This window comes from Rhodnius prolixus, unplaced genomic scaffold (assembly GCF_049639745.1).
Source record: "Rhodnius prolixus isolate KJV_2025 unplaced genomic scaffold, Rpr scaffold_12, whole genome shotgun sequence".
Taxonomy (NCBI): domain Eukaryota; kingdom Metazoa; phylum Arthropoda; class Insecta; order Hemiptera; family Reduviidae; genus Rhodnius; species Rhodnius prolixus.
In genome coordinates this window covers 2049089-2105452 of record NW_027411635.1, presented here as the reverse complement: position 1 = coordinate 2105452, position 56364 = coordinate 2049089, and the positions used below count along the sequence as shown (strand labels likewise).

Below are 56364 nucleotides of genomic sequence, written 5' to 3'. Positions count from 1 at the left end.
TCCATTTTTGCCGTAAAAGGAACTTCATTATTAGCTATTGAAATTAGACTGTTGGTCCTGGAAATGGACTTTTGAAGGAGAAGTTGCGGTATATCCAGGCTCCAGCGAATTCCCAGCTCCGAAATTAGGAAGAAAGCCATAGTCGAGAAGACAAATCTTTATGTAACAGAAACAAAAAGACGGAAATGGTATGGTCACCTAATGCGGATGGATGAAGATCGCTGGCCCAAGAGAATCCACAGCTTTACCCCACGGTTAAGGAAAAAACGGGGTAGACCCAGGAAGCGATGGATGCAAGATGTGGAACAAGCGATGGCAGCGAGGGATTAAGAGAGGGTGACTGAGAGGATAGAGAGCAGTGGCTATTGGGTATCGGGGATATGACCGTATAGGTTGTAAAGTACCCGGTCAAAAAAAAAAAAAGTTCATCCATTAAACACTGAAAAGAGGCAGTAATTCTATCTAAAAGGAATATAAGGTTTGAGTTTTTTTAGGAGTAATGGTTTTCGATTTTTTAAATTGGTAATTTGTAAGAATAACTATTATTTGTTTAATCAAAATAAAAAAAACTATTTTAGTTTTTTTTTGGAAGCAATTTTAAAACTATATTTTAAATTTTTAATCGATTAATACTTTTATCTATAATCGATATTTCCCAATGTATAACCACAAACACTTATAAACGACTAACACAGTATGTACAGAGTTTATAAATTGTATGTAGTATTTGAAATTGTGAATTAGAAGAAACGGTTTATTTTTTTAAAATATTTTTTTTATCAATTATTGATTATGAAGACGCAGTTTAACTCGTTGGATATTGCCTGTTGTGTGCACGAACTTCAAAAGTGAGTCAATTATTAATTATTTATATTTTGTTCAAATTTTAAAGATATTTCAAAAATGAAAGTTGGACGTATAAAAAAGTCTTTTAATTTAAAAAGTTCTAGAGGCCTTAAAACACATACACTCTGGAAAAAAAATTCTCCTAACGCTCAAAGTTTAGATATATCATTTAGTGACTATTAATTAAATGCTGAGCTAATCGGCTCCCAAAGCATATGTATTTTGTTGAATACCCACAAATCTATCTATTTAATAGTAATAGAGTTCACAATTGGGCGTGAATCACTGTGGCAGTCGATGCAAAAATTAATAAATAATTTAGGAGATTAATAATATCACAGTTATATGAAAAAACCATAAGAACAAGCAAAAAAATTTCTGAACACCTTGTATACATACATATGTACTTAAATATTGGCAGAGTCCTAGTAGTGTTACCAATTATATGTTTTTCTGTTTTTGATTAATAAATAATATCTTAAAAGAAATAATGAACTCAGCCAGGTTAATAGTAAAGTTTATTATAGAAGTTCCCCAACCCATAAGTGACCCAATTGGTAATTTGCCATAGGGGAAAGCAAATAAGTGAAAGTGGAAAAATTTTAAAAAATATCCGTTACTATAGCTAATAAGCATCGTTCAGGCCGCCCTCGAAAATTAAATCATATCCATAAACTTGCAGTTCTAAATAAAGCACTCAATAAACGTAACCAGCGCTACCACTCAAAAAGTTCCCAATACTTTAAAAAGACAAGGGTTTTACGGTGGTGTTTTTCGAAAAAAGAACTTTTAAGGAGAATAGAATGAAATGCCTGAATTTTGCAAAAGAATTTAGGTAAACCCACAGCTTCTGTGGGACCGTAATATTCTCAGATGAGAGCAATTTTAATGTATCGGGAGTAATATTTTATTCAGACGGAAGAAACAAGGGAATACTTTTAACAAAGAAATATATAACGCTGACTGTAAGTATGAGGATGGAGGATTCTTTCGTGGGGGTATATGGCGCAAGCTGGAGTATGTAATTGATGTTCTGAAAAGAAGTTTGAAGACCGGTGTTATAAAAATTACGTGGGAAAGACTTTGCGTTTTCAGCAGGATAACCATCCTGAGCACATGGGCAAGGAAGAAACAGGAGTAGCTGCTGCAAATTGCACCCATACAACGCCTCAATCATTGGATTTAAATCCTATAGAACAGTGGGATCATATTGGAAGGAATATATAAAAGATAAAGTTAAAACCAAGGAAAACTTATAATGCCTCCTTGAGCATTGGACTATACTTGTTCTCTTTTGTGATTCCTCCACATGGATTTGTCTTGGATGACCTTTCCATTTGTCAGGTTGATAAAGAACAGAGGAAGGGGGACTCTAGTTATATGGTCCTACATCTGATGCACCTTAATTACTTTGAAATCTTGATTGGAGAGCTCAGTTTTAATTTCATGTTTTGTTGTAGTATGTTGGACTCCTCTGATGACTACTTACCCTCTTGGAATTGGTTGCATTGAAAATCTTGTACGTTTGCGTGTAGAAATTTAACTACTGTAAGTCTCTTTGTTGTATGTGAAGCATGAACGATGGTAAAATTTGTCATTTCCATCGAGACTGACAAGACCTAAGAAAAAAAGAGAAATAATATATATTTTTTTAATGCCATTTGGCGGTGGTCTTGGAGCGTTTTTCTTGTTACCCAACGGAACTGCGCCCACCTTTGGAGTGGCAACCGATGAAACGCTCCCCTCTCTGTCAGTGCCCCTTTTATCTTTATTCATAGGCGAGCTAGTTTTATCAGGTGTTTTTTTAAGAAGTCGCTTTCTTCTCTAATTGATTAATAAGAAAATGGCTCTCAGACATTTGATTCAATACGGTATTTCTTGGACTAGAGTTCATTTGAACCTACGGCCAGATTTTAAGAATTAAGTAGTTTTGGATGAAGGCATTTTAATTAATTTTTAATTTCCTTCTTTACTGACCAGTGGTTCTATGTTTTGATTCTTCGGGCTTCCTTGGAGAGACTAGGTACTTAGTTGGCATTGGAGAGAGATTTCCCTCCTTATAATATCTTAGATTCTTTTAATTTGGGGGATTCTTTTCGGAACATCTACGTAAAATGTTGGGGAGAAGGCTTGGTGCCAACAGGGTTGCAGATTTTCTCTTACTAAACGTCGCTGCTTTCCTCAGAAGATCAGTCCCACTTCTTGAGGTTGAGTGTCTCATTATCTAGTATTGCTAGGGGGTTAGTGGTGTCAAACCTGGCATCATTTCGGGAGAGTTGCATCAAACTTAAGTTGGTCGCAGTAAAGAAAGTACTGTTGTATAACTTTTTAAAAATAAAATAAATCAAGTTACATAACAGTAAAAGACTTGTCACATAACTTAACAACTTGTCAAGAATGCTTTAAAGAATCAATAAATGCTTTGGTAGTTGAAACCAAATTATCTTTACCTATTGCCATAGTAACTTCAAAACTAACTTACAAAATGGAGTTTCGTTCAGTTAAATGTATTAAAAAAGATTACGGTGTATTCTCGCAAAGTGAACTACCGCACAAACAACTAAACGATTTCAACAATCCACCAAGTACATCATTTTATAAAAACTATCTCACAAGTGAGAGGAAAATATCTTTGAAAAATGTTTTAGTAATCAAATTAAATTTCTTAAAAGAAAACGAAGGAAAAATCAAGGACATATGGCATGAATTTGATACAAATCGTAGTATGTTGTTTGATAAGTCTTGCAATATTGTACAATTGTATAAACAAAACAGATTAAAACTTTTGAGAAATAACGTAAAATATGAGAATGAGGTTAAAACATTCCATAATAGTTTAAAGAATTTCGAATTAATTCTATTAAACTATAATCTGTTAAAAGTGATAAACCACACTATGGGCGAATTTTTATCTAAACTGTTGCTCTATGTGGAATTCTTTAACAAAAAAGCACTAATCAATCCATTTGAGCTGATCAATTATTACAATTCAATACTTTATTGTTATAAATTTCTAAACTTACAATATGAACACTTAAACAATCTGATAACAATTACAAAATTTAAATTAATAAAAAGTTTACATTATTATGCTAAAACTTGTCAACAACTTTATAAATTAATTAGAACTAACAAAATTAGCATAAACAATCATGAACTGTTAGCATATTCCTATAATATGGCCGTTGATTTAATGAAGTATTGTGGTTTTAAGAAATCTCTGAGTTTATTCAATATTAAGGATTACAAGATGCATCTATTAAAAGAGATTATTAAATTTAATAATCTAGATGCTAATATATTAAATCGTTCATTTTCATATCAGTTGAATGTAATTAGAAAACATATTCAACTATTGAAGTTAATTTTACATGTAGATTAATGATTGTACAATCAAATTATTTTTTTAGTGTTTTAGTGTTGTTTAATGTGTGAGTTTGGGAATGTAACTACAGCCTCATAAGTGTTCCAAATTATTGTGATGAACAGAAATCCCACCTGTATTATTTGTCTTAGTATTTATCTTATTCTTAATCTAGTTATTATAGCTGTAATAGAGTGTAATCACAAATTAGTACAGTTGAATAATTTGTTATTTATTATTGTATTAAATCCTTAGCCCAGATTCACTTTTTCAGCGCAAATAAATAATTATTATTATGCTAATTGATTTCTTAGAACACAACTGGAAAAAATATTCTTTTAACTAGAGGAAATTACAGTTATTATTTACTATCGATGATTTGATCGGCCATAGCCGCATATTTTTGTATCCCTGACCGGTTTCAGATTTTATCTATGATTAGAAGTTGAATAAAATCAGTTTGGTGTAGAGATTTTGACTCCAACTATGTTTCCATCTCACATACACTTGTTGACTCAACTGAACGTAGTTTAAGTCAAAATCTCTATACCAAAGTGATTAATCAACCTCTAATGTTAGATGAAAATCCGAAATTGGTCAGTGATAAAAAAAAGCTACAAAAACGTTAAAACCAGAAATTTTATCCAGTACTTTGGACCTGATCACATTTTATTACTTACTGTTAGGCTGAAGTTCGCATCACAGCTAGTGTTACGCTTCTTTTTTTTTAATTTAAGGCGCATCATTGGCATGGTCAATGATCTTTTGGACATTGGCGCCCAGAGCCTTTTCAGTGCACTGCGGGCCTCCGGACACTTTTCTTTCGTTACAGACAACACTGTGTGTCATCAGACAGTGAGATATAAGAAGCTCTTAAGAAGAGAAAACATAAGGGCTAGCAGATGGATTCCAACCCGGGTTCTCCGAGTTTTTGTGTATTTGTGTACACTTGTAATATCTTGTATGATTTTATATTTAAAAACAATGGATGTCTCCTTTGTCAAAACTGTCATCAAACGATTCGAAAATGAATAATTAATTAAATAAAGTAAATTTTGTTGAGGTACTAGTTTCGTCACTGGCTGAAAAACTCTCATTTTAACGAGTCGGGAACCGTGACATAAGTTCTGGTAAGTTGAACCTAGCCGTTTTTTGTTATGTTCAGATCTGGTGTTTTTTCAGGCTAATTTAAAAGTTGACTTTCTTAACTAAATTATTATCGTTAAGAATTTGATGCATTATCGTGCTGAAAATATAATTATCTTGGATGTTGTTTCTCTCAGTTCTTTCATGGTCAGATCTTCCATATAGTATATAATTTTGTATTATTTTTCGGGAATTACGTCATTGTCTCTACAGTGATCCAAGTCACAGACACTTCTATCTTTCAGATGAAGGGAACTGTAACTTTTTCTTTAATGTGCCGCTAGATCTACGATCTATCCCTTTAAAATATTAAGGATTACCCTTATGATAATATTTATTAATTTTAAGCTTGTTTTGTATTCCAATAAAGCACGGGTACCATATATTACTATATTACTAACCACTGAACCACTATGTTACTAATAGATCTTGCCAGTGACTTTTCGCAAGTCTGTACATTTGCAGATAAGGCTGGAAACCCAAGAGCACAGTATGTCCTGAAGTACGGACGTGCATGAAGGCATCAAATGAATGGAGAACCATGCTGATGCTAGTAGTCACCCTAGTAGAACCGAAATAAAGCTGTGTCTTCTGTGAACCTTTTAGCGGCCTTTGATCGTATTTGTGTATTTGAAAAAAAAGAAGAATAGAAAGCAGTGCTTTATCTGATGAACTCTTACTTTTCATCACGGTTATTTTTAAATACTGTAACGAAGTTGACCTGGGCCGAAAAGAAAGGCCTAGATTGTTCTAGGGGTTGAGCGACCAAAGTCGGTAATAGGCCACCACTGTGTAAAGAAAAGGCCGGTCTCTACCTGCGCCGGAGAAGAAAGGGGCTAGATTGTTCCAGGAGTTTAGTGACCGTAGCCTGTAACGGTCCACCCCTGTGTAAAAGCCAGCTAGAGAGAGGCCGCAGTTGGGGTGGTGGCAGCATGTGTTTTCCAGCCAATGAGCGGCAGGTTGGAGTGAGACAGAGAGCTGGAAGAGGGCGGCCCCTAGTTGGGGTGGTGGCAGTATGTGTTTTCCTCAGCCAGTGACCGGCCGGTGGGCGTGAGACAGACGGAGTGGGGCAGTCGCAGTTAAAAGGAGGCAGACACAGCTGGAGAAGTTAGTTTTGAGTTATTGAGTTAGTCTTGGAAAGTTAGTTTGGAGAGACACTCTGGAAGTGACAGTTTTTGAGAGTGTCAGTGTTGCGGAGTGCTTCAGAGTTAGCCAGTTAGGCGGTTAGTCAGTTAGTGAGTAGTGCTTTGTTAGTGCGGTTGAGTCTAGCGCAATTCGGTGCAGTGCGGACCAGTGGTCAGTCGTGGAACAGTTTTGTGGTGTTTCGTAGTGAGTAAGTAACAGTAAACTGTTGTGACTGTTGTAAATGGTAACGGTAATGAATAGCGTTAGTTACTTGTAAATGTTAATGTTAGTTAATGTTAATGTGTGAATAAATCAGGTTATTACTTACAACTTTAGCGAGTTTTATTATTTAATCAAACCCACATATTAAATTAACTAGTGGCTGGCATTAGTTATAGCTGTGAAGTTTTTAGTAAAAGGACAAAACTTTACAATACTTTAAACCTACGAGGAGACTAAATGTCCTTTACTTAATTTTTATAATCGTAGTGTCCGTGAACCCACAAAGCAGAGTCTGTTGCTGTACGGCATTTACAAGGATTTCAATATCCTGATTTACTAAGGAAAGCTCACTTTTAAGAAAAAAATGTAGGAAGCACAAGTGACGGTCGCGAACTAAACGCCCGTATGGCCCGTGCTTCTCAAAGCTGTGATATCAGTCAGCATGTCTTGATGTGCGTTATAAATGATAACGGTAATACGGCCATAAGAGGCCTACTTGCAAATCTTCTAATGGGTACCCCATATCTTAAGAAGGGGAAATTCTACCCTAACCTTGCCTCTAATGTGCTCCCAAATCGGTATAATGTATAATATTTTTAAAAAATCGCGGTGCACTGTTATTGCAGTAGATTGATCGTTTTGAATAGTCCTTTTAGAGGTTCTCAATGCGGTTAAAAACCGCCAGATTTTTTGTGTATTTTCTGTAGTTAGTTAAAGAAACAAGTTGTGTGATGTAATACCATTGTTTTTGTCTACTTCCCGTTTTTTTTTTTCTTCATTCTAGGTTAGTGGGTATGCGAGTAAACCAGATCTATGACGTTAACCATAAGACTTACTTGTTTAAGCTGCAGCTACAAGATAAAAAGGATGTGCTGCTTATCGAATCTGGTGTAAGGTTTCATATGACATCATATGAATGGCCTAAGAACATTTGTCCGTCCGGCTTCACAATGAAGGTAATTTATAATCAATTTCAAATTTATTTCATTTGGATGCACATTGTTGGTGGACCCGAAAATATAGTTTTCGTCAAAAATCAACTTAAGTACACTTAATTGAACTACCTTTTTGAGTTTTAAATAAATTTCTTGCGTTAATGAGAGCAAGGTCCGCCGAAACTGTTAGATAAATACATTTTTTCGCGCATTATTTGAAAGTAAATACACTTGAAGGTTGATGACAAAAAAATCCTAAATTTTCATTTAATAGATTTGTTTTGTATCGCTCATTTTTAAAGTATTCAGTTAATATTACAATCCTCTGTTCGTAAAATCGAATTTAAAGTTGCTTTCACTATGAATTATCTCTAACTGAAAGGAAACTTGAAAATGAAAGCCTGTTATTTACTGCAAAAGCTAGCTGCGATTTTTTTGTTTTTTCTGATTTTTATTTTTAAAATCGTGCTAATAGCAGCATTAAACTAGTATTTGCCCTGCGGACCATTGTAAAATATAACTGGATACTTTAACAAGGTAGGATACTCAAAAAAAGGGATCAGTGAGGAGGGAAGACTATTAGAGCATTGTCAGAAACTATTTAAAAGGCAGTTTACCGTTTAGCACATTCTGGAGAGGCATAAGAACACAGTAGAATAATACCCAAGGTTGGAATGAATCCAAAATTATTCTCAGAAATTGATGAGTGGTGAATTCTGAGACAAAGAAAGATTCTTGGTTAAAATGAGTTAAAGCTTGCTTTGGTAATAAAAAAAGATTTTTATCAGAAAGTAAACATCAAAAACTGTGCCAATTCTGTGACAGAAATGTAGCATCTAACTTAAACCGTTACTCCACTACCTCAGTGTTTTATTTTGTTTAGACTTTTATAGGAAATAATGGTTCAAGTTGGATGTTTTTCAACGTTGTACATATTCGTGCAGTTTTGACGATCACCCCTTATACAACAGTCAGTCTTGTTCCTTAACTTCTTCAGTATTTTTCTCCACACTAATTGCTGTCTGATGCTCTAATTATTATTTCTCATCATTTGTATGAAATTTTATTTTAGAACCCTGTTTCTTTTTTTTAATGTTCTTCTGCAATCTAAATTCAACTTACTTTTTCTTCACAAAGGTTATAATTCTGGAATCTTTTCTACAAATTTATTTTTATTCAAAAAACAGGAAAGTAAGATTTGTTAAAACTAAAATCAGGTGTCGCGGATAACGGGAATAGCCAACATACTTTACTTACAGTTTGAAAGGTTTAGTATGTAGGTTGATTAAACGACAAAAGGTGCCCAAATTAGCAGGTATCCAGCATATAATTCATACTTGAGCTCGTAATTTCAGCAATTTAGACTCGTTCGTAAAAACTTATATGTTTTATTCAAATTTTTTAACCATTGAAATCATTGAAATAATTTTACTGCATTAAATTTTCATTAATATTGTTTGGAATTAATTAGATGTCACAGACCCTTATGTTGGTCCATTTTTGGAATAGATTTTATCGAAAAGTACTGAATTAACTCTTTTGAAAAAAATGAATGAAAACTTTGAATGAAGGAAGATATGTCTTTTATTTTAAACAAAATTTGAGAATTGAATTTTTATAGGAAAAGAGGAAAAAATAGTTCAAGTTGGATGTTTTTCAACGTTGTGCATATTCGTGCAGTTTTGACGATCACCCCTTTTTACGACTGTCCTACCGGGAAGTTCAAATAAATTTCTTATTTTACGTTTAAATAAAATCTTAGGAGGCTGTGACATCACGCTGTACTCTGTAGTGATGTTTTAATTATAGTGAAGTTTGTTTTCTTTCAGTTAAGGAAGCACTTGAAGAATAAGCGGATAGAATCTGTAAAACAGCTAGGAAACGATAGAATCATAGACTTCCAGTTCGGCTCTGGCGAGGCCGCTCATCATGTGATATTAGAATTATTCAATCGTGGGAACATCGTGCTCACAAATAATTTGTTGATCACGTTAAACGTATTACGACCACACACTGAAGGTGACAGATACAAGTAAGTGTTAATTGATCATAAAATGTTCTCTAAGTAGCAGGCTTTTCAAATCTTGTTAGCAGGAAATTGGTTAAACGCAGCCTTAATTCTGGCTAAAAGTTTCGTTTTATAAGGTGACATATTTTCTCACGTGGTACTGTAGGCTGACAGGTGGAACGTCTGGAAAAGTTGACGGCGTAGACCGAATGTTGTGTGCGCTTGCATTGATGGAGTAGTCTATAATACATCTGTTCAAAGTGACTTTTCTATAATTTTGTCTACATCCTAGCATCACCATAGACTTCATAACGTCTTTCCTTCCTCTTTATCAAAGGATCATATATAATAAATTCAATCGCGTGCCAGAAAAGCCCACAGAATTGTTTCATAATAACTTCTTCAGTCGGCAGAGGACGCAAGAGCGTCTGAAGAAGGCCAGGCAAGAGATTTGCTCGCTGCTCAATTATTCCAAGAACTCCCACTCAAATCAGGTTGATAATTCACATATCTCAAATAGAAAGGGTGTTCCTTTCTTTCGTCGGACGTATTATAAAATATTATATTATTATTATATTATAAGTGAATATTTGCTGTAACTCCAGGCTGCAACTAGATTTATAGTAGTGAGTTTTTTTCTCTCAAACATAATGTATACCTAGTATTGTTTACAATCTGGTTTATTTCAGTTTATGCTAATATCCACTCGGGAAAATTTTCAAGGAAATAAACAAACAAAACATAAGGAGTTAAATTTAGAAATCAGACGATTGTACATACCCTGTGGCGCTACGGTCCTACAAAGACCAGGGCTGCCTCCACTATTTTTTGCCATTCCGACTTATCGCAAGCTTACCTTCTCCAATTTCTGATTCCCATTTCCTTTGCAACGCCCTCAATCCCATCAATTAACCTTTTTTGGGCGCCCTCTGCTAAGCCTCCCTTCTGATTTACCATCTTAGAGTTTTTTTGGGATTCGCTAATCAGGCATTCTCTTCTTAATTAATGAAACCAGATCTGGTTTCTGAAATAGTTGTCGGAGTACTTCGGTTTTCCTAGTTCTCCATACTTCTTTTTCATAGGCAGGCCTATATTTTCTTTTTAGTATCTTTCTTCCCCAAACATTGAGCAATTACTCATTTTCTTTGTAAGTACAAGGTTTCACAACCATATGTGACAATTGGTCTTTTGATTGTTTTGCTGTGGCTTAAGATTCTAAACTTCAGTGGTGTCTGGAGAGCGAAAAAACATTTATTGCCTGTGGTCACCTTTGCTTTAATTTCTTCAGTTAAATCACCGTTCTCAGTGACTAGTGCTCCTAAATATTTGAGGTGGCTTACCGTTCTGAACACGTGATCGCCTAATTTTATTGTGTCTTCTCTCCTATTATGAAGTCTTCATATACACCGTCTCTTCAATGTTTAAACGAAGAAGTTCCTAGCGGCAGCATCAAACTCTTGTAATTCTCCTGAGAGAGCTGCCAATGATCTCACTGATAACTGGACGTCATCAGCGTATGCTGTGTTGGGAAATTCTAGTGAATATGCTCCCGTTTGACTTTTTGCCAATAGCACGACTGGCTAAATTAAATAGGAAGAGGGATAGAGGGTCTCCGTGCCTCAGGCCGTCAATAATTTTGAACTCGTTCGACAGCATTCCTTGCACTTTGACTTTTCAACTAGAACCAGTAAGAATCATTCTTGTCAACCTATCTTTTTATGTATACCTGGGTTTACCATTGCTTTCATCAGTTCTTCCCTATTAATACTGTCATACGCCTGTTTCAAATCGACAAATATATGATGCAAATCTGTTTCAAATTCATATGTCTTTTCGAACATTTGTCTTATGGCGAAGGTGCTGTCCACAGTTGCCCGTCAATCTCTAAAACCACGCTGGTATTCCCCAAGACTCTTTCCCAGTTTTTTAGTTGGTTATTGATGAGTATTTCATATACCTTATATGCTCCCCTAGAAGTATGCATATACCTCTATAATTGTCTCAGATCTGCTTATCACCTTTCTTATATATCGGGTACACAATAGCGTGGGTCCATTCTTGTGACATCTCTTCTACACAGTCAATATCAAATTATATACGTAATTCTCTAAATAGGTCATCTTAACGTACTTAATCATGTCAACATTTATTATTCTTGAGTGTTTCAATCACTTCCAGAAATTCTTCAAAATCTAGAGCTCAACCTTTCTTTCCCCATCTTCCAATCCCAAAATGTTTTTTCTTACTCCCTCTCTCTGCACAATGATTGGTGTTTAGAAGTTTCTCAAAATAGTCCTTCCAGGTATCTACTTTCTTCCAGGTATCTACTTTCTTCCAGGTATCACCAACTAGATTTCCTTCTCCGTCCCTACAACAAGTTGAAAACTCTTTTTAAAATCCCTTATTCTTCGGTAAAATTTTCTGGTTTGTTTCGCCTCCAACTGTACCGGTTTCAACTTCACTCTTTCTAAAGCCCTCCTCTTCTGCCTACAGATGGTTTTACGAAAGACCTTTTAATCTTATATTTCCTCTCCTTTACCTCGTATTTCTTCATCTTCATTTTTGCTTTCTTCCTTTCTTTTAAAGTCTTTTCACGCTCTCATAGAACCATTCGCTTCTTGGTTTCTTTGCTCTCACTCCAATTACTTCCTTAACGGTATATTTCAACGCCTTTGATTTTCTTTCAGTCACTTACCGCTCCATGATGACTGTGTTCTGCTTACTTTTTCCTTGTATCGAAATCCATATTCCTGCACCTTCAATAGTTCACTCTTAAATTTCACCGTTTTTTCTCCTTGTTCCTCAATTCTCCTACCTAATCTTTGGCGGTAAGGTTCTCCTACAAGAAAGTGGTTCGAATCCTCGTTTGCTCCTCTAAAACTTCTTACGTCTGTTATGTCTGAGGAGTGCGTGGAGTCTATGAGGACGTGGTCGATGTGATTTCTAATTTGCCTTTCTGGGAATATCCACGTTTCTATGTGAATTTGTTTATGGGGAAATTGTATTGAGGTAATGATCAAACCTTTTTCTACTGCGAAGTTTCTACATGCGATTCTGATGCCATTATTATTAACACGATTATTAAGTGTTTTGCTTATCTACTGCTACGGTCATTTAACGTACCCTGCTGTGGTTAAATCGAAAAAGAATCTTTTCAACAGGCATCGCAACACTGTGCACGGTAAGTCAACTGTACTCAGCAATGGAAAATTTGAATTTTGCGCTTTTCCATGATTACATCCCAGACCTGGCTGGCACCTTCTGATTACCACGTCTTGTCCATGGACAATTTTTGACTGGTAAAATTTACAAATATAGAAGAAATGAAAAGGGGATTATGATGTTTTTTTACTTGCTAAAATAGCAAACTAAATATAGAGAAGAATTTTTCGTTCTCAGACAGGTACAGGTTAACGTTCCAGCTGTTAACTTAGTAGTTGAGTAAACAAACTATTTTTGAATTTTAACGGAGAAAAGCACATACATTTGTTTCTTCCTAGTTTTGCTGTAATAAATTTCTATAACTTTGATTTCAGATTCTCCGTGAGAGAGCCGTATCCCATTTTTAGGGCGCGTGAAATCACTGGCCCACTCACAATGGACCAACTCACAGAAGTGTTTAAAAACGCCAAGACTGGGGATAAAATTAATAAAATATTACTGCACCATACAGGTAGGTAACATTACTTTATTATTCTTAATTTTATCACATTTCAACTGTATATTCTTTAAAGTAAACCGAGAATGAGGAAAGTTAAGTAATCGACTGTATTTCCTTTTTTTTAATGCAAGGCTTAACTTCGATTCACCAAATTAAGAATTATGAATTAAAGCCTTGTTTTCAGGCTTTTAGAGTGAAAGTTTTTTACTCTAATCTTCCGTGTACGTTTTCCTGTGCATAATTTTTTTAAAAAGCCCTTCGTGCTCTCTGCATAACTATTGACGGAAAAATGTATTTGATTAGAATATCGAAAATGATAGTAAGAGGAAGTCGTGTGAGTGTTTACACCAGTTAAGTTTTTTAAAAGTAAATTTATGCCAAATTAGACCGGTAATACTTGCAGGAGAATGTTCGTGCAAATGTATGTTAACCAAAATATTACATTTTCTCTCCTAGATTACGGCTCCGCTTTGGTCGATCACATACTGTCACTTGCCGGAATTAGCAGAAATGCTAAATATGAGGGTGATGTACCTTTGGAAATATTAGAAAGTTTAGCAGATAAATTAAAAATTGGCGAAGAAATATTTAAGGATGTTAGGAGCCAACCCTCTAAGGTGAGTAGAATTTTTCTATTCTGGTATATATATATATATATATATATATATATATATATATATATATATATATATATATATAAAATATATATTAATCATAGTAAATGAGAGAAAACTTTGTGACTGAAAAAAGTAACTCGAAATCCGAATTTCCAGAACAGCATTTTTTTTTTTTATTTTTTAATTATCCATAGTTTTTCTAAAAGTATTCCAACGGATTTATTGAAACTTTAAGTCGCGTACTGCACATGTCAAAAGTCTTAAAAGTTTTAATTGCTTTTTAAAAATTGAAATTCAAGTTAATTGTGAAGGGAAGTATTTGGACACCTATCTATAGTGCCATTTTTATTGAATTGTAAGAATTTACTACTTGTATATAATATTAGTGAGAATGTTGCTAAAATTCTGAAGGAAATTTATCACGTACAGCTATGCGAATTGGTGTGAGAGACAACTGTGTGACTGTTCTACTATCTAATTTTTTTTCTGCTCCCGCGTATAAAGAGTTGCTTAGTTTTTTCCGGGTGGCATTAATAAAATTTTAAATGTAATGTAAACCAACTTAATAATTTTTTCATTTTTGTTTGTTTTCAGGGATATATAATAAAATTAGAGGAACCAAGGTTCAGTCAGGAAAATTTAGTTAGATATGTGGAGTTCCATCCATGTTTATTCTCGCAATATGAGGGCTGTTTGTATGTTGAGTTTGACTCATTTAATTTAGCAGTGGACGAGTTCTATTCAAAGACCGAATCTCAGAGAATCGAGTATAAGGCTTACCAAGCGGTATGTACTGATAAAAGTTGGCATGCCCAGTGTTAGAGTTTGGTATTGTATGATTTTATGACTTCCTACCCCTTCTTTGTGGAGGAAGCGTCACAATTGAGTTTTCACTGAATATACAGTTTTAACGACTCCCGAATAAAAAAAAAAAGCGCATGGTCTGTGTGTTTCTATTTCTCTTTTTAATATAGAATCCCAAAGATATTACTTGCCTTTGCGGCCTCCTTACCTTTTCTTCTTGGGGGAATACACCTTATTTGATCTTAATTGGGGGTATTTTTTTTGCCCAAAATAGAGTGCAGCATTGCTGGCTGAGTACGGCAGAGCTCGCACAACTGTCAAGTAACCTAGTCAAAATAAAAGAAATTTCTTTTAGTCCAACCACTCACTAAGCTCACTTTTTTATTTTTTTCCTTCGGGGCTATGCCTTTCATAAGTCTGTGATGATTCGCGGTTATTAGTATAAAACGATAACACCAACTCCAACGTTCTACATTCAGAAACTGTGACTTTACACATCTGTCTTAACTTTTGAAAATGCAAAATTTACGAGTATATCACTTTTAAAAATGAGCACTGCATGGCAAAATTCTAGGCAGTCTGGATGTAACTGTGTTCTATAAAAAAAAGAACCACACGACCTTGACGGATTTACAATTTCGGCAGCACAGAATCTAATTGCCTGAAATGCTGTAGCTAGTTTTCCTTTCAAAAAGCTATGTTTCGCATTGGCCCGCACACTCCCGCTCCCACACCCTCCTCTGCCCTGGAGCCATCTGTGTACCACATTGAGTCCCCCCACAACTTGGGGTCTATGCCTCCAAGCCTCTCGGTCACAAATAGAGACTTTAAAAGGCTTGGCGAAGCTATATTTAGGAGTCATAATATTCGAAGGTAGACCCAAAATAGGGTCCGGCTCTAGCTCCTCATATAGCTCCTTGAAATTATTTGAATATTTAACAGAATTCCAGCAAAATGTCAATAACAATGTGCTATAGCACTCGGTAGATTCATATATTAAAGCTACGAAAGTTTGTAACCGTATTGAGTTACAAACTGCATGGATTTGGCTGTCTATTGATACGCTCCTCACTCCTTCCTTTACCCTCTCACCTCACTCCAAGCTACTGCCCAATCATTCGGTGAGTTCTTTCTGATGCACTATTATGTTTATTCTGAATTTGTATCCATCGTAAGCTAACTAATCGTTTAATAAAAATGTATTAATTATAATAATAATTATTGTAGATAGAGATGATGTCTCACTGGCCGTCATCAGTGAGCGGTGGAGTCTGCACTTACTGTGCACAGATTTGTCTACTTTTTGTTTTTTAGGAGAAGGAAGCGATGGAAAAAGTGGAGAAAATGAAAGAAAATCAAATGCAGAGAATTGAAAAATTGGTGACCACCCAGGAGGAGAATCGCAGAAAGGCAGAGCTAATCATGGCCAACAGCGAAATCATCGAGGAGATTATCTGTACGGTGCGGCGGGCGATCATGATGCAGATGTCCTGGCCAGATATCGTGCACATGTTCCTCGAACTGGCTCGTCAAGGAAACAGTGTATTTTCCTCGATCCACGGCTTCAAGCTGGAAACTAATCAGATAACACTCTCCCTCTGGTAACTCGCCTCAAAGCAATTACTGTATGAACCTGAATGCAAAAATTGGAATTTAAGTTTTCACCGAAAAAAGTTTATCTTAGGTCTTCCAAACACATAAGGACACTACTAGCACAGCCCGCCTAGGAAATGAAAACCAAGTTCTTTGGGAAACATAGATACAGCTGGAAGCCGGAAGTTAGCGTTAACCTCTCACTTCCTTCCCTCCAGTGGCTTCCCTAGATACTCTGAAGAAGATTTTTTCCAAATTATTAGAAAGTTGGAGGAATCTTGGAGTTATTTTCCCTCCAACTTCTGGAAATTATCCAGGCTCTGCAAGAAACTGTCAGAAAGAATAGGGTGCTAGCAATTAAAATAACCATTCCCTGATGCCAATAAACTCCAACGTTGCCCAGATTTTCTGAGGATTGTGCCCCCCGATTTAAGGGATCCAGGGTCGCTAGGGAAGTTCGAGGAAAAATCCTGTCTTCAGTGATAAACACTTCTGGTTGCTAATATGTTTCTCCTACAATACCCTTCGCAGATATTCCGAGGTAATATCCCAAATTTATATTTTTTAGGGAAAGTGTATGCCCTCCTAACCTAAAGGCTCTAAAGGTAATCCCCAAGAAGAAAGACACTGTAACCATTACCTGATACCATCACCTTCTCCAACGTCCCACACGGAGGATATTTCTTTCTTCTTGAATTAGTAACTACGAAGGGGACACAAGGGAAGATATATGAAAATGAACATTTGTATTTCTTGGTGTGTGTGCTGTACTTGTTTGTGCATTCGTGTTTCCTTGTCCATTGTTTGTTCCTTCAATTGTTTTTGTTTGTGTAGTTTTTGCTTACTTCTTTGAGTGTATAAAAAGTTAGTAAATGAATACTTAGTATAGTTTCTTTTTTATAGTGTTAGTGTTCTATTGTTCGTGTGCTTGTTTGCAAATGGTGCTTTACTGTTATGTGGGCTGTTGAAAAAAGATATAAAATCAGAAAATTGAGCTTTATCTCGGTAATTCGTACAAGTACCATTCCTGTATTTTGAATCCATTAGTCGACAGTGCAACTTTATTGCTTGGATTTTTCATCGTATATCGTTTTTATTATTTTTTAAAATAATAATTCCCTTGTAAACTTGGTATTTTTAATACTTTAAACTCGGTCAGTATCCCACTATCAAACTGGGCTTATGTTTACGGGACGTTAAAAGGGTAATTAATTGACCAATACTACTGATGTGGGTTGTGTATAACATTGTGTACATTTGTAGCGATCCGTATGAAGAAGGAGACAAGGCTATAAAAACGCCCATCCTCGTTGATGTCGACCTCGCTTTGTCAGCATGTGCCAACGCTACAAGGTAAACTGCTTTACTATGATTGTCATGTAACAAGTTTCGATTTACTTTACAGTTGGATGATATGTGAACTCCAAATATTTTGTAATTTACTAGTTTGTCTTCCACACAGTGCACCTTCCAACTTAATTTTGGGCCTCTTTGTGTACTTTTGTGTTCTGCCTTATTTAACAATATATTGGTATTAATTCATAGATATTATTCAAACAAGAAGTCTGCTGCAATTAAAGAGCTTAAGACTGTCGAATCCCAATCAAAAGCCATCAAATCCGCCGAGAAAAAAGCTAGAGTTATTCTTAAGGATATCGAAACAACGGCAACTATAACCAAAGCTCGTAAAGTATACTGGTTTGAAAAATTCTATTGGTTCGTGAGTTCAGACAATTATCTGGGTGAGTAAGACAATTTTTACGAAAACGTAAAAATATGTTGTTTAACTCTCACACGATTTTCTCTTAGTTCATTCTTAATCGATTTAATTCTCAAATTTTGTGTGGAGACTACAGGCAAGTCAGTATGTAGAGACAGCATGCGAGACAACCCATTGAGTAAAAGTGCAAACCACATTCTCAATCTGGAAATTTTTTTCTTAGATCAGGATTGTCTCGCCTTTTATATCTACATGCTGATTTGCCTTTATTCTCCGTCTTGTAGCCTCCACATCACACTCCCTCAGTCATGCCTCAGTTCCTGCGCTCAGCCTCTGGTATGTTCTGCGCTGTGACATCCCTTGCATTGTCGGCCTGGATGCTGTCACGTCGAAAGCTGGATTGGTCATTTCTAGCACGACGCTCACTTCTTTGCTCCGACGTTCGATTGTTATAGTTTTTACTTGGACGGTAAAGTGGCTGTCTTATGATGCCTCTAAAGGTCAAGTCTACTTGCACAAACAATACGTTCAGCCTTCTAGGCCCTGGTGTATGAAGGCTCTTTGCTTGCGTTGCCAGCTGATCCGATACCAGGCGAAGCCGCGGATTAAATGTTTTAAAACAGAAAAAAACGTTTTATTTTAAAAAATGTTTATTACAGGACAGTTGAATAATTTTTTTAAGTCTATACAGGATATAGATTAGCAGGGTGTAAAATATTTATATATTAGTGCACACATATATAGAAACAAAAGATTAAATATGTGCTTAACTTACTAACACTAGTTAAAGATTTTGCTGTGGCAAAGTTGCTGATTACTAGCGGTGCATCACGCCTCATTAATAAAGTATTCTGACAGCCATTGACCTATCTAACCACTGCGCATAAGTACAGTAGCCCAGAGGGTAGCGTATCTGACCAGCGCACTTGCTCACGACAGCGGATCGTAACCTAACTGTGGGAGGAGTGATGTGGAGGCCCTTGAGCAAGACGAAAGTTACAAGCAAGTTAACACGTACGAGGCAGCAGGCAAGATGACCTGTTTATCTGCGATACGAAAACCTAAGTTTGTAGTGGTCTTACACTAGTAGAGGTAGAAGGCAATTACTAATAGTGTAATCACGCTTCAATAGTTAGAATTTTTACTAAATTATAATTTGGTTTCACTATTATATAGGTTCATTGCAAATACAAAGATATTTCTGAGGGATGATATCCCAGAAAGCAGTTAAAATATTCCTTCGGGAAACTGGACTAGTCATTCCAGTAGTATCCAGTAGCTGTATCATCCCAGCTTAGCAATACGAATAACACTTATACTTGCATTTTTACCAGTCGCAATATGCAAGTAAAATTAGTAGAGGTAGTTGCAACTGCTTTGGTTTAGGGAACCCTCTGGCAAACTCGCTCATTATCTACCAACATATACATTATAGGTGTACATGGTTCATTTTTTATAATATGCCCACAATTTATGATTAATGAGTGTTACATAAGTAAGCCAAAATAAATCTCTTTAAGTCGTTGAGGATTAGGCTAGAAAAACGTAAATCTAAATCCCTAAAACAATATTGTGAAGAGCCTAACTTCGTCTGTCTTTGTAGAACCTCTCTAAGTGACATTACTAAAAATAAAAGTTTCAAATAAACGTGATAGGCATAAAAGTACTGTTTACAGAAACAAACCTTCTCTCTCTTTCTTTCTCTTTAAAGAAAACGCATCTAAAATGAATCTTCCTAGAGTAATGTTTTAAATAAAAGTGTAGATGTATAAGAGAGTGCAGTGAACATACAAAGTTTCTAAAACCTGTGTAATTACATTAATAAGAATTCTTGGCTAAACTTCTGAGTTTAAAGAAAATAAATTTAACGGAAATGCGACCACAGGAACCTGTGTGTTGTTTCCATTTGGGCGATTTTTTCGCAAAAAGTTGAATCGATTTTTTTTAAGTTTGTATTCACCCCGCAAGGAAAAGTGAGGTGATGCATGCATTTTGGGAGGAGCGCTCCCTCGGAGTAACCTGAATCGTGAGCGTGCATACCAGCACACTTCTCAGCACAATACTCTCTTCTGTCACTCTAGTTCTCTTTTCAGTACAGGCAAGATCACTCTCCATTCAAACCTCTGGGCTACTGGTCCTAGAAATACAACGCTGGTTAGTGTGATTGTCATGAGTGGTCATGCTCTTCATCAGGATTGATTTTGAGAGGAATTAACGGCCAGCAAGAGAAACTGGTGAAAGAGTTAAATAAGGCCCTCATTGATTTGATTGACGTCTTTGAGACATAAAAAAAAGTGTAGGGGTGTGCCAGTCTGAAAGATGGTTGCATTTTTATTTGTCTGGTTGGCGTTATTTATATGAGAAAGCGTAACAAAGAGTAAGCAGTATATCTGCAAGCAAATGAAGATTTAGTTGAAAATGTGGTTAGGTCCGCAGTGCTGGATGATATCGCTGATTTTACCGTCGTAGTACGCGCTTGTTTTTTTTTTTTGTATCCCTTAACGGTTTTGGCCTTCATCAACAGAGGTAGATAATTATATTGGTGAAGGGAATGAAGATTTGATAAAAGATTGGAAATGTATTGATGAGAGAGTGATGGTTGCAGATTGTGTTGAATCAGAGAAACTTAACTATAATGTTCTTTTTTTGCAGAAATATTTTCAGTAATTTGAATAATTTTCCTCAGATGTTGACGCGCCTTAACCTCACTCCCCCCAAAAAATTGAACGCTGCAGATAGACTAGTTAAAGTTGCACCTCGACTCAATATGGTATAAGATGTGCAACTAAGTAAGTTGGTATACACACTAAACACATACAGGCTTATCACATTTATTCTAAACATTTTATCAGATTATTTTAAAGGGGTTCTGGAAATCTAGCATGTTACGTTTATGCTTCAAACAGTTTTTTATGACTGTAAATCTATATAATACTGAAGGTAATTATCAGTAGTAAAAATTAGAAGTTTAAACTTGGACCTTGTAAGTGTAAGTCAGACCTTGAGAATTACAGTTAGAGAATGGTGTTACAGTTCTCTCCAACAATTTTTAAAAAATATTTATATATAAAGGTATTTATTAATTAAACATTTCTTATTAAATACCTTTTTGTTTTAAAATTATCCCGTTAAGATGTGAAGTACCTAGATCCCTTAGCGATCGCACCTTTTTATAGGAAGCAATTGAAGAGAAGTGCTGAGAATAGATTATAGGGTTTTTTAGAAATCTAAAGGTTTTTAACTACAAATTTAATCTCACCACCTTTGTTTGAATGCTTCTTTAAATGTTGAAAATACCAAGTTTTAAGAGTTTTGTTTTAATTTATCCAGTAATTCAATTTTATTGCAGTGATCGCTGGGCGAGATCAGCATCAAAATGAACTAATCGTAAAAAGGTACCTGAAAAAAGGCGACATCTACGTTCATGCTGATTTGAATGGTGCTAGCAGTGTAGTTGTAAAGAATCCTACGGGGAATCCAATCCCTCCCAGGACTTTGAACGAAGCCGGAAATATGGCCGTCTGTTACAGGTATCGCTTCAGCATATGGCTATACCTCTGTAATAAGAGGATCAGACATATCTCCTTTTTTAAATAATAATTTCAATTTGATCTCAGAGTAGAAATAAGGGAAATTCTCCGTATTCCATATTCGGTCACACATAGTTTGGAGATAGTGTGGGAATTGTGAATCGGGTCCTGTCGCTTTATTTAGTTTGCAGTTATTTATACTATTCAATACTTCTAATGATATATCAGTCGAGTTCTGGACTGTAAAAGGAAAAAAATTAATTATTACCGGTTTTTGGAAGAAAATTGACTTAAGAATCTTTCTTATTCATTGCATGATGAGGGTATATATTTACACTAATTTTAATTCTACATTTTTTAACTACGACCAAAATTCAAGGATCCTAAAAATTACATAATTGTTTTTCAAATTGATAGTACTCTTTTTTTTACTTCATCCAAAGTCGATTTTGTACTTTCTCTTTACAGCTAAATACATTTTAACAGAATCATTAGAGAAGTTATTATCTTTACACATTTTATAACATTCTAGATTGTTTCCTCGTGGAGACATAATAAATTCTGCTACGTATTGTGAGACCATGAAAAAATTGCGGATCGTTTTGCTCCATGACAATGCCCATCCATACACGGCTAATCAATCTCAAAATCTCATCGGATCATTTGGCTGGGAACGACTTTAATCATACTCCGTCAGTGCCAATCTGGCACCAGTGACCGGTTTCTGCATTTGAAGATGCATCTGGGTGGTCAGCGCCGCGACGGCGATTATAAGGTCAGAAGGACCGTGTTGCGGTGGTTGTCATATCAGGCGGCAGACTTCTATGAGGATGGCATTCAAAAGCTGGTTGTAGGATACGATAAGTGCCTAAAATATTAGTGGCAATTATGTAGAAAACTAAATTTAGGTACAGACTTTCTTAAAATAATATTGTTAAGAAAAGTATACATGTTTTTCTTTTATTTCAAAATGTACTTCCTTAAAAAACTCGCCTCGTATATATATGTATATATATATATATAAGAAGAAATAAACTGCGTTTACAAATTTTATTTTAATTTATATTTTATTTTATTTTTCATTAAACTGCTGAGTTTTAAGGTTACAAAAATGTTTACTATGATTTTAATACTTGTTTTTTAAAGTATCGGCTGGGAAGCAAAGGTGATGTGTTCTGCATGGTGGGTTCGTCACGATCAAGTTTCGAAAACCGCCCCAGCAGGTAATTATTTGATTTTTTCTAATAAAAATTAATCCATTTCAGGTAACATTACTCTGATCTACCTATCTAGATGAAAGAAAATTTCGGTGCGTTTTTCACCTAAAAATTAACAAATTGTTGGTTTTATCACTAATTAAGCTTAGGAAATTCGGATCATATTTTCTATAAATTAAACCCATCAATATTTGGCAGTATAACATCCGCTATCTTAGCAGGCAAAACACTGATCAGATTTTATCTCCACCGTATTTGAAAATTTTATCAGGTAAAGCTGACCTTGGAGTGAAAGTGAAGGTAATCAGAGCGAGCCAGGGCTATAAGCTTAGTCAGGGAAAAATTCAAATGTTCTGTTTCTAAGGATATTGTTTAAAGGTAACAATATCCTTAGAAACACAGAGAACCATTCGAAAATGCTTGATTTTTGAAGAATGGTTTTACAGACCAAGTCGGCGTGAGCTTTTTGAGGCACAAACTGAGGTGGAAGTCTTCTGAAACTCCATGGACTAGGTCGAATTTATATATAATATAATGATCAATGACCCTGCTTAATTTCCTAGAAAAGATACCGTTCAACATCTTGCGTCAGAAGTTCGGAAGATAAGGGAAGGGATTAGCTATGAGGTTAGCATACTGGACTCTCACGCGGAGGTCCCAGGTTCGAATCCAGCTGCTGACCCTTAGATGTTCTCTTTCTAGGAGCTTCTTAAAGCTCACTGTCCGGTGATGGACAGTGTTGTCTGTAACGAGAGAACACTGTCCGGAGGCCGGCAGTGCACTGAAAAAAGCTCCGGGTGCCAATAACCTTAGATGTTGACGCGCCTTAAATCATAAAAAAAAAGTTCGGAAGATGCGATTTACGGTGTAGAGAGTCACGCCTAATTACATCTTAAGTTTTTTGGTGTAGGGGCTTCTACAATTGGTGTGAGGTGTGTTGAATCTAAGACGCTCTGGGCCAAGATTAAGTTTTAGACTCATATAACTCCCCTACATTTTTGAACCACACCTAAGCAGCTTATATAGAAATATAGTTTTTTTCTCTACTACATTGATACCTGGTATAACGTATGTGATGATACTTTGTTTTTTGTTTCAAAGTAGTGTTCCAAATTAGTCCGAATTTCTAGGTTCAACGCAGCTATTTTTTTTAAAACTTTTCATAAGATTATAGAAAGTATAAAGTAGAATTAAAAAGAGTAGCTAATAAGGAACTGTTGGAAAAATAGTAAATAGTCAAAATACGCTTGAACATCTAGAGATAAGAATGTACTTTTTTTACAATCTATGGGTTCTCTAGTTACAACTTTGTACCTACTTTGCAGTAAGAAAGATTGGTGTAAGTGTTATTCAACGGATATTTCACTAATTTTTACAGGTGAATATTTAACTACCGGAAGCTTTATGATCAGGGGTCAGAAGAACTTCCTGTTACCTGCTCAACTAGCTATGGGGTTCGGGTTTATGTTTAAATTGGAGGAGTCGTCAGTGTTTAGGTGAGTTTTGAAACCTTTTATTACTTTCTTTAACGTAACTAGTAACAGAAAATAATAATAAAACAGTAGGCAATTCAAAATGCAATACTCGTATAGCTTGCTTACTTCAGATTAAGAAATACTAAACAGAACAGTACTGTCTAAAAATTAAAGTTAATGCTATCTTCACTTAAAAAAATAAAACAAAATAAAATTTCCTTTTATTTAATATAATAATAAAATATAATAATGAGTGGAGATCACCAGTACAAGACCTGCTTGTTGCTATGTTTTGTTTATTTAGTAAAATTTATAGTAATAGCTTCGTCCTCAGTCCGCGACACTTAATCTGGTAGTCGTTAAGCCCTACCTCAAAAAAATTAATGACTACTTTACTTTTTATTGTTATCGCTATATTCCAGCGATTCTACCTATTAATATCCCAATATTCAGCATACCTTAGAGGAATAGCCCAAAAAATGGAAAAAATCAAGTTGAACAAAACTGTATCTTAGAACATTACTTTCACTTTCTTGAACGTGAAGACTGATTTGGATGTACTTACATTTTGAACAAACTGAAGTCAACTGTAGGGATTCAACTGAACAATTTTATTTTAAGTGATTTAAATAAACTCAGCCTTAAATTATGCGCCCCTTCGTTAAAGCTTCATTATACGTTTCTGAACTTTCGTCAAAAATTCGAGAAAAAACTTTTTTGATCATCTTTCCATAGTTCATACCCTCCTTGGTGGCGCTTAAAATATCACTATCCTAGCGACTATCTTTTGAGGATGACAGAATATTACTTAAAGTGTGTTACTAATGGGCATGTTCTCCACTCAAAGAGTGATTTGTAGCGCAGTTATAGATGTCATAGTAACTTAGAGAACAAGCGCTGGTTGGAAACAAACTTTGTTCCTACAAAAGATTCTATTTAGATTTAAGTGTGATCATAAATCTGTCGATACTGTGGATAATGTGCTTTTATATACACATGTAAGCAAGAGGCTGTGATAAACTTTGTTAGTGAGCGTTAAAATTATGATTTTCAAGATTCTTCTTTCAAATATTTCAGCTGTACCTTGAAAGAAGTACCTAATGGGGTCGTAAAAATTTAAAATTAACTACTAGAGAATTTTTTTTTTTTTTTTCTAAAAGTGGTAAAAATTTTCAAAATAACTTTAAGGTGAAAAATTCGTGGTCTAAATTACTTCTACAGTGGTACCAAGTACTTCAAAATATTTATTTTGTATTTAAAAAATATTTTAAAAATTTTACCCAAAATTTTTTAGGTAGAAGTATACTATAATACAATAGTAGCTGCTGCTGCTCGCTCTAACGATTTGCACCTTAACGATGATAATGTATCTTTCAAGCATTTTAGTTAATTGATCTTTCTAATTTGACGCTTCAAAACATAAAGACATTCCTAATTTACTACTTATTACATTTTTTGGTTTGTACCATGTTGAAATACTTTTAATATTTAGTCACATTGTCAATATCTACAATTGTCACAATTTCAAATTTCTTTTGTATAATCTACATATGTGCAATATGTACGTGTAAGCATAAAAACCAAATTATTCGAAGTTTCCTTGTTAAGAACATCATCACCAAGATATTTATATGAGCGCACAATCTAAATATTTTCTTTCCAAAATACTAGTTTTCAGATCTACTTACTTAATCCTTTTATTAAAAAGAATAATCTTTAATTAACTTAGATTAATCCTAATTAATAATTAAAATTTCATTTTGCGGTGTAATTTCTGAATCTTTCAATTATTACATTGCGAAGTCAGCAGTGCATTATCAGTGTATTATTACTAAGTCTTCAGCTAAAGCTAACATAGAATAATAATTTAAGACTTAGGTTTATTATTGGTATTATTTTTATTTAATAACAGGCAAAGGGTATAACTGAACTCATGCCTGAAGTTGTACTTCACTGGAGTGAGCCTCATTTTACATGATATAAACAGTTAAGTATTATACAAGGAACCTGTATAAATTGAAATCAGCTTAAATGTAGCGTACTTTACATTTATTAACTTAACATACAACTTGTACTAAAAGAAAGTAGAGTGCGTTTTACTACCTTAACAAAAACTTACAGTTTAAAATGTTAAGTATAAGGGTTGATTAAACGCCAAAAGGTACACAAATCAGCAAGTACCCAACATTTCATTAATACTTCATTGATATTATTTAAGTAATTTTACCGCATTAATTTTCATTAATATTTTTTAAGAATTTATTAGATGTCACATACCCTTATGCTGGCCATTTTCATCTACAAAATATTTGTTCAAGTAGCACACCATTTAACTTAGATTGACTGTAATATCTATTTATCTATAATAATCAAACTATTGATTACAGGTGAAAAAGAAAACGTTATAAAAAATGAAAAAATATGAGGCTAAAAAATTCATAAACGTTTTTTAAAAATTGCTTACACCAACATACATCAATGATTTTATTTATTTATTTTTATTTTTAAATAAAAATCGTCGGTTTAAGTTTATTCTTCGATTAAAGTAATTGTTATTTTATGTAGTAGTCAATCTGGCTTTATCGTAAATAATATAGTTTACTTCAATTACATTCTCCATCTAGGTGTTCTTCCCACAATGTTGAGTATATGTAATATAAAATAAATAAGATATGCATATTTTTAGGACAGCTAATTATTCCAGTATTTTACTATAAGTAAAATTAGGGGAACTAAATTAAATTACAATTGAGAAATGAATAAATAATGTTGAATAATCTACTTGTTATTAACTGTGTGTTATTTGTCCTCACGAATATTTCGGTAAGACGAATTCCAGACTGAAATATTGTTTTAAATCCTCCGTGATTCAAATTTAAACAGTAGCCGACTCTAAATTTGTCTTTTTCTAATTTAACATGCATGTATATGTGACAACTTCAGAATAAAGGGCACATTAAAGAGAAATCAGAAGAATAATTTGGAATAGAGTTAAAATAAAGTACCTATTTATACGAAGATATAATATACATTTTATCACAATTATAACTATTATGAATGAACTGGCCAGCATAAGGGTATGTGACATCTAATAAATTCTTAAAAAATATTAATGAAAATTAATGCGGTAAAATTACTTAAATAATATCAATGAAGTATTAATGAAATGTTGGGTACTTGCTGATTTGTGTACCTTTTGGCGTTTAATCAACCCTTATACTTAACATTTTAAACTGTAAGTTTTTGTTAAGGAGATTTTTGTACCTTTTGGATAGATTTTCCTTTTTGTCTATTAGCAAAGTTACGTCTGCTTTACAGATTTTTTTAAAATTTGGAATAAGCTATTCTATCATTATAACCTGATAAGGTGTTAAATCGGAACCGTAACTACCACTGGAGAGATCTTTTTAAAGAATGGTTATAATTGCGGTCCCCAAACCATCCTCAATAACCATTTTTTTGAGAAAGCGTTTTGAATAAAATAGGAAGGTATTTGTACGTAAATAGCAAAATTAAACTGCGATTTCAGTAGTTCCTTTTAAGAGGAGCAAGAAAAATAAACTGCGATTACAGTACTTCTCCCTAAAAGGCAAAGATTTTGAATCGAACGACAATTCATTGATGTAAATCGGTTCACTCATTGATAATTTTAACGATTGCAGTACTTCCTCTTAGTAGGTGTAAGAGCATGATGGCACTTCACAGCCACGTAGAGGAGCTTTAATCACTTCTTCGTGCTAAATTTTATCAAAATCGGACTAAGCTTTGTAGAAATATTGGTAATAATAGTTTTAGAAAGGGCCTTATTTGGGTGGGGCGAACTCCCCTCCTTATGAGGCATAGCGTCGAGACTTTTAAAGTACAAATTTGTACAAAATTTCGATTCGAATGACACTTCATTCATGAAAATCGGTTCACGTGTCGATAATTTGAAACGATTGCTATACTTCCCCTTAACAAGTGTAAGAGCAGATCGTCGCTTTATTGTTAGGTAGGGGAGCCCTAACCCTATCATCCTATCAAATTTTATCAAAATCGGGCCAAGATTTACAGAGTAATTAGTAATAATAATTTTGGAGGGGGCCTTACATAAAGGGGGCTAACTCCTCTCCCATCCAATGTACAGGATCGAGACCCCCAAAAGGCACATCTACATAAAATTCCGAATCGAATGACACCTCATTCATGAAAATCGGTCCGCGCGTTTAGGCGCTACGTTGTTTACAAAAAAGGTAACAAGAACAACAACAACAAGAAGAAGAACAAGAACATTTTTTGAAAAAGCCGTTTTTGCTCATTTTCGGCAACTTTATTCTCGAAACCTATTAGATCTGGGTGGTTGCAAAAAAATTACAGTTATAAAGGATGGTTTGGAGTAAGATTTAAAGAAAATTTGGGAATTTTATCTTTTATAGAAAAATAGAAAAAAATTGTCAAAGTTGGGTGTTTTTCAACGTTACACTTTTTCGTGCAGTTTTTGATGGTCAACCCTTATACAACTGTCCTACCGGACAGTTTTAATTCTAGAAGGCTTCACATTGATGTGTGTTTTTAATTTAAAGGCACGCTGGCGAGAGGAAGACAAAATGCGGCTTGATGGATGCCGTTATCGATGAACCCGTTGTAGACAATCTACCGGAAATCCCGGCCGAGAATCCATCAGGTACGTTTGCATCCATCTGACACAACAATTATTGCTCCTTGAACGTTTATCTTCTGCCAGGGCCCTCAGCGAATTTAACCCTAGACACCCCGTAAACCATTACACTGTACTGCTTTGTACAAGCTATAAATTACCAGATAGAAAGAAAATTTAGTGGAGAGCGATATTACTGTTTTATTTGTTTAATTTTATTTTTGGAGTTCTAGAGAGGAAATGTCACAGTTCGACTTTAAATTTCAAGTATTAAGCTGCAAAATTTTTGAAGGAAAGGAAAAAGACAAAAAATCTTGATTTCAAATTGGGATGATCCTATCATCAATTTTAGCCAGAAACTACAATGCCGCACTATAATATATCTATACGGTGTAGTTTAGTTTTAAGAACATTTGATCACAGCATCGCACCATATTTTGTCTTTTTATACATTTTTATGTTTAGTTTCTGAACAAATTGGTTCGTAACTTAACGGATGGTTTCATATTTTGTTCTAGAAACCCAAGATTCGTTTAGCACTGAAGCGACTGCTGGTGATGGTAGTCAAGAAACATTTAGTCAGGACGAAGTATGCAGTCAAGAAGTATATAGTCAAGAGGAAGTGTTTAGTCAAGAAATGTGTAGTCAAGAGGATGCGAATATTCAAGAATTATATAGCTATAGCGATGGCAGTCAGCAAGCATGTAGCCTAGAAGACATAGGTAGTCAAGAAGTGAGTGAGTCAGGCCAAAATGATGTTAGCAAAGAAATGTGTAGCCTAGATGAGCTTAGTAAAAAAATGTATATCAAGGATGGTGTTAGCAAATACAGTCATATTAATAGTAAAGAAACATCTAACCTTGATGCTGTTAGAAAAGAATCGTACAGTCAAGATGATGCTAGTAACGAAGTATATAACTCGGACGATGACTATAAAAGAGATCAGGATCAAGATAGTTGCAGTAAAGGCGATGTAGATCCAGAAGACTTGTCCACTGATACAGAGGATGAGACTAGTACAAAACAGCACGCCGCCAACCATGTAAACCATAAACCAAAAACCGAATTTCCAGATGTAGACGTCAACCTTAGTCAAGGAATTGGCACGTTGTAAGTTGGTTTAAAGATACATTTGCAAACCTTATAAGCTTGATCCTAAAGTGTAACTTAGTCAGTGTAACGTTATAGATCAATTTCCTACATTAAGGAAAATTGCAGCCCTAAACCTATACTACCCTGTCAGTACAATGTACAGATCTATCACCTGAATTAAGGTAACGCTACCTTAAGCACTAAAGTGTTCCATTCAGCAATTATAATGTTTAGTTCTTATCTTCTTTGTTATGAAGAATCTCAACTTTGTTTTAAATTGTAATAGTACATTGTACAGATGGATCTATCTACTACAAAAATTACTACCTTAACCAATTGAATCTGTTACATAATGCGACAGGAACCGCAATTACAAGGCTGCGCCTAAAAATACACTTTCATTTTTTTATTTTTACTCTACAATTCGCCATTGATCGATGTTTTGATGCTACAAAAGATATTGAAAACATGAAAATCAATTTTTCTAAGTTTTATAACAATTGATATCTTTTGAGTAATTTTACTACATTAAATTTTTTAGAATTTATTAGATGTCACAGACCCTTATGTTGACCATATTTATGTACAAAAGGTTTTGTTGTGTGAACATTAGCACTTTATTTAACTTAAATTTATTGAAAATAGTATAGTTCAATTATTAATGCACAGGTTTTAAAATGAAACGCAATTACACACTTAAAAAATTCAAAACAGGTTTTAACAAATGCAAACGAGAATTATAACAAAGAGGTAGCCCTAGGAACTATAACTGTATTGACCCAAAATAATGTTACAAGCAGCAACATCTCATAAATAGCTAAAGAACTAAAATGTGTGGATACCTTTTTCTTAGCCCAAATGATAGGGCTTGTTTTTTGTTTTGTTTTTTTAGAGGATGTTTTACTGCAAGCCTTTAATTTAATGAAGTAAAACTATTTAAATGATGTGAATAGTTATAAAATTTCTAACAGTACGGTGGATTTTTGTGTATATTTCTTCTATAAAGATTCATGAAAAGGTTCAAAGGTAGGAGTAAAAGCAGGATGGTACTTTAATGTCACGGAGAGAAGAGGCCATACTTAGTTGGGTATCTCCCTTTCCAAAGTATGCAAGACACTCACTATCCATATCTACATAAAATTAAACTTTATTCATTAAAATCGATTCTCGCGACGATAATTTGAGAAGATTGCCATACTTCCACCTCTTAGGTGAAAAAAACAGGGTGGCTGTTAATGTTACGTTTTTAATTATTTACATATAATAGCAATGTCAATTCTTCCGACATCTTTTCCTTGATCCATATTTCTAACGACAAATTGTGTAATTCATTCAACAGGTGTTCTTCCTGTTCGTATTTAATCATTTCTGTGACACAGCCAGTACTTTTGTTATTTTTTAAGCGTTGCTATTACTTCCACAAAATCTTCGAAATCACTGTGTTCAACTTCTGCATTACTTGTTTCAACTCCCATCCATCGTATTCTAAATTCATACTCACTCTTTTTTTTAAGAGTTTTACAATAATCTTGTATCTTTAACGATTTGCTTTTATACTTAATACTGTTTTCTCCTTGTTCTAATTAGATTAGATATGAAAAGGACGGGACCTAAGCCCTACGGCACAAGACATATTGTGTCTTCCCCTTGAGAGACTCTATATCCACACCTTAATCAAACCTTTCCTGCTTCTTCTGCAGATTTTAACTTGCTTTTAACTTCTTTTACTTTCAGGGGAATTCAGACGAAAATTACTTTTGATCTAGATTCAGTAAAGGATAGACAAGTTTTTAAGCACACCACAGCAACAACTTCTAGTAAGCAACGTAAGTAAATTGGAATTAAAGTCTTATGTATATTATTGGTCAACGGAAGGGTTGAAACTACATATATGCTTCTATGCTCCAACTGTCCAGAAAAACAACTGAAATGAATACTAGAGTAAAAATCGTGATGTGGGACCTACTAAGGTTCTGGACTATTCGTTCCGAATAACTTTAACGAGAAACATTCTAGAACAAATGCACAATTCACGGTCATCCTGTTCCGTAATGAATCTCGCTCACAAGTCAAGTAGTACTTGAATAAGTGGGTTGTTCTTTCCCAATCCCCCCTCTCACTCACTCTCTCTCTTTCACACACACACACACACAATATCTATCTCTCTATTAAACGGTCTCTAGTTTATTAGGTGGTTCCTAATTCAGATGTGTTGTTATGGGGCGTAACATAAAATAAAACGTAAGTGTCAAGAAATAAATAAAACTGAACCAAGATAAAGGAAATAAAACTTGAAATATTTTCGTAAAATAATAGTTCATATAACAGTAAATAATCGAAATTAATAGGAAATATATTAATATTAATACTATTAAGATAGTAATAGTAAGTAATTAGTAGTAAATAAATAGTTCGCTGGCACCCGGTGCTTTTTTCAGTGCACTGCTCTGGTCTTCTCTCGTTACTATAAGCAGTGTTCAACACCGCTCCTAGGAAGAGAAAATCTAAGGGGCGGTAGCTACATTCGAACCCGGGATCTCCGCGTAAGAATGCAGTACGCTAACTACTTAGCCAATCCTTTACAATATGTACGCTTTACTTTTAATACGGAAGTAAATCGAATAAGGGTTATATTATTTCAGTACTTTGTACTTTATGTAACAATTTCTGTTTCTTACTTTGTTTTTTTTTATTAATTAGTAAAAAAAAGTCGTGTGAGTTTTCACACCAAATTTTAACTCTGGCAAAAAATGAGTGGACGAGCGTTATTTTGCTGGAAAACAAAACGTTCCTTGAAAATGACTTTATGTTGTTTTTTCATAAACATTTCTATATGTTCTGTATAAATAGTAAGCAGTTCTTAAACAATTCATCGGCAGTAAATTCACGATAAATTCAAAGTTTTCGTAATTTTAGAGAATCGCACAAGTTTTAATTTTTTGCTAAAACTGATCTTTACCGACCCGAATACACTTGGTTGATGATTCAAGCTCATTCATATCAAATAAAAAAGAAAAAAAAAGTTTACGAGTTCATGCGTCATTATTCTATAGTACATCTAATTTTTATATTTTATAGTTTGGCGATAGCATGATATTGATGTTGGCCTGAGATTTTCCTGTGAAGCCTTATCATGTGTCACATTATGACCTTGAACCCTCTTCCTGTTAAATTTTTAATTCTGTTTAATCTATTACACATAGAGCACAATGTAGCTTCAGGAGAAGTGACGTAAAAATTACTTACAAAAAAATTACAAAAAAAAAAAGCTTCACAATCTGAAGAGCTTCAAATATGTTAGTCACACTCTGCAGTTTATGTAATTTGGTGTTAGTAAATGCTGGCTTTTTCTTTGAGTGTTTCACAAATTTATCGTAAATAATGTTTTTCAGCTGAAGCTAAAAAAGATAACTTAGTGGAGAAGAACATTCTTAAACGTGGCCAGAGAAGCAAACTGAAAAAGATTAAGGAGAAGTACAAGAATCAAGATGAAGAGGAGCGAGTACTTAGAATGTACGTCCTAAAGGTAAGTGTGACTTTTGTCAGACAGTCTTTACTTTAGTTACCAAGTCTTCAACACATAAATCACTTCCGTTTGAAATACTTTCCCAAAGATTTGAGGATTTTATAGAGTTGCTTAGAAAAGTGCAACCATGAGTATCACTCCAAAGTGCCCTTAGTCATTGTTCGGTTTTATCAACTATATAATATTAAGGTACGATTAAAGTGTTGATAGGATACCAAGTAGAAAATCCAGTTATTTTGGAAGAGCTAGTCGTAATTCGTAGAATTTTCTCTAACGTTGACTTTCTCTAAACTTGAAGTTACTAACTTGCTACAAATACAGAAAATCATGTATTTTTTAAGACAAATTATTTTTTTAGGGGGGAGGTTCTAAGAATAATCTGAGAGTTAAGATTAAAGTTTGATTGCCTTATAAGTTACAATGGAGGGAAGAATGCAAAGGGCACTCTACCTGACAGGTACTTCTCATTCAAAAATCTTAGCCAAAGCTTGTAAACTACAATCCCTCGCCACTTATACTTGTGAGGCAGGAAGGCTGGACCTTAAGATTGCTAGTGGGGTTGAACGATATGACGGTAGTTTTCTATGGCATGATCAATGCGAATTATTAAATGACTTCATGTTGGAAGACTGGCAGGGAAGGTATTAGTCAAGAAGTCATTTTCATAAAAGAAGAAGGAAAGACGATCGGTCCTGAGGGTTAGTATTGCGATGAGAGTTTTTGGGGTGTGTCACTTTGAAGCTCCAGCATATCTGATGATATTGTAGGCAGACTGGTTGGGAACGGGTGCGTAAAAGACACTATAGATAAGCCAGTAGGCCTGCGCTTTTTGGATACCCAATTATTATCTTGATGATAAAGAGGGAGGGATTAACTGAGAGGTTAGCGTATTGGATTACTACGCGGAGATCGCGGGTTGGAATCTAGCTGCTAGCTATTAAACTTTCTCTTCCTAAGAGCTTCTTACAGCTCACTGTACGGTGATGGAAATTTTGTCTGTAACGAGAGGCCGGCTGTGCATTGAAAAAAACTTCTGGCACCAATGACGCGCCTTAAATTTTTTTAAAAAAAAGTGATGATAGAAATACGTTCTTCATTTTCTGAATGATTACTATTTTAATTTTGTATATATATTAGTCGGACGGGAAGAAAAAAGAGCCCAAGAAGTCAAAGAAAACTAAACACCCACTACCTAAAGTGGGAGGAAGTCCCGAAGAACGCTCGACTAGGCCGCCCAAGATGCCCAAGGAAGATTTTCTCGAGGAGGAAGAAGATGAGCCAATAGCCGAGGAGTTGGACATGATAGACTTCTTGACCGGACAACCACATCCAGAAGATGAAATGCTGTTCGCGGTGCCGGTAATCGCACCATACTCTGCCTTACTAAGTTTTAAGTAAGTATTTATAAATGGAGTTGTTCTCATTGAGTGGCCCTCATTCTTATCAAATTTTTAACGAAACCACCTTAAAAGTAAACTTCGTATCGTGCTGCTGATAATAGGGAGTGTATAATTTTTCATACAAACTAAGTTTTCTGGTTTCCATGCTTCCTTATTTTTCGTTTAGATTTACTCTTTTTTTTTAATACATTGAAAGTTTCGACCAGTCAAAAAATAATGTTTTAAACTTGATTTTTGTTTTTATTAATCTGCCAGCTAATTAAAAACATTTTTCAATAAACGCATTTAAAAAAAATAAAAAAAGGTACTAAGACACTTTCAAATCTGAACCTGAACTCTCTCTATATAATAGTAAATCTTGCTTCATTTCAGGTACAAGGTGAAAATAATTCCCGGAACTAGCAAACGAGGCAAGGCTGCTCGCACAGCGCTCGAATACTTTCTTAAGATGAAAGATTCTACGGCTCAGGAAAAGACCCTGATTAAGTCTGTACAGGATAACATTCTGTCTCGTAATTTCCCAGGCAAGGTGAAGCTCAGCTATGGGGTGCAAAAGAAGTAAGGCAGTGTGCGGTCCAGCACTAGAACCAGTCACCAAACAGTCTTCCAAAATTCAAATTTATTTATTTTATTTAGGTATTTGTAAAAAAAAAAAAAAAAAAAAAAAAAAAAAAAAAAAAAAAAAAAAAAAAACAAGTTCGTAAAACAAAAGTGTTCATATTAATACAGATTTATTTTTTGGAGTTTGTTTACTTTGTGTTTGGTGAAATATTCAACCCAATGAAAATCGACATCCTTCATGTAGAGAAATTACAATTTTCTGCCGATATATAGTTACCTAAAAAATATTTCTTTATAAATATAATTTTTTTCTTTAAATTTTTGCTTAAGATGAGGTAAAATTGCGAATTTATATCAGAAGAACAAAACGCCCCAGTAGCGTAACTTTGGTGCGAAATGTAGTAAGGTAAGTAAAGTGAATGATAGCCATCATCCACAGCGTAGTATTTGTGAGGTGGGCGACTGCCAGTTTGTGATCGGTTACCACATTGATTCAAGCCTAAATACCCCACTTAGAATAAGGGGGCCATCAGCGAATACCATTGTCGTTACCAGGAGTAAAACTGCTGTACATTTATGATGTAGGAGTTCACCTACGTTTTGTGCAAATTTAATAACTGACGTTGATGAAAGCACAGATAAGCTAACTGCTGGAAAAAGAGGTTAAAAATTTGTAGTGGAATAAATGAGAATACTAAGCATAATTGTTTTAGTTCTGGGCACAAAATACATTAATTTTAAAAGATCTCATTTGGAATTTACGGACATTATGCTTAATTACTGTATGTAAGTAGCTAATTATACAAAACTACAAGTACTTTCACTGACTCTTTTTTATAATAAAAACAAATAATGTTTTAAATAAGACAACAGAAAAAAATAGTAAATTAGTCTTTTATCTGCTCTATATTAAAGGCAGCATAATATGGAGAAAAGATACACTTTATAACTGAATAATAAAGACACCTTCCACAGTCGTTAGACCATCAAAAGAAGCTAAATGCTCAGACAATGCAACACAGACAAAATTAATTGCGATTTGTGATAGTCTTCTCACCAATTCACAGAGAATGCAGTAAAGAATTTCTAAATATCTTAACTACACAGCCGAATACGCAATATTTCTTCAATAGAGAGAAATGATTTGAAATTGTTTTCAACTAAAATTTAGTTTTTTAAACTTAATAAATAAAGGAAAAGTTGCATTAATTATAATTCTCGTCACTGGATTCTCAATTAATTCTATAGGAAGTTGACCTGCAAACCTGTTATGACTCGAAATAAAGTGGCGAAAGGTTTTGATGACGGTCAATCAGAGCGCAGTATTGCCGGGTAGTGATGGCTACAGTACCTACATACGTGTACTCCAATCAATAAAAATTATCTTCTTCTTCCAGAAGAAGATAGAAGCATCTTTATTACTAGGAGAAAAGCCCCTGTAGATTAATTTTTTGTTTTCATTTTATTAAAACTTACTTAATGACATTATCTTTATCGAAATATATAAGGTAAGTGTTCGAAAATGCTACCACTAAGGACATAATTGTGCGAATGGATTGCTGAGTATGCCGACTGCACTAAAACATGAATTTTGTGCGTCCTCAGTGCACCTATTTATGCATTCGTTATTTTTAAGTTGTTTCATAATTCCATAGTCACCCATTAAAAATATATTAGTTGTCTAAGATACGGGTTAGGAATATTTATATTACTGGTATCATACCGTTTCCAAGTTGTCTATATAAGAATCTAGGTATTCTCTTTGCAACATAAGATAACAATAAGCAAAAGCAATAATAAAGTGAAGTAAGTAGATGAAATTATTTTTGAATTAAACGTCACGAACCAAAAGTAGTGGTCGTAAGATTGTTTATTGATTACTCTAGTCTCTAGTCAATCCTCTCCTACTAGTTTTCCTTTATTAGCGAGAAATGATAATTAAAAAAAAAAATAATGGGCAAAAATTCATATAAAATAAAGAAAGGTGTGTTTGTCCAGAGGCCGGCAGTGCACTGGAAAAAGCTATGGGCGCTAATGACTTAAGATGTGGACGCGCCGTAAAAAATAGATAAGTAAAGGAAAAATAGGTTCAATGAAAATACTTAATAATTACAAGCAAGGGAAATTGCCTATTTGTGTGTACATAAAATAATGCCGAAAGAAATTAGCTTGTAATCCTAATGTGACGTGTAAATAATACCAACTCTTTCCAAGAATCTACATCAACTGGATGTTGGTTGCAATGATTTTTTTTTTTTCTCAAAATAACTTCTAATAATTCAGCATACTAGTATTCTTTTTAATAAAGTATTCAGGAATCCAAGTATTATGCAGAATTCAAAAGGACAACCTTCCTGTAATACTTCCTGACCTACTTCTTTATAAATAAGAAGACCACCAAGGATTCTTCTAAATTACCATTGCTTAGTTATGTTAAACCAGAACTTTATTAGGTTATTTAGCAGAATCTTGAACCAAAGCAGCGAAATAATTACGGGAACCTGCTTCTAGACTTTCATGTTCGCTTAGTCTCTAGGACCATCTTTCCTCACGACAAAGATTTCTATACACGCCAAACCAAGTGTAGCTGCACGTGTAGAAAATGTATGTGGAGCAGGTTGTTGTTGTGCATCAGCCATAAGTAGTGTGTGTTACTGTTGAATGCTTCCAAAGAGGAAGAGATATACCACCCACTTTTAATCAATTACGCATCACAGATCTATATTTGTAAGCCTGTAATAGAAGCTAAAGTACATGGTACGGCGAAGGCGACCTCTGTCCATCTACGCCCCACAAAAGCATAACGTAGGTGTTACAAGAGGCAGGAGGAGGACTCTCTGGTTCAACAAGTTACTGCCTCTGGTAACGTAGGTAAGTTTCCCCTTTTTTAGCCCAAAAACTCGCTCAAACTATTCGGGCCGAAACCTACGCCAAATAATAAACGCCCTTCTGCTCGAGGAACTTATCACTTCTTTTACTTTTTCTTGCTCTAATACTAAGAGAAAGTGTATTAATAATTGTGCTAATTAACGATTTAGGATTTTCATCAAATTTTCATTTTTGTGTAATGTATGGTTTTATTATTTATAAATATTATGGAGAGTTAAATATGTTTCGAGTTTCAATGAATGTGTAAAATTACTCAATTCATTTGAAATTACCATTGCAGAATTAATAGAAAAAATAAGGAGTTTTCATCTGGTTTGACTGGAAGGATTAAGATTTCTAAATTGTTGTCTAAGTAACAAAGCAAAACATGGATTGTACACAAAGGAAAACACGAATTTGAAGTTACGATTGCAGAATAAAAAGCAAAATAGGGGATTCTCGACTAGTTTGTCTGGAAAGATTGAGATTTCTACTTCAGCGTTGTTCGGTCGTGACCGGGGACCTTCGGCCAATTTGGCTAGCTTCCGATTCTCGCGGGCCAGCCTCGCGCCCGCGCTCGTACTGACGTACGCATCCGCTTCAATTCTCTTCTTTCTATTTCTTATCGCCTCAACTAAGTTATTATTTCACTCTTCCACTTGTTTCGACTTTCACCTTTTTGTTCACTTAAACCTTCTATCTATCTCAACTTGTTATTTCCGTTTCTTATGCCTAATACGTCACTACCTATAGCTTCTATTTCCTTTCTCCGTTGTTTGTGTGTCTATATTCCAGACCCATTGCCCTACTACTTCCTTTTGGACCATGTGATCACCCTTCCTGCCAACACAGTTCTCTGTGGGGCATTGTTTCAGACGCTTCTCTGCTAATCACGCTTTATCGCTTCTCAGCCTGCTACGCTTCACTTCCGCTGACTCCTAGCTGTTCTCTGTGAGGCATTGCATCAATACGCTTCAGTGCTGTCTGCTGCTGATGTCCTTCTTACCGCATCTCAGCCCGCTACGCATCACTTCCACTGACACCTAACAGTTCGCATCATCCGCATCTAAACGCATCTCCAAATGATCGCTTCACGCATGTTCATCCGCATCTAGTGCATTGATTGCACTATTGCCCGTCCCTCAACCGCATCTAGTGCTCTTATTGCAGTATTCCCCTTCACTCTTCCGCTTACCTCACTTCTACTTCCATTACGCCTCTCTGAGCCTGAGCCCAAATATTGCCTACCTTTCTCAGAGTCCAACAAAAGCACACTCACACAAACATATACACACGCTTCCACTCCACAGCATCCTTTCCCTCTCATCGCTTCTCAGGCGTCTTGTCAACACACCTCCCGCACATCGCTCCTTGCACCAAAGGGTAAGTACCTCCCCCTATTCTTCTATACACTTATTCATTCTTTCATTTTTCCTTGTTTAATATTATTTCTTGCAGCGCCTCCTTGGGCACCTAGCGCTCATAGTTTACGAGCACCCCGCATCTGGGTGTAGGCGTATTCGCCCGCCTACAAGCGTATTAATAAATAAGCAAGACGTGGATTGTACAAACAGGAAAGCCAGAATTTGAAGTTACGATTGAAAAATTAATAGAAAAGTTAGGAATTCCCGTCTAGTTTCTTCAGTAAGATTCTCGATTTCTGCTTTGTACTATTGATAACTAAGCCATAGGTGGATTAGGCGTACAGGTAACCCTAAATTTAAAGTTACAATTGCAGAATTAATGGAAAAATAAAGAATTCCCGTCTAGTTTGACTGGAAAGATTGAGTTTTGTTTCATATATTTCTCCTTTATTTCTTCAAAACTAAAAGAGAATTTTTTTCCGTTCATTTTTCAGAAGAAATTTAAAATTAAGGCTAAATTAAGGGAATGTGTGTTCATTCCACTGATGGCTTAGTTATTAATATACTAAAGCAGAAATCACTATCATTCCGGCCAACTAGGCGAGAATTCCTTACTTTTCCAATCGTAACTTCAAACTAAGGCTACCCTGTGTGAACGATTCCACCTCTGGCTTAGTTATTAATACACTAAAGCAGAAATCTCTATCTTTCCGGCTAACTAGACGAGTATTCCTTACTTTTCTTCTAATTCTGGAATCGTTACTTCAAATTAAGGCTACCCTGTGTGTACATTCCACCGCTGGCTTAGTTATTAATACTCTAAAGCAGAAATGACTATCTTTCCGGCTAACTAGACGAGTATTCCTTACTTTTCTCCTAATTCTGCAATCATTACTTTAAATTATGGCTACCCTGTGTGTACATTCCACCGCTGGCTTAGTTATTATTATTATTTATTATATGCATTAGGGGTCTAGCCCCATACAAAAGAGTTTGGCGTAATAGAGTTAAGTGAAAATACAATTATACAAAATAATAACACTAAAGTAATACAATTAAATAACGCAAAAATACAAAAATTTTATTCCTTCTTATTTTATGTTAAGTATTTATTTATTAGTTATTTAAATTATTTTTTTTATTTTTTTTTTTTTATTTTTTACAAATCTTTATTTATTCTATAAATGATCTCAACCATAATGTTGAGGAAAAAAAAAATTTTTATACTCTCTCATCGATGAGGGGTTCAAAACCAGACCAGGCCAGGAGGAATCAGGGATCATATAAGCAAGATAGCGATCTCTAAATGGAATGTAAGCGGGACTGACAAACATAATGTGGTGCAGATTCTCTTTAAAATTAGATTTACATAGAGCACAATCTTGTTGCGGATCTATTTTATAAGAAATAGCGTTTATTGTAATTTTAATTTAGTATTTACTAGCAGTTCTAAGTTGAGCAATCAGTTTAATAAATGTTATTGAGATATATTTTGTGTATCCTCTAAGCAATTGTAAATTTCTTTGTAATATGCATTAAAATTACAACTTTGCAGAATGTAGACATCATTACTTTTTAAATATTTTTTTATATTTTTCAATATTATTGGAATTTTTTGCTTTACATGTTTATGATCTGTTGATTCTGGCAAATTCGCGTAACCAATCAACCTCCAAACATCTACCAGCTGAGAGACCCAATTATATTTTGAAACCGTATTAGCTCGCGAACCCTCTAACAATTTTGGGAATCTTATTAAATAGTTAGGCGTATTTTTCGCTAACTGTAGGTGGCGCTTAAAAAAACATAGATGCGCTTTCTCTATTTCATTACCATAGCGCAGTCCCCATTTTCGGGCCCCATACAATATAGTACTGCGTATAATAGCATCGCTAAGCCTCAGTTTGGATTTCCAACAATTCAATTTTGAACGCGCGCAAATATCAAGTACCGCCCCATGGCTATACTAGATTTTGAGATAGCCTGGTTAACTGCATGTATGAGGAGACCAGAATTTAAGAAAAGTACTCCTAAATAATTAAAACATTTAACTATTTCTACCTGTTCGTTATTATAAAATATTTGTCGTTCCTTTCTCGGTAGGTCTACGTTTATAAAACTATATAACCTTTGTCTTTACATTCACTTGTAATGAGTTTTCTTCTGAGTATATTCTGAGTAGTTCTAGTTTATTTCTAATATCAGAATTCGAGTCGCCAAAAATTATCAGATCGTCTGCATATAACAACATAATTATGGCAAAATTAGCTGAGACTTTAATTCCATGAGCACCTCTAAAATTTAACCTTCAATGCATCATTAACTATAAGCTCAAAAACATTACAATTTTTATTACTTATGCAGCTAACATTTCTCTACATTTCGTTAAAGAAATCATTGAAATCAGGTAAATACGAAAAGAGATATAAACGTTTTAAATTTGTAGAAAATTGTAAACCTCTAAAATTTAACCTTTAATTTATCAATAACTATTATCTCTAGAACACTGCAATTTGTACCAATTATACACGTAACTTTTCTCTACACTTCGGTGCAGAAATCATAGAATTTTGATAGATACGAAAAGAGATATAAACGTTTGAAATTTCATCGAATTCGAATCGAGTTTGAAAACGTCAAAACTTTGATCACGAATATCTCATTAAGTGTTGTTACTAGAACATTAACATTGCAATTTATATTACTTATGCAGCTAACATTTCTCTACATTTCGTTAAAGAAATCATTGAAATCAGGTAAATACAAAAGAGATATAAACGTTTTAAATTTGTAGAAAATTGTAAACCTCTAAAATTTAACCTTTAATTTATCAATAACTATTATCTCTAGAACACTGCAATTTGTACCAATTACACACCTAACTTTTCTCTACACTTCAGTCCAGAAATAATTGAATTCTGTTAGATACGAAAAGAGATATAAACGTTTGAAATTTCAACGAATTCGAATCGAGTTTGAAAACGTCAAAAATTTGATCTCGAATATCTCATTAACTGTTATTACTAGAAAATTGCAATTTATATTACTTATACAGCTAACATTCCTCTACATTTCGTTAAAGAAATCGTTGAAATCAGGAAAAAGCGAAATTTGTTAAATTGATATAGTTCTGGAAAACAAAATGGTACAACATTTCCCCAAAAACAGCCTGATTTGTTGTTAAAAACGCTTCAGGAAAAAAATACATACAGGTGGACATGACAATACGTTTAGAGGGCAAATACCCTCTCCTAACATTGAAGATCTTTTAGGTAAATTCAGGAGACTGATTATTTTTTTTAAAGAAAAATCGTTAGTAATGTGAGTATTATAATTTATTAAGAATTGGTGTTTGAATTTTGGTAGGCCTGGTTTATTGGTAACCTTTTCATTCTCTGATATTAATATCATTGATTTTTTAAGCTCTATATTGTATTACGTTAAATTACTCCAATTCCTAGATTCTGCTGTAATTTTGTGAAAGTCGAAAATAGTGTTTATACACTATGATGGCGCATAAAATGCCGTGTCCTCAGCAAACAAGGGCAGCAATGTAGTATTTTTTATTTTAGACCAAATCATTTAGAATGATAATGAGCAGAACTGGCCCGATGCTTGATCCTTGAGGTACTTGTGACGTCATGTTTCTTGAATCGGATAAATTATTTACAATGTAAATTTTACATGAACCTGAAAAGTTCTGTTTGAGATGCGGTGCACCAGTTTCGTCATATGTACTGGGATAGTAGAGTAGAGTACCATTTTGTATAGAAGTGTTATGTATCAAACGCTAGTAGTAGCAAGCCATTATGCTTTCATGTTCAGGTGTTCATTGATTGCAAGGAGGAAAATTTGTTCATCTACTTTACTGAACATATTCAGTAGAGAGATAGGCCACTAACTGCTTATCATTTTCTTATCTTCTTTAACAGGCTTTGACAAAGCTACAATTTTGGAATACTTACATTGTTTAAAAAAGTGTAGGAAAGTAGAGCAATCATTTTATTGATTACGTAGATAAAGTGGACTAATGCATTTTTAGCCAATTATATTAATTCATTATTCTATCTGGGCCTGGACATTTTCCGTTAAGTTTTTTAATTATTAAGTTTAAACTATAAGGGCTAGGGATTTCGAAAGATATATTTTATTGCAAGCATTTTTTAACACTTAGTTATTCTGTTTGTTATGATGAAAGTTTATACCAAATCATTGTTTTGTTTACGTAAACTTTCATAGTACAAGGGTTTTGCTTTGTCGGTGTTTTCGAATAAACACATTGCTGACCGAAAAGAAGTGGGAGAATGTGGATAGAGTTGTCTTTTAGTTTCTTGATAGTCGCCCAGAGTGTGCTTGCGCTTCAAGGATCTTAATGAGTGAAGTTTTTATTTTCTGTTCTTATTTTTTTCCCCTTAATAAATGCATTTAAAAAGGTTTATTAATAGTTCCGTAAAAAAAATATCTGTATTTTTGGAATACTTTGTGTTAAGTATTTCTGACTTTTATTAGATATTTTCGTTTTAGTGTAATATCTTTATTAAAAGTATTTAATTTAATAATGAGTTCAGATTGGTTGCAGGTTTGAGTCAGTAGATTAGTAAAATTTTTCACAACTTTTTCTAAATTATTTCATTCATTTATTACAGGTTTAGCACTAGTTATCTGTTTGCTTACAAACGGTACAGCAACCAGTTGGCATTACTGAAGTCGTGTCTGGTAGATGGGTTTTGTTTCCGGATTTTCCAAAAACTTGAGAAAAACAGGATTATCATCGGAATCAGGTATTGCCTTACTAATTAGTTGAGAAATGTTTTCGATGTTCTTTGAAAGAATTAGGTTTATTGTGCTCGGATTGCACTGAGTGTTAGTGGGAAGATATGTTGGTTTATCTGAGTGTAATATGTCGAAGCCTAGTCTTAAACAATGGTTTAAAAAGTGTTTGTTATTAATGTAACATGGACACCATTAACGTTTACCATTAAACATTGATATTACTTTTAGTTACAACAAATATGTTTGGCACACAGATCCCCTATAATTATTTCTTTTGGACCCAGCTTTAATAATTTTTGTTAAACTATATTGTAATAGTTTAAAGGTTGGTTGTATACTCACGTTATGGAAAATTCGTAGTTTTTAGCGCGCACTTACTTTGATGCAATTGCTTTCAAGTCAAAATAATTTTAGGTAACTAAATTTCGTACTGTCTTATTTTGGAGTTATGGTTCAGAGTTTCATCTTGAGTGTACCTATCTCTTCTGTAAACTTTATAGTCAAGATAATTTAATTTTAATTCTGTTGTTTTAGATTTAATTTTAATCAAGTGTCATTAATACCACTTATATCCACTTTTTCAGCTTTTAGTGCATGACCTAAACCACCTGTTTTGCTTTTTATTGACCTACTACTCCATAGCATAAAGTTAATGCACATAGCTCGCTCAAATAAAGCGAATTTTGCTACGAATACTGACATAACCTTACTCAATCGAGCTGTTTCAGTTTTAATATTGTTTAACAAATTTAGAAGTACTTCTTTTATCTCCGAGAACATAAGAGTTTTTTCCTGAATTTACTTGCTCTTGAATTTTAGATATGTTGAAGATATGTGCCATGACGAAGAAGAAGTTATAATTTTGAACTCTTTGTTCCTAGCATTAAGTTATTTTCTGTCTAAGTGACATTTTGGACTGTAAGTGTCTACTGAAGTTGGGGACAGCTTTTATTACTAAATTTGTTGGTACCTTTACAGTTAGAACAGTTGTACATTTTAGATTTTTTTTTTTTTTACTTCAAATTCTTTGGTATCGTGATTCAAGGAGCATTTCTTGCATCTTGAAATATGAAATCAGTTTACTGATGCATGCCCAAACGCCTGACATATGTATGTATTGCACTAGAAGTCTACATGCCTAGTTTTATAGCGTTTCAAGATGACACTGCAATAACATAAGTATTTGATGTTTTCTAAATCACAGAAACGAATGACGATGGACATGGAAAGCTTATCTAGTTGACCTTCTTTACGCTTCACCATTTGAGTCACTTTGGCTACTTCTTGTGTAATTACATCCTTGGTTACATTAAGAAGAGAATTGCCTGTAGTACTTGCTTCCAAACTGTACTGAATACAGTTCTTTGCTAACCCATTATGTGAAAACTCTATATGATCTAATCTTTAATCACTTTTTGGAAATTATCAACGAAAGATTTCGCTCTTATAACGCTACTTTTGTGATTATGTCGTTTAAAGATATGATCAACATGTTACTATATGGAGAACTTGAATAAATCTCTGACATTCAAATGATTTATATTGCTTCCCCTTGTTACCTTTTACACTAATATCTACTTCAAAACTTTTTTATGTGTACATTAGATTGCAGAAAACTAGAAGAAAATGCTGATAACACGACCTCCAAACTGGAGAAGGCACTGGAGACCCATCTGACCCATCGATAGCAGTCATCTAAGTCGGTCTAACCGCGGACTTCCTAGCTAATTCTTGCAAAAGCTTCGAACATGAGGATGATGGAGTTATGGCGCTGTTTGCAACTAAAGATCATTACTGAATCAGCAAAACTTAATACAGTATGTAGCGATGTCTTTTATTTGATTATACATTACAGATAGTAGTAAATAATATCCTCAGACGGCCTAGGCCATTGAGTCCGTCTTATGCATTTGTTTGTGTGGTTTTGTAATATTGTGGAAATTATTAATAAATAAAGACTTATCTATCTATCTAGTAGTAAATAATAATAAGAAAAATAATAAATAAATAAATATAATATTAAGGATAATTTATTAGAAATAAATTTAAATTCTTTTAGAGGTTTAGAGTCTAACAAAACGAAACATCTCAACAAAACCTAATACATAATTTGATTTTTAAGACTTAAGAGATAATAATAAAAATAAAAGATAAAGTAAATATATTTATAAAATAAAATAATAAATAAATAGATAAATATATTTATATGATACATACGACCATGAAAAATACATAATATACATTTACATTAAAACTGTCCGGTAGGACAGTTGTATAAGGGTTGATCGTCAAAAACTGCACGAAAAAGCGTAACGTTGAAAAACACCCAACCTTGACAATTTTTTTCTCTTTTCCTATAAAAGATAAAATTCCCAAATTTTCTTTAAAATATAGGGCAAATCCTTCTTTATAACTGTAATTTTCTTCCAACAACTCAGATCTGATAGATTTTGAGAAAAAAGTTGTTGAAAATGAGCAAAAACAGTATTTTCAAAAATTGGTCTTGTTCTTCTTGGTGTTGGTGTTGTTGTTACCTTTTTTTGTAAACTACGTAGCGGTTGAACGCGCCAACAGATTTTCATGAATGAGGTATCATTCGATTTGGAATTTTATGTGGATTTGTCTTTTAGGGGTCCCGACGCTGAACATCGAATGGGAGAAGAGTTAGCCCCATTTATGTAAGGCCCTCTCCAAAATTATTATTACTAATAACTCTTTAAATCTTGGCCCGATTTTGATAAAATTTGGCCATTAGTTACTATGTAATTTTAATGTATGGACAGTCTATTTTGTTATAAATAAAGGCCGACTGCACAAAAACTGGAAGACCGCATAACTTTCTATTAAAGAATCGAAAATAAGACTTCATAGTAGTCTCCAAAACTTGTTCACCAAAACACGCTATAGACCGGCTAACAGTGTTGTAACAGTCTTTCTACAACATAGCGCCCTGTTTAGCCTTGGACATTGTTTCAGTTAGGTTAGATCGGAAATTTAATGTAAAGGTAAGCGTTATACCCAAGTATTTAGTGATTAACTGTTTGCATTTCTTCCCTATTAAAATACAGTTAAATCCTCTTCCCAAACCTCCTCATGTTGACATTGCCTTGTACGCTGATGACGTGGCTTTATATACATCATCTTGGTGAATGGACACCATCACCAACAGACTTACTCTTGCTACTGACAAACTATCCAAATTCTGCACTAAGTGGAGAATTAAAATAAACCACGATCAGACTAACGCTTTCACTTCACCAAACGCAGACCCTCTTTTAATCGACAAATCAGACAAAATAATTCTTTGATCCCGTGGTCTACCCACCTTCTAGTAGCTAGGGCTAACTTTGGGCAACAAACTGACTTTCACTACACACGTTCAGAACAAAGTAGCCGCAGGCAAACTGGACTACAATACTATTATTTCCTCAACTCTCACGTAACTCCAAAATAACTGGTGACCAACAAACTCCTTTACAAAGGTGGTCATCACGCCCGATGTTGCTCTACGCCTGCTCCGCCTGGAGCCTGGACTTGTAGTAGCAACATCAAGAAACTCCAGGACAATATAGAATAAATTTCTCACTCTCCTCGACGCATTAAAATTGACTCACTCCACGAGACTGCATCCATTATCCCCGTACACTCCTATATCCAAAATCGTCAGCTGAAACTCCTTTCTATCCTAGACTGTCATCCTAATCCACTCTGCCGCGACATAGCCTCCTACAGATCCTTCTATTCCCTACAGACACAAAAGAAACACATACTCTTCTAACTTTCTACACTAGCTGCAGGTTTTTCCTTCCTTTTTCCCTGCATTCTTATCCTACACCTTAACCTTTCTTGTTATCCTCACTTGTTAAGGTTAAAATATTTTGTACATTGATACTTCGAATATTTATTTTTTTGTACATATTTATTGTAATAAAGATTTATTCTATTCTAAAATACAGTAATTACACTCTTGTTGTGGATAATTGCTGTCATTCAGCTTAGATATTTATGTTGTTAAGTATACGAGTATACTAATATTTTTGTTTTGTTTTTGTTTTTTAGTGGAGAAAACAAATAGATCTTTCAAGAATGAATATACGAGTTAGGTACTTCGAACCAGATTCTTGTAAGTGAGAACATATTTTAGAAGTTAATTATTTTTTGGTCTGTGATAATCTGATAATTATTGTTCATCTGACTAGAGAAATGAGATGTTAGGTCTTATATGGACCTTGCCTCTATTTGATTGTTTTTTCAGTTAAGTTGATCAATAACTTCTCTAAGATTAAGATTAAACTAGGGCGGCCTCTAGGCCTCTGCGACCCCTTTGAATCTATTGTGGCTCCCCTCACTCAAAAGCTCACCCTCCAGATCCGTTCGTTTAATCAGACTCTTAATTCTGGAGAGCGACTCTTGGGTAAAGCTTAGTTTTTCCTCTCCGAGAAGTAACATCCTTAGCCAGACGAGCCCTTCGCGCTGACACAACACGTGCAGTGCCGTTTCCTCCTCCTCCTGACAGAATCTACAGAGACTATCATCTGCTAGGCCCATGCGATGCATGTGTTTTCTGAACCTGCAGTGGCCAGTTAATAGCCCACGGCCTTGGCGGATTAATTCCGCAGTCAGCCTCGGCGAATAGCCTTTAATGAACTCCTTCGCCTGTCTCTGTCCAGTGGTGGCAAGCCACCACTCCTGAGACCTACTCTGCACACCCATAAGTTAACGGCCTCAGACTTAACACACTTGGGAACCCCCAAAACAGGACTCCGGGCCAACGAAGTGTCCCGCAGAGCCTTCCCGGGCCAATAAATCTGCGACTTCGTTTCCCTTATCTCCTGAATGACCAGATACCCAAACCTGAAAGACCTTATTTTGGTCACTAATTTCCTTCAGGGCACCCAGACAGTCCCAAACCAGCCTTGAATTGACCTGGTAGGAACTAATAGCTCGTAGAGCAGCCTGACTATCCGAGAAGATTACGACCTTAGAATTAATAATTCCTCGCCCCTTAATCTCGGCAACACAGAACTTAATTGCAGCTAGCTCAGCCTGAAAAACTGTAGCTAGTTTTCCTAGGTTAACCGAAAAACTACATTTCGGCTTCGCCTCATACTTCTCTAAGTTACCATTTTACGAAGAAGACATTCTTGTGTAGGAAACAAAAATTTTTTTAATCCGAAAATTACAAAGTACATGATATTATAGGTAAAAAAATGAAACTTTGAATCCAATTGTTTTGAATTACTAAGTAGGCATTAGCTACCAGAATCTGTACTTTTTTCGTTTTACAACGTTACATCCCGAAATACCTCCTTCGATTTATGTAAAGGATGTTTAAACTAAATTGTTGTACCACCTGCTCCAAACAAATATATATTTAAAAAAAAAAGACCTTGAATCGAGACAGATGTTAATTTTGATATTCAGATCAGAGTTGTGTGCAGGTCTTTACCACTCAGTCGTGTCAAGTTCTTTAATTTTCTGCTGAGTCATTTTTGATTTGTTGGGTTGTTACCGTTATTAGAAGATGCAACTACTATTATTGTTCTACTGGAGCCTTCCTTTATTTCTGTGCTGGTGTTCCTATAATGGAATTTTTTTAACTAACGCTGTGAGAGGTTTCTTTCAGAATCTGTTCTCTTTCAACATAATAAATTCCCCTTATTTTCAAAAAATAAATACTTATATCTTGAATATAAATTTAAATTTATTTATCTGTTTTGTGAAATCACATACAAAGAGTTGAGCTAATGAATACACAAGAGAACTAATACTTCCAAAAACAGAATATGGAAAAAAAGAAACTTTCATTAAATAAATATTAATAAAAAATGTAAATGAAACTGAATAAACTATAAGATTACATAAAATTAAGATTAAATAGGCAAATTACAATTAAATCTATAAAGTCAATAAAGTTGAACTCTTCTTCTCAGACATTCTTTTAAATAAATAAAAACATAATTCATAATAAATTTATCATTTGAACCTAACAGAGAGTATGATACAAAAAGAACATCTTTCTAAATAACTTCTGTCTAATTGAGTAATACGCTGGACAAATAAACAATATATGTGGCAAATCTTCATACACTTTCAAATCAAAAAAAGCTGACAGAAAATTTTTGGATTGATTATATACTTATTGTTACAGATATTTAATGAAATACTGTATTGACTTGAAGTTCTTAATTGTGCAAATACTCTTGTTACTGCTAATAATATTTTATGTAGAAGGTATTTCTAAGTTTGCAAACTGTAGTCATATAGACCATAATAGTAGAGACTAAAATTGGAATTATTAAGAGATTCAATATCTAAGTTCTTTGAATAAAGTTCATATTTGGACAGTACTATAGGGATTATTTTTTTAAAAAAATAACGGGAACTTCTATAAATTTAAATTGATCACATAAATTTCGATTAAGTTCTTAAAATCTTTAAATTTTCGGATTCCATGGTCAAAATGGGTAGACCAAACAGGAGATTTGAGCGATCATTTTGTTTTAAGAAAATATTATCGAAGGTGAAACATTAAGATAATCTTTTTTTTTAAAAAAAGTAACTTTAAGAGTTGATTAAATGACAAAAGGTACACAAATCAGTACCCAGTACTGATTTGAAATTCAAAACACACCCAGTATACCCAGTATTTCATTCATACTTCAGCTTGTAATTTCAGCCAGTTAGAAACGTTCGAAACGTGTGTTTTATTTAAATTTGTTCCACATTTTTCTTAACTAATTTTCCTTGATACTATTTGGCCTTCCTGAGTACTTAAGCTGTAACCAATATTTTCTTGAATCCTAAAAGAAGGCATTCAAAACACAAGAATATCCATTGTACTTTTGGAAATTTTTTATCAGTTGATATTACTTAAGTAATTTTGCTGCAATAAATTTGCAATTATATTTTCCCTTATGTTAGCCATTTTCATTTTTAATGTATTTTTTTTTTTTGTTACAAAAATAATAGTATGTACTATTCATAAAATATGTAGCTTCATAAAATTTAATAATAATATGTAGGCACTTCATTTTAACTCTTTTCCAAAATATACTTCTGATTTATCTTTTTTATGCTCTTTATTTTGAATTATCATCTCACTTACCCATAATAAACCAGAAAATAAGTAAATTAGTGTTGGTCTGCTATTGTCCTGATTCGAATTATAGAATTATAACAAACTTTCAGTCTTAAATCCGTCTTAAAGCAGAATACGAGAGAAGTAAGTACACTCTGTTAATTAACAAATAAATAACTTATTGTAATAATAATTCAAATTTTATAATCAAATAATTATTAAAGTACCTAAATTTGTTTTGTATTGCACATATATAATATTGCAGGGGAAGATCTAGGGACAAATTAATTTAAAAATATATAAAAATTTATTATGTACACATTTTGTTTAAGAATATAATTAAAGAAAACTATATTAATATTGAACATAAAAAAACAGTATTATTGAGTATTGTTCATAGTTTGAGGTGATTGATTCATTCAACCAATAGAAAAAAAGACTATTGCCATTTTAGTCGTATTATTTTATTTTTTGCCAAGCTTTTGACCTAGAGATTTAGTCATCCTTCAGGGCTTATGCTATTAGTGTTTAATGTGGGTAAGTGTGATAATAATTCAAAATAAAGAGCGTAAGAAAGATAGTATATTTTGGAAAAGAGTTATAATAAAAGTGCTTACTTATCTATGAAACTGTCATTTTCATTTATTATTATTTTAACAAAAAGCATTATAAATGAAAATGGCCGACATAAAAATCTATGTCTTCTTATTTATTCTAAAAAATATTGAAAATTAATCAGTTGTTAAAACAAATTCTAAAAGTTAAATGGATATTCTTAGGATTTTTAATATCTTCTGAAGGGATTCATAAAAACATTGTTTATGGACGAATGTTAAAGTACACAGAAAGTAAGAGTAAGAGTAGCTCAGAAAGATAAATTAAATTACAATCAAATTTAAATAATACACATATACAGGGTGTTCAGCATAAGACTACGGTAACTTCGGGAGGCGATTCTGGGCATCATTCGCAACAAAAAATTCCATATAAACTATGGCTCGATTCGGCTCCGTTTTGTAGATATTTTTAATTTTATGTTTTTTCAAGGTGTTACTACTTTTTAGCAAAAAGTTGCCTATATTTCTCAAACTTTTAAAGCTACAGCTATTTTAATAAGCTCATTACAAAGAAGGTTAAATTTCCTTTTAAATAAGCTAATTTGTATTCCAATATAATAATATTAAGTATTTTACTTTGTGGCCCAAACATAGGAAATAGCAAGTTTCTAATTTTTTCCAAAAACTTTGACTTCATTTTTCTCAAAAACCTTTTATATGAAAAAACCGTGCACTATTCAGGAAAAACATCTACATACGATCACCTTTCGAACGGTATACAATAATTGGGTTATGTTAAAAATTGATGCAGAAATCTGTGATTAATTGCAAAAAAGTAGGCCTCAAAACAGCGTCGGCATTATGAAAGGAATTCACCTACCATAAGAATATAACTGAACAGAATCATCAAATCCAGTTAGATTTTTTGCAAACGTGTAATTTAATAATTAATTTATTTAAGAACTATATTCAAAAATATAAAACTTACATTAAAAATAATAATGATGTATGACATATCGCGATATTCAATATTCGAATTCGTTGGCATATTGATAGCAAAATGACAACTAAATATCTAATGAAAATGTAGACTTTAAACTATCTTTTCTTCTTGTTGTATTTATTTGTTTTTATAAGCCGTATTAGGATAAAACATGTCAGTTTTTAACTTGGAGATTATAGCGATAAGTAAGTTCTCGGCTTATTCATTAGCTCTTCACAACCTGTTAATTCCAAAAGTTTATTGAGTAGTTCAAAATGATGAAATGATGATTTATTCACATTATTTGGAATATTTCTTTAATTAACTAAAGAATAACACACAGATCTAAACTCGTTAAACGAAAATCCTTTCTTTCGAATTTGGTACCTAACACTCATTTAACATCATATTCATTTTTATTCTTCTTATTTTATTTTATTACTTTTAATGTAAGTTTTATATTTTTGAATATAGTTCTTAAATAAATTAATTATTAAATTACACGTTTGCAAAATGTTGATTTGATGATTCTGTTCAGTTATATTCTTATGGTAGGAGAATTCCTTTCATAGTGCCGACGTTGTTTTGAGGCCTACTTTTTTGCAATTAATCACAGATTTCTGCATCAATTTTTAACGTAACCCCAATTATTGTATACCGTTCGAAAGGTGATCGTATGTAGATGTTTTTCCTGAATAGTGCACGGTTTTTTCATATAAAAGGTTTTTGAGAAAAATGAAGTCAAAGTTTTTGGAAAAAATTAGAAACTTGCTATTTCTTATGTTTGGGCTACAAAGTAAAATACTTGATATTATTATTTTGGAATACAAATTAGCTTATTTAAAAGGAAATTTAACCTTCTTTCTAATGAGCTTATTAAAATAGCTGTAGCTTTAATAGTTTGAGAAATATAGGCAACTTTTTGCTAAAAAGTAGTAACACTTGAAAAAACATAAAATTAAAAATATCTATAAAACGGAGCCGAATCGAGCCATAGTTTATATGGAATTTTTTGTTGCAAATGATGCCCAGAATCGCCTCCCGAAGTTACCGTAGTCTTATGCTGAACACTCTATATAGTACAGGGTGTTCATTTTAAGACGGCTCAAATGCATTTCATGCTTAAACAGTTAATCTGAGCAAAAAATGGTAGAGGTAAAATTTGATGCCCGTCACCTCTAGTTTCAGAATATGTGACTTGATTTTAGATTCCTGCCCGCATACGCGGCTGACGCGCGACCAAAAGTGAGGGTTCGCTGTTGACCCCCATTTTCATATACACAGTTTTAAAGAGTTTAAAAAGTAATGAAAGAAACCGGAAACTGCAATTCGATATTTTCAAAATTAAAGGTGCTAGGTCATTTCAAAATCTGGTATTTTTAATCATATTTCAATTTTTTTAACTTGTTATCAAAGAGAAAGAAGAGCACGCGATAGGTCATTTTTATGTATTTTTTCATCCCCTTTCTACTAAAAATATTGCCAAGGCAGTAAAGCTAGTATTTTTCTTAATATCGGGAAATAAGTCGTTTTCCGAGTGATTTTCTAAGCAATAATCTAATGTTAATAGCTTTAGATGTTCTCAAGCATACACAAAATGACTAAAAAATAATTTTACATCCGTTACAAGCAAGAAGGTTTAATAATTATTTGGTAATTTTGGGAGAGATGCGTTTAATTACGAAAAAAATTGGAAACCTTCTGCCACATATGTAAGTGATCAATATCTTTCATGTAAAGGATCAAACTTATGCCTTAATTTATCAAATAATGCAATTTACTCAACTTGTGAAGCATGTACTGTGCCTTTAAAGGTGCCTCCTCAGATACAGAGAGCAGTTGATAACCTCCTGGCTAACCTGGCTTGCGAGTCTGAGGAGGCACCTTTCAAGACACAGTTTATGCTGCAAAAGTGCATTATTTGATAAATTAAGGAATAAGATTGATCCTTTACATGAAAGATATAAGATTACTTAAATATGTGGCAGAAGGTTTCCAATTTTTTTTGGTAATTAAACGCAACTCTCCCAAAATTACCAAAAAAATTTACAAATTATTAAACCTTATTGTTTGTAACAGATATAAAATTAATTTTTAGTCATTTTGTGTATGCTTGAGAACATTTAAAGCTCTTAACATTTGATTTTTCTTAGAAAAAATCCCTCGGAAAACGACTTATTTCCTGATATTAAGAAAAATACTAGCTTCACTGCCTTGGCAATATTTTTAGTAGAAAGGGGATGAAAAAATACTTAAAAATGACCTATCGCGTGCTCTTCTTTCTCTTTGATAACAAGTTAAAAAATTGTAATATGATTAATAAATATCAGATTTTGAAATGGCCTAGCACCTTTAATTTTTATATCTTATTGCGGTTTCCGGTTTCTTTCATTACTTTTAATACTCTTTAAAACTGTGTATATGAAAATGTGGGTCAACTGCGAACCCTCACTTTTGGTCGCGCGTCAGCCGCGTATGCGGGCAGGAATCTAAAATCAAGTCACATATTCTGAAACTACAGGTGACGGGCAACAAATTTTTCCTCTACCATTTTTTGCTCAGATTAACCGTTTAAGCATGAAATGCATTTGAGCCGTCTTAAAATAAACACCCTGTATATATTTTTTTTCAAACGTTTCTAACCGGTTGAAATTACAAGTTAATGTCTAAATGAAATATTAGGAACATGCTTATTTGTGTAGCTTTTATCATTTAATCAAGCCTAATATTTAACTTTTTAAACTGTAAGTTTTTGTTAAGGAGCGCATAAAAAGTGGAAAAATTGTCAAAATTAGGAGTTTTCAACTTGGAAACTCCGTGTAGTATTTGATGATCACCCTTCTACAACTACCCTAGAGGGGAGTTTTACATTTTTATTTAATTATAATTTTTTTCTGGCATTAAAACCTCACTTCTAAATTTGAAGACATTTCGTTAAGTTCAATTTTTTTCAGAAAAAAGAAGGTTTCTGCCTTCTGAGGCGTTAGAGATAAGTAAATTTAAAATATATCTCTCTGCTTGCGCTGAGTAGTTTTCATGTAACGTTTACTTACTAAAAATGTAAAAAATAAACAGATTCTCACCACCTAATTTGTTCAAAAAAATTCAGATTTTTTTTTTTTTCTAATTTAAGGCGTCAACATCTGTGGTTATTGGCGCCGGAAGGTTTTTTCAGTGCACTGTCGGCCTCCGGACACTGTTCTCTTGTTGCCAGGTCAGTAATAGACAATTTATGGAGCTGTAACAAAAAAATGTTTAATG

General features: G+C 33.9%; 1 protein-coding gene across 1 annotated transcript; it reads left to right on the top strand.

Moving 5' to 3' along the window:
• Window positions 1-676: 676 nt before the first annotated feature.
• On the top strand, window positions 677-35613 carry Clbn (Nuclear export mediator factor NEMF homolog Clbn). Its single transcript, XM_074143613.1, has 18 exons — window positions 677-848; window positions 7488-7659; window positions 9468-9670; window positions 13183-13319; window positions 13764-13924; window positions 14519-14710; window positions 16043-16329; window positions 17585-17674; window positions 17867-18063; window positions 21391-21571; window positions 22718-22794; window positions 24167-24284; window positions 28826-28926; window positions 29418-30009; window positions 31726-31817; window positions 33384-33517; window positions 34655-34911; window positions 35290-35613. The coding sequence occupies exons 1-18, from the start codon at window positions 793-795 to the stop codon at window positions 35477-35479; spliced, it is 3237 nt and encodes a 1078-aa protein (XP_073999714.1). The 5' UTR covers window positions 677-792; the 3' UTR covers window positions 35480-35613.
• The last annotated feature ends 20751 nt before the right edge of the window (window positions 35614-56364 follow it).

Excerpts from the sequence above, each read along its gene's own strand:
- Clbn (XM_074143613.1), top strand. The coding sequence starts at position 793 with ATGAAGACGCAGTTTAACTCGTTGGATATTGCCTGTTGTGTGCACGAA. Across the intron at positions 9,671-13,182 it reads ACTGAAGGTGACAGATACAA|ATTCTCCGTGAGAGAGCCGT; the intron begins GTAAGTGTTAAT and ends CTTTGATTTCAG. Across the intron at positions 18,064-21,390 it reads GAGTTCAGACAATTATCTGG|TGATCGCTGGGCGAGATCAG; the intron begins GTGAGTAAGACA and ends ATTTTATTGCAG.